Genomic DNA, 72,089 nt, shown 5'->3' with positions numbered 1-72,089 from the left:
CGGGGGGGTGCGGGACCGATTGCTGCGGAGCAGTGCGGACTCGGGAACGGAACGCGGCAGTGTGAATCCATCCGTACCAAGAGAAGGAAGTGGACTGCTAATCATTGATGGAGTTAAACATATATGTTTTGTGGACCAGATTGCTATGATCTAGAACTATCGATCTAACCAGTCAAATTAATATAGTGATGTCTTTTTGGGCCTGTACTTTAAACATGCTTTATGTAACTCTACTATACTTTCCCTACCAAGGCCATGTAGCTGGCTCCATAGCTATCTGGGGCCGGCTCCATATGTTTCCAATCAGTAAAAACATGTCTTGGTCAACGCTTTGTGATCTAATGTCCTAATGACCTGTATCTCTGTACATGACCTATATCTCTGTATGACCTGACATCGTCACTAATTTACTCTGTCAGCTGTCACCCTGTCACAGATAAACCTGCCACATGTCCTATGATATCGAAGAGATAACTTGTTTATGAAACCATAAGATGTACACAAGGATACTATAAGATGAACAACAACTTATTATGATGACACCCTGATGCCTGACAGCTCATCAGATATGATCTGACGTCTGAGGGTCTTAACCAATCGTTAGGATCCACCTCATATCTGATGTCCGGACTCCAACTTGTGTATAAATACTATTGCCTGTCTTTGTAATGGGAGAGAGATACTTTTGCTGTACGGTGCCTCGTGGATTGATTCTTTCTCTTAATACAATGTCAACCTTTTAATTTGAGAACCGGCCTGTGTCTGTCTTTGATTTCGTCTCATCCTTTTTACACTGGGTTTTCAGCTGTTTAACTACAAATAGTTTTAATTAACATAGAGCAGGATTTACGACCCTTTATCAACTCTATTAATCTAATCATATATCATTTATATATTTTTATAATGACGCATTATTTTAGCTGGGTTATACCTTCTCATAGTTCTACTTGAACGTTGACAAGAAATAATAATCCCGCTAGTGTTTGAGTACCACGAGCCGTGAAAAATAATAAACAAAAAACACATGTGTAGTGAACGTATATATAAGGATAAATATGCCAAGGATTAGTCGGTGACGTCACTGCTAAAATACCAAGGATGCATTAGTGACGTCGCTATCATATTGATAATAACAGAGACGCGAGAGACAACGTTACATTTTTTGGTTTCAAAGACCAACGCACACACTGCTTTGGTTGTGTATTGTTGTTCTGTTATTATTATAACTCAAGACAACGTCAGGAACACAGTCAAACTTTATTATTCACTCTGCACTCTGACAAGTGACTCTTCACATTCTCTAGCTCCCAAAGCCCCATAGTCAACAGCGCCCCCATGAGGCACATATTTACCATTACTGTTAAATTAAATGGTCTCGGGTGCGCAAGAATCTTGGCCAATGTGAATACTGGCCAGCTGCGAGAGGCCAACCGTGTACTCGGGAACGGTTTGAATGAACCGGACCCAGTCTGAATCCGCCCTCGAGGGTATAAATGAAACCAAATGGACTCTAACCAATTTAGAACTCTGAGGGTAAAATGGAACCAAATGTACCCTAACCCATTGATAACTCTGTAAATTAATGTGATCTTGTGATCACATTAATTCAAACTGATTTATGTCATGAGTTCATCCACAGAACACAAATATAACACAGCAATAAAGGAAAGTATTTACATTTTCAAAGTTTGATTTTTCACCACAAATGATATCCTATGAATGAGACACCAAATTCATAGTTTGATGAGAAATAATGGTGTCACATCTTCGTTTTGTTTATTCACGTCACTCCATGTAAGGACCATGAGAGGGTACAAATGGAACCAGAATGCATGCTAACCCTTTTGCAGTGGTAATGTATTTATGTACAATATTTGTTCACGGAAGGCACAAACGGAACCAACTGAACCCTAACCCAGTGTTTCCAGTGTTTTTAATTATTATTATTTCAAAATATTCAATATCAAAAGTGTCCCATAAATCTGTTTTTTCCCCCCCACAAATTAAAAACACCTTGCTAAACTAATGGCCTAAGTCGTAGTTTAAAGTTTTTCAGGAAAAATAAAAAACAAAAAAATAAAAAATAAATAACAAATAAATAAAAAACTAACCACCCATTTGTAACCCCCCCCGTGTTCCTATTGGCTGGGGTTTTAACAACCCTAACTCCAGTTCCCAGCATGCTAAACCCCCAAAACTTGGTAGGTGCTCTTAGATGCCTAATAGGGACAGACTGCAATTGCTTAAGCCTTGCCCCCTCCGTGTTCCTATTGTCTGGGCTTTAAAGAGCCATAACTCCAGTTCCCAGCATGCTAAACGCCCTTGGTAGATGCTCTTAGACGGTCAATAAGGACAGACTGTAGTTGCCGTTCCAATAGGCTGGGCTTTAAATAGCCATAACTCCAGTTTCCAGCATGCTAAACGCCCCAAACTTAGTGGGTGCTCTTAGATGGCTAATAGGGAAGGGCTGTAATTTGAAGTCTGAAGCCCCAAACCCTTTGCTTTCCTATTTGCTAGCCTTCAAACAGCCACAACTGCAGTTCTCAGCATGCTACAGGCTCCAAACTTGGTGGGAGGTCCCACAGACTTCCAATTTAAACACACATTTCCTTCCTACTCCCGGTTTGTTGGATTGCCTTGAAACTTCACTCCACTCTCTGTGGAGTGTGGAGTTCAATGGTGCAACCTGGAAGTGGATATATTCACTCCCGGTTTTACCAGGAAGTGATCGTAGACCCCTACCTCCCGAACACAAGGTCGCACAAGTATGACAGTGGACCTGGGGGCTGCAAAGTGCATCACTGCTCGACAGCAGTGTTCTTATCAGCGCAACATAAGATTTGGTCTGAAGGCTGCGTAGCGGCCTGAAAATCTAGTATCAGAATCAGGTTTATTGTCACATCACAGGTTTACAAAGTTAAAAAGTGGGTGAAATTCGTTTTTGTGCATAGTTCCCATCGTAACGTTATTTCCATAGAAAGGAGAGGTGGAGGAAGAAGAAGGGGGCAAGTGGGAAGGGAGATCAAACAAGAGAACGAAAAAACAAACAAACAAGTGATCTACATATTTACACTAGTAATATTAATAATACATTGTATTTGTAATGCACTTTTCATTCATAAGGAATCTCAGAGTGCCACATGGTAAAACACATCATCAATCATATAAGGTTAAAAAAGCAAGGTTTAGAAACCGATGTGACTAAGCAACAATTCAACACGAAAATGCCCTCCGAAACAAAAAAGTTTTCAGGACTATTTTAAAAGAGTCCAGGGTCTGTGTTGCTCTCAGGCCAATAGGAAGGCATAGTACGTAGATTTGTACCAGGGACATTAAGGAGGAATCCTTGAAGTTTGTGGGGGCTTAATTAATTTCTGTAGGTAGGGAGGGGCATGTCCATTTATGCAGTTGTGGGTGATTAGTAGGACCTTGTAGTCGATCCTGGCTGAGACGGGGAGCCAGTGCAGTGAAAATATGCTAGGTGTGGTCGTGCTTATACGCACTCTCATTAGGATCCTGGCAGCGCTGTTTTGATGTATTGCAGCTTCTGAATACTTTTGTCAGGAATCCCAATGAAGAGTGCATTGCAGTCTAGAGCAGACAAAGGCATGGACAAGCTTCTCTGCATCTGGCAGGGTTAGAAGGGTGTTTTATATGGTCATTGAAAGTCAGGTGAGGATCGAATTTAACACCCACATTTGTGACTGAGGAGGAGAAGGGGATGACCTGAGGAGTGATGGTGATCCGTCATCGGCTGTGTTTGTGTAATGAGAGGACTGAGGATGGGAATGTGTGATTTGAGCAGAGCAGTGGGGATGTGCAAGATTTAATTTTGCTGAGGATTTTCTCCATGTGGCTCTGCTGAATCGCAGTGAAATATGGGAGGGATGGCACACTTCCAGGCAGGGGGTTGGTGACAGGAGTAGACAGAGGGGAAGAGCTGGGCATTAGAGAGCGAATGTTGTTGACCTTGGATCTAAACAAGTCAATAAAATTATTACATTGCTCCTCAGTTGCCTCAGTTGAGGAAGATGATTGTGGCTTCAGATGATGGTCTATGGTGGAGACAAACTGCTTGTTGCCAGGATTTTTATTGATTAGCTTTGAGTAGAACTGAGACTGAGCATCTTTAAGGAACTTGGCATAGGCCTTTTGATATTCACGGAAAGCCAGAATATGCACAGTGAGCCCAGAGTGTCTGAAGCGCCGTTCCAGTACATGCCTAGCTCAATTCATTTTCCGCAGTTATTCTGTGAACCAGGGGGCGGATCGTGAAAATCTGACCTCACGTCTCTTGACAGGAGCATGGAGGTCAAAAACACTGGTCAAGGATTCGTTATAGTGCTCCACTACTTCATCCATTGATGCAGAGACTTGGAAGGAGATGTGCTGAAGATCCATGGTCATGGTGGCTGGGTCAATGCTTTTCCAGTTTTGGAAAACCATTTGACGGTTAGGTCTAGTAGGGGGCAGCAGAAATGTCAAGGCCATTGAGACCACCTTGTGGTCAGACACACCCAGACTGTAAACCTGCAGGTTGTTAATAGGGACAGAGTCAGTGATAACTAAGTCAAGGGTGTGTCCCTTGATGTGAGTAGGAACCTCAACATGCTGCTGCAGGCCAAGACACTCAAGCATACTCAGGAACTCTGTTGCAAAACGACAGGAGGGATTGTCCACATGAATTTTCACATCACCAATAATCACTATGTTGGATAACATGGAGGTGAGTAAATCATGTATCTCAGGGAGGAAGGATGAGTTTGGTTTGGAAGGTCGGTATATGAGAAGAACTGTCATGGAGTTTGGATGTTTCCATTTGAAAGCAAGGCATTCCATGGAAGAAAAGCCAGGCATCGGCAGGGGAGACAGTTTCAGTTCAGCCCGGTGTATGATGGCCAAGCCATGTGCTTTTTCCATGTGGTTGTAGCCAGGAGGGCAGGCCTTATTAAGCTCTGAATAATCCCCTGGTTTATGCCAGGTTTCAACTAGGCACATGAAATCAAGCTCTTTCTCCATGATGTGGTCATGTATGAGGGAGGATTTACTGGTAATGGATTGTGCATTAAACAGCTTCATGGTGACACTGGCAGGAGACTGCAAACTCTGCAGTACCCTGCAATCCACTCCACGTTTTCCATCCCGCCTGGTATTGGCCAGTCTTGCCGTGTTACCAACGATGACGCCCAAGTTCCGCAGCTGAGTCCTCCTCAGGTTTGTTTCGCTTCCTGGTTCCACATTGAAGCCGCGACGTGAGCCTCTGTGGATGTAGCGACTACGAGGTCTGTGTTTTAAAATCCTGAGCTGTTGACAGTGGATTAAAACCCCTGCATCAGGTTGCACTGAGCAGCTACGCAAACGCCGTAGCTGTTGGGCGGTGTTTGAGATCAAAAAATTATGAAGCCACGTAAATCAAACAAACAGACGCTAGAAAGAACTACAGAGGAGCGGCAGCCAGTGTGCGCCAGTGTTCCCTCTCCTTCTTGAAAACGAATCTAGATTCCATCAAAGCCAAGTACCTGAGATAAGATATGAAAAAGGTGTATGAGCATAGCAGCAATGTATACTGTGCATGATATACTTATGGACGTTAGTTAAGGTGCTTAGAAAAAAAAGAAGCACAATAAAAGACAAAAGTCAGTGCGTAATACATGGGATTAGGGTGCAAAATGTCAGTAAGTGTCGACCACATAATCCACATACGGTAGACTGACCCAGGTGCAATCCGCAGGTAGTTCCATGAGGAAGAGCAAAGAAAAAGAGGGGAAAAGAGAAGGAAAAAAAGTCCTGTAAAAAAAAAAAAAAAGCACCTGGTGTAATCCACAGGTCCAAGGAAGAGCTAAATCTAAGTCATTTGTCCCTGGTATAATCCACAGGTGTGTTAAATGAAGAGCAAAAAGGTCCGAGATGCTGCGGTAGGTCCCCTTGCCCGGTCGCGGTCGTTGTAGGGGTTTGAACAGTTTGTGACTTGGGTGGTGCTTGTCCTTGATGATGCGCTTGGCTTTGACTACATCGCTTTTTGTACAGCTCCTGGAGCGCTGGGAGCTCGCACCCCATTATGTGCTCTGCTGATCGTACTACTCGCTGTAGGCTGATCTATTCCGGGGCAGTACAGTTCCCATACCAGGCCGTAACACATCCTGATAGGACGCCTTCAACCGAGCTGTTGTAATACAACCTGAGGATGCGGTGACCTACTCCGAACTTCTTCAGGCGGCGGAGCAGTACAGTCGCTGGTTAGCCTTTTTCCTCACAGGTGTGGTGTGTGTTAAGCTCCTCGATGTGTACTCCGAGGAACTTGAACTCACTGACCCTTTCCACAACAGCACCATCGATGAGGATGGGCATCAGCTCCTTGGCCTTGTCAACGTTAAGGGCGAGGTTGTTCTCCCGGCACCAGAGTGCCAGTGAGTTGATCTCCTCTCTATAGTCAGACTCGTCATTGTTGACGATTCGGCCTATCACTGTCATGTCGTCCGTGTACTTAATGATGGTGTTGCAGTGTGGCTGTGCAGTCATATGTGTACAGGGAGTAGAGGAGAGGGCTCAGCACGCATCCCTGGGGTGCTCCAGTGTTGAGGGTCAGGGGGTCAGATGTGATGCTGCCCATTCTCACCACCTGATGTCAGTTGGACAGGAAGCCCTGTAGCCAGTAGCGCATGCTTGGGTGTAGCCCTAGGTCTCAGAGCTTTGTGTCGAGTTTTGCTGGGACAATGGTGTTGAATACTGAGCTGTAGTCCACGAACAGCATACATACATATTTGTCCTTCAGCAGCTTGTTGTCCATGTGCGAGAAGACGGTGTGAAGAGCCATGGCAATAGCGTCATCGGTGGATCTGTTTTTGCGGTATGCAAACTGCCACGGGTCCAGCGAGGCAGGTATCGTGGAGCTGATGTATTCCCTCACCAGCTTCTCAAAGCACTTGCTGACAATCGGGGTGAGAGCGACAGGTCTCCAGTTAGTCAGGCATGTCACTTTGGCCTTTTTGGGAATGGGCACAATGGTTGACATTTTTAACCCTGCAGGGACCACAGCTTGGGAGAGGGAGAGGTTAAAGATGTCAGCAAAAACACCCACCAGCTGGTCTGCACATGCCTTAAGGACCCGGCCTGGAATCCCATCATGTCCCGCCGAAGGCTGTACGCACGTCTCTCTCCGAGATGGTTAGAGGGTTCTCCTCTGCTGGTGCTGCTGATGGCCCCGCTGGGCTGCCGTGGTTGGAGCTGGTCTCGAACCGGCCATAGTAGGTTTTCAGTTCGTTGGGGAGGGAGGCAGGCGGATTCACCCCACTTTTGTTTTTTTCTTTGCCGTCCGTCAAGGTGTGTACCGCCTGCCACGTAGCCCTGATGTCTTCACTGCTGAGTTGGTCTTGCATCGTTTCAGTTTAGGCTTTTTACGCCTTCCTGATGGCGCTGTTTAGGGCCGCGTGCGTCACGCTGCGCATTTCCACGTGGCCGGATCTGAAACCAGCATCCCGTTAATGCTGTTGTACACGTACTCCACTGTCGATCCATGGTTTCTTATTGGGATAGATCCGAACTGCCTTTTTTGGAACTATGTCGACTATGTACTTACTGATAAAGCCAGTGACATGGAGTCTAAGAGTTCATTGATATTATTCCCAGCTGCGTTCTTAAACATCCCCTAATCAGTCTGGTAAAACAGGATTGTAAGCATAGCGGCTGTGTCCTCAGACTAGATTCGGATCTCCTTCTCAACGACCGGCTCCCTTTTGAGCCTTTGTTTGTAAGCCGGTAGCAGCTGGATGGTCAGAGCTTCCTAGCGGTGGGCGACGGAGAGCTTTGTATCCATCTTTGAAGGGCGTGTAGCAGTGGTCAAGAATATTGTCACCACGGGTGCTGCAAGTGACATGTTGGTGGAATTTGGGAAAGACCTTTTTTAAACCATTCTGGTTGAAGTCACTTAGGCAGATGACTGCGGGTGACGATTCTCTTGTGCACTGATAGCCTGGTGTAATTCCCTCATTGATGTGTCCTTAGCTCCAGGATGGATGTAAACTACGGCTACAATCACAATGTTGAAGTCACGTGGTAGATAAAATGGATGGCAGGCTATAATCAAGAGTTCAAGGTCTGGTGAGCAGTGGCTGTCCAGGATTTTAAAGAGGTGGTGCCATGGTTTTGCACATTTTCTGTTTGTCATGTGTCTATGAGGTTGATAGAACTTCATTAAGCCCCCTGGTGGTGTTTTTATGGTGTTTTTATTGTGTGCTAAGGTGGTGGAGGAGGTGCTAAGGTGAGAACAAGGTATACTTAATGAACTGGAGGCGTGTCCACATAAAAACATAATTTGAACAATTTCTGTACACTTTTTTGAAAAAGATCTTCCTCCTAGTATAACCATAATACCTGATGATTATGTTTTTTTTGGGGGGGGGGGGGGGTCACTGAAAATCACGGCACCCTGTCTTTAACATTTTTGCACCAGTTGTTGTTAATCAAGGCACAACCCCCTCCCCCCACACACACACACATTGCTTACCGCTAAGTACAAGGTCTCTGTCTTTCCTATACGCGGTGAAGCCAGGAGGAGTGATAGAGATATCAGATACTATCTCTGTTAGCCAAGTCTCAGTTATGGACGTATTCCTTGTTTCCGTGCTAAATTTAACGCGCGCCAGTAGATCGTCCATAGTGGTCACAGTTCTTGATTCACACAGAGATCTTACGTTCGCCAGCATGATTGAAGGCAGTGCAGGTTTATTTCCACGTTTGCTCTTGTTTGCTCTACATTTGCTCTTGTTCCATGGCGGCCTGGCCACAGCCGTCTTTTTCGCCGCTTCCATGTTATTGTCCCAGCCCGCTGCCCAGCCAGGCAGAGGGTTTTCTGCGAAAAAGTCCGGAATTCTGTGTGCGATCGCTGTGCTGATGTCCAGAAGTGCTTATCTGTCATAAATCCTTAAACTCCCGATGGTGTAGAAAAAAAAGCTAAAGATAAAAAATACTTTTAAAAAAGGAATAACGTGACGACGCTGTGGAGCGTGTACGGATGCAGCCTTCTTCCTTCATTGGCGCAATCATTTTACTACAGTAGTATAAAAAAAATACTGTAAACCTACTAGAGCACATGACACTGAGTTACATCAAGTGTCTCCATACCTGAGAGCCTCCAGGCTGCAATGTCGATCCTTCTGTCTAGCCGAGAGCAACTCCACCCCAGAATCTCCTAGATGATTTTGTCTGAGGTCCAATTCTCTCAAATGAGAGGGGTTGGAAATCAGAGCTGAGGCCAGAAAAGAACAGCCTTTCTCTGTAACCAGACAGCCTGACAACCTACACACACGCACGCACGCACGCACGCACGCACACGCACACGCACACACACACACACACACACACACACACACACACAGTTTGTCTGTTGGTAATGTTACAAACCGTGGAACACCAGCATCAAATGTCTGGTGCTGCCAGTAAGTTAAGAAAGTAACTCTGTACAGATACTTCTCGAAATGTCATAAAAAAAATTCATAAAAACTGGGAAATGGTTAGTATGTGACCAGAGAGTGGCTTTGCTATCGACCCACTCAAGGTACTATATTTTGTTTTGCTTGCAAAATGAATGAATGGGGTCGTGCCCTTAGAACTTGTCAGCAAGCTAGTCAATTAAATACACTTCATAGCCTGTTATAGAACTAAGTGAGGTAGCAGAATGTTTATGAGATCAGTATCCCAACCTGATTGATTGCTTGCTTGCTTGCTTGCTTGATTGATTGATTGATTGATTGATTGATTGATTGATTCATGTACAATTTTGGAGATGTCTATTTGCAAACTAAACTGCAGAAAATAGCAATAGACAACCACTATAGACAACCACAGTGGTGCAAATTGTTGCCGTATTTGACCCCGGTTTATCAGTATAATGGTGATTTGCACCTCTCCTTCTACAAGGCACAGTTGAGTTGAAACAGTTGTACAGGTACACTCCCCATGTATTTAAACAAGGATTGATATAGTCACCTGTGGGACAGGTTCCGGAATACTGACCTGAGAGTCTCTAGTCTACAGTGCTTACTCCCCAGTCCAGCAGAGAGCAAGGCCACTCCTCTATCCTGTAGATCGTTGTTACTGAGGTCAATTTCTCTCAAACTAAAGCTGGAGCTGAGAACTGACGCTAACTCCTTGCAGCATCTCTCCGATAGGTTGCAGACACTCAGCCTGAAGGGGGGAAATATTGTATTTTATTTGAATAAAATAAGATCACATATGTGAGCGGGTACAGTGCTTTAGGCCGCAAGGGGGCAATTTTCATTTTTCATTTTATTACAGATTGTTGAAGTACAGAATATAAGCTTTCATATGATGTATCATTCATTGAAATTGGAACACATTTGAAGAAGATGTGACCATTTGAATCTTGTTATCTATAATAGTCCAAACTGAGATAATCCCTTCTAAAGAATTCCACTTCTAAGCACCTCTCAGCTCCAGGTAATGGGCGTGAACAATGGGTAATTTATTCAACCTAGCCACTCCTCTAATCACTCCCCCATTTTTGGATTTTTACTGTGGAAAGTAACTAAGTACATTTACTCAAGTACTGTACTTAAGTACATTTTTTAAGGTATTTTATACATAGGCTATTTGAAAAATAGCCGATCTACAAGCTCACAATGCGCATTGCAACGTGTTGTGAGCTTGTAGATCAGCTATTTTCAAACATTTGAGTACTTTTACTTTAGGTACTATAAGTATATTTTGATGCCAATACTTTTGTACTTTTACTTTGATTGAACTCAAGTAACATTTTGAGCACAGGCCTTTTACTTTTTATATTGTGGTATTGCTACCACCAAGTGCTTCTTCCACCACAAATTTGACCCACTGGTAGTCGACTATAGTCGAGGTTTACCTATTAATAATAAAGACACGCACCAGCTAGGTCCTGGATTAACTCCAACCTGGTGTTTGCACTCTCCATTTACAACCCGTACATCTACATAAACGTTCAGATTTCAAATATAAAGTGCTTACCTCATGGCCACGGTGTTACCATTCACTTCGGGTGGGTCTAAGTACCCGTATCTTCCATATTGTTCAATAAAAAGCATTTTAATCCGATCGGCGGCCATTTTCTCATAGAGTTATAACGTATCAGGAGTGCAATACACCCCCCAACCGATACGGCCGCGTAGTTGAAAAAAAAAAAACGGAGATGGCCATCAATCGGATCAAAATGCTTTTTATTGAACAATACGGAAGATACGGGTACTTATGAGGGCCCGTACATAATTATAACACCCGCGGCCATGAGATAAGCACTTTATATTTGAAATATGAACGTTTATGTAGATGTACGAGTTGTAAATGGAGAAATGCAAACACCAGGTGTACGTTCTGCCATGACGCCTGGCGGTGAGCTAACAATGCTAAGCTCCTAGCCTCGTTACTCCACCGTTGTTTTGTCCACATCTTCAGTGAAATACTTCCATACGAACGTCGAGCGGCCTGTTGTTTAGCTGGGGCTGCCCTCACCTAGCTGCTGTGTTCGCTACAATGTTATATTGTTTATACAACTAGATTCTGTCCCGAAAAAGACTAACGCAATACTGGCCGCTTCCTAGCCCTGGTCCAGAGCGTTAGTGAGTTCCCTCTAACGCCCTGGAAGACCCAGGGCTCTGCGCTTGTACAAGGAATTCCACTGCCCTGCGAGGGCTCAAGAGTAGTGAAAATAAACAAAACCATTTCGCTACTCACCGAAACAAAGGCTGTTTTGTGTTGTTGAAAGTCTATTCTCGGAGGTGGGAAGCCTCTCAGCACCCAACCTACTCTGTAAAATACACCTTTTTTTTTTTGGGCAGAAAATATAATATGTCCCCGAGACGGAAATTATTTGTATTTGCTCCACTGCGCCCTCTACAGATATGGATGATTTGAACTTACCATTAACCAAATCTGTAGAGGGCACTGTGGAGTAAATGAAAATAATTTCCGTCTCGCGGATTGTCAAATATTGCCTAAGAAAGAGGTGAATATTGTGAAAATAGCTGATCTACATGCTCACAACGCCTCGCAAAGGAAAACGGCACAAAACATGCATGTGTGTGTGCCTGTATACCGCTTGACCTGGTGGTCCAAGCAGGTGGGCTGCAGGCCAAGCAAATCATGGTCCTCGTTTGGGTGTGAGAGAGAGGGAGAGAGAGAGACAGAGAGAGGAAGACAGAGAGGGAGAGAGACAGTGAGATACAGTGAGTGTGTGTGTGAGAGAGAGAGAGACAGAGAGAGAGAGAGAGAGAGAGAGAGAGAGAAAATAAAGACAGAGAGACAGGGAGTGTGTGTGTGAGAGAGAGAGAGAGAGAGAGAGAGAGAGAGAGAGAGAGAGAGAGAGAGAGAGAGAGAGAGAGAGAGAGAGAGAGAGAGAGAGACACAGCTTAAACATTCGACAATTATGGTCTATTATCTTATTATCTTATCTTACTATCTTATCTTATCTTACTATCTTATCTTATCTTACTATCTTACTACTATATAATTGACAAAAGCTCCGAAAATTAGTCCGGGGTCGCAAGCCCAGGATCACTCCACATGCCTCCAAGACAGACTGTTGATCAGAGCTCTGGCTATGTTTTAGGCTCCTCACCCCACCTCGATCAGTGATCAGACTCTCAGCTTGATTGATTTTCCGATTTGCCTATCAGACACTCAGCCTGATCTGGCAGGTTGCCATAGCAACCAGATACAGGAAGTCTGACCTCTTATCACATGACCAAGGTTGGGAGGTTGGGACTAGAGGTTAGGGCCGCAAAGCAAAGCGGGGAGGGAGGAGAGGAGAGGGGAGGAGCCGAGAGGAGAGGAGAGGCCAGAGGGGCCGGACTTCGCATGTCGTGTGTGCAGAGTGACTAGGCCAGTGCTGTCTGGACCAACCTCGGATCGCCCTGACATCTAGTTTCTACAATTGCTACAAAACCGAGAGAGAGAGAGAGGGAGAGAGATGATTATAGTCCAGGGGCCAACACTAATATTTTCACAAATTGGTACCACCTGAGGTGGCCGTAAAATGTTTGTATTTTTGTATTCCTACATGTCTCTAGCTTATATTTTGGTATGATACATCTTCCAATTCAGTAGCTTAATGACAGTAATCACTCTAAACAAGCCATATGAAACCGTGATGTGTGTGAATCATTAACTATATGACTTCTAGACAATACTTTTTGGAATCCAATGGTCTTATAAACTAGCCTGGTAAAACCTCCCTCCAGAAATCTCATTTGTAATCTGGTATATACACAATTTTGTAGATGCTGGGGAACAACCTCAAGGTCCCCTGTGGGTCCCCGGACCCCACTTTGAGAACCACACTGCTTTGCAAGGCATAGACACACTTCTCTGTGACCACATCCTCCTTTTTAGTGCTGTTCTCTACACTCCCACGCACAGTGACTTGCTGTGTGTGTGTGTGTGTGTGTGATCATGCAGATGGTAGCTGGCAGTTCTCACATCCTGTCATGTGGTTAACACTTCCTGTTGCAGCCGTGCTCTGCATGTCCTTTTAATGGAGACTTCTGCCCTGGTCTGTGTTCAGTGTTACATTTCGTTGTTGTCTCCGCCAGGCCGGATAGCCAAAGGCCCGATAATGTGTGTGTGTGTGTGTGTGTGTGTGTGTGTGTGTGTGTGTGTGTGTGTGTGTGTGTGTGTGTGTGTGTGTGGGTGGGTGAGTGGGTGCGTGCGTGCGTGTGCGTGCGTGTGTGCGTGTGACTGTGAACACCCATGTCCGACACTGTTGGACCGATTGGCATGGACCTTTTCATGCACACTCCCTTTTTTTTTACGATTGGCTTTCAAAGTTTGCGGGATGGCCCCGTTTTGCACAAAATTCCACCAATCATGAACGGAGCGTCCGATTGCCTTGAAACTTTGTACGCACACTCCTGGTAGGCCAAGGAAGAGCCTCCACCCCAATGTATTTTCAAATCGGCCTCATGTGCTATAACAGCCCACTTCATGTTTTGGCCTTTAACTATTCAACCACATGCAGGTCGTACAATCAAAATCTTTTCAAACTCTCAATATAGGCCTCATGGGGACTATGTGTTTTGTAGGGCTGTCAAACGATTAAAATGTTTAATCAGATTAATCACAGCTTAAAAAATAATTAATCATGATTAATCACCATTCGAACTATGTCCAAAATATGCAAAAAAAATCTGTATATTGTTGTGGGAATGGAAAGATAAATTAAATAAGGCTGATATATCCATTTAACATACAGTATGTATGCATGTTTATTATAACAAAATAAACAAATCCATCAATACAGCATGGAATTATGGACAAAATCGTATCCAACGATAACAAATTATTCTTAGTCTTGGGTCTGAGAGTCTAAATCTCATCCAATGCTCAAATGCCGAACAAATAATGGACCTTGATATGAAAAGGGTTGAAAACCACTGCTCTAAACAAAATAGGATGGTGTTAGGATTAGGAACATTCTTTCTTTAACACACTTTCTGGCCAACTTGGCCAATAGCCATTTCTCTTATTTGAATGAAACCTATTTTCTTTTCTTTTTTATCAATGGCCAACACAACATGGCCTACACAATTACATGTGGCTTTTTCCTCTATTCATCCTTTAGCCAGTTGCTGAGGCACACCAACTTGTCCACATTTTCAGTGGGTAAAGCTGACCTCTTCTTTTGCACAATGTGACCTGCAACTGAGAATAGTCTTTCACATGGAACTGTGGATGCAGGAGTGGCTAGATATTTGCGAGCCAGTGGGGCCAGCTTGTCATTGGCTCCTGCATGAGATGACCACCACTGCAAGTAGAGGACAATGATAAACAGGTAAACATACTGATTCTTCTAGAACAATGATAATGGCCCCAAGAAATTCCGTTTTTTGTTTGGTTTTGTTTGACTGCACCAGATGAAAATGGTATTTTTCTAAATATGAATGATATCCACTCCAAACGTGAACATTCTCAAATCTATTTATATGGTCTTTGTGTATGTTTGCTTGCATTCTTGTATGTGTGTGTGTGTGTGTGTGTGTGTGTGTGTGTGTGTGTGTGTGTGTGTGTGTGTGTGTGTGTGTGTGTGTCAAGTCGTATCTACTTGTGGCCGTTATTAGTGGCCATATTAGTAATTCACAATCCATAGATGAGTTTCATTATGCTTCATTGCATGCATTGCGTTCTTCCTGTGACACGGTGGCTTTTTGGGGACGGAGAGCTTGTTCCTCCTTTGAGCTGCTGAGCCTACCACTGTAACCTCATCCACGTCTTGTGATCTGACCTCATTAACACACACACACACACACACACACACACACACACACACACACACACACACACACACACACACACACGCACACATGCACACACAGACAGGCACACACACGTATGCATGCGGCAGAATAGCATTATTGACCTTTTTCATCTCCATACCCACAGTATATCCTAACTAACATTACAGTGTCTTACTGTGTTTATATATATATTATATATCTCTGCTGTCCGGCAGGAACCAGCTAAATTGTTCAGGAAATGAAAAACAAAATATCATTTTTTCAGAAAATGAAGAAAACCTTATATTTTAAAAACAAAGCAATACTGCCTCATCAAACTTGGTATTGTGACTTTATATATTATCAGATACTTGCATATGGCATTATATTATCACCACTTTACCCAAATCCAGCTCAAGTGGAGTTAGGAGGTTTTGTCCATCATTGATAAGAAAAGCTCACAACACATCACATCACATCATAGGGGCGGCCATAGCTGAGTGGTTAGTGAGCCCGCCTAGGGAACCAGCTGGCCCTGGTTGCCCCAGGTTCGATTCCAGGCTATCCCAGCATATGTGCCGATGATATGAAATTTGTCCCTGAGCAAGACTCTTAACCCCAATTGCTCACAGGTTCTCATTGGAAACAAGACCGCAAGGACTTTCATGAACGACCTGTTAAAAGGAATTATCCTTATCCTTATCACAACGCATTGTGAGCTTGGAGATCAGCTTTTTATGGTGAGCGCCATCCTCATATATATACTCATATACTAATAGATCAAGCTGAATGCTGTACTTAAACAACTTTTATTTTAACATGCATTGTAAACAACCATGGATCTAACTGTTACCACTGTTGTTCTTCTACAGTTGTGTGCAACAAACAATTCTGCCTCAATACTCAATCATGTATTTAACAAAAGCAATCATGGCACACCAACAATAAATAAATGGCATATAAATAAAACATACATTCATCTTCTCTGTAGCTCTGCTCACGCAGTGAGAGGGGGAGTTGCTTGGTTTTGACGGACAGTTTGAGGATCCAATGGATTTGGGAGGTTTCGTCAGAGGCGCTTTTTAATACTTTTCATTCCTTTTCCCCCCTTTTACACAGATGTAAAGGGGGTTCAATAGCGTTGATTTATGAAAAGAAAAAAAAAAAACTGAAAATGGAGTTAGCTGGTCCCTGCTGGACACCGACGATATATTACCTATGACAAATCATTCACGGCAGCATGTTCAGTCTTACAATATATATTACATTATACTAATCTACCAATGGCAACACGAGTTTGAGTGCATTGGTAGATACACGTATGTTGTGAGAATCTGCTCTGATTTCAGAGTACTCGGGTGTTGACGTCATAGTATACAGGTAATTTATTTACGAATGATCATTTATTGGATCTTTTGAAATGCATTCAAATGAACGTTCATCCCATGTATAAACAGGATTATAGCCTGTTTTTTTTACAAGTAGATGCATGTTGAATACTCCTCAAGAGTAGCAAAGAAGCCACAGCCATCCAGGACTGGACTGGGACCGAAATTCGTCCCTGGACGTTTTGGCCCAGACCGGCCCTCCACAACCAACCCTACCGACTCGCCCTGTTGTGGCACATACAAACACACAAGCCCTTAATACCACCACCGTTTTTATGGACAATATCCTTCATATTCTGGAGTAAAATAAATGATAACTAGTACTACTACGCACAGCAACTCCACAACTTCACAACCCATAAATTATATCTCTGCTGTCCGGCAGAAACCAGCTAACTCCAAAATGTTAATTTTTCAGGAAATAAAAAAACAAAACAAAAAGTGGAGTGAGGAGGTTTTGTTCATCATTGATAAGAACAGCAAAATGGACCTCCAAGCTCACAATGAGGTTGTGGTCAAAAGGGGGTGGAGCCTGGAGTCAGCAAAACCAGCTAACTCCACCTCCCTTTGGTGGAGTTAGCTGGTTTAGCAGAAAGTTTGAGGATCCAATGGAGTTAGCTGGTTTTGTCTGAAGCGCTTTTTAATGATTTTGATTGGTTCAATATTTCTTTTACCAACACACAGACATAAAGGGTGTTCAATGGCCCTGATTTATGGGGAAAAAAATGCAAAAGCGGACAGCAACGATATGATAGTTAGCCTGCAGTACTCACTAACAAGGGGAGTGTGTTGCTCTTATATAATGGGCTGGACTGGGCAACTCATTCCGCCCAAGCTCTCTGAATTTCCAAATTCAGGGAGAGCATCCCGGGTGCTTTCCAGTGCTCTTTGAGCATATTTCCAAATGCACAAAATGTGTAATGGGGCCATGCACTGCCTGGTCACCCGAGGCCACCCCCTAGACACACAGCACTGTCACAGACGACACACGTAGACACACACAAACAAACACACACAGTCACACACACACACACACACACACGCGCGCGCGCACCTATGCGCTCGTGTGCGCGCACACACACACACACACACACACACACACACACGCACGCATGCGCTCGTGTGCGCACACACACACACACGCAAGCACGCATGCGCTCGTGTGCGCGCGCACACACACACACACACACACACACACACACACACACACACACACACACACACACACACACACACAGGACATGCAGATGTACATGTACAAATAAGTGGATTAAAAGAAACCTTTCAAAGTTTAGGTCAAGACACAAGCCTAAGTCGGGTTAAGTTTAGAATTGAGAGTCAAGAGTGCTTGTGTTGGCGCTCGGATGGCGCAGTGGTAAAAGTCCCTGCCCACCACCACGGAGGTTGTGGGTTCTGGGGCGGCACCTGTCAGCAGGGAGTGTTGGGCGGGAGGAGTAGGACGAAGACCTTGCATCCTCCCGGTGAGGGCTCCTCACTGGCAGGTGAGTCAGTGGGATACAACAGAAGTGACAACACAGAAATGTGTGTGGGGAGGAATTAATTGGCACAAAGACTAAATTGCGGAGAAAAAGGGGGTAAAACATTGGCTACTCTAGATGAAAAAACAAGTACCCTCTCTCTCTGCCCTAGTCTCCCTTCACTCTGAGCCTCTCCCTCTCCATGTGTCACTAGTCCTCCCCCTCTCTCTATCTTTCCCTGGTCTCTCAAGAGAGGGCTCTGTGAATAGCTACTGAAACAGTGCCCAGTAGAGCACAGAGGAAAGAACCAAGACCACAGAGAAAGACGGAGGGGTGGGGGCAGTGGCAGTATGACACAATACCAGTGTAGAGAACTGTGCTTCTGTTAGATACAAAGTGAAAGAAAGGTGCAAGAAGAGGGAACTGCATGTGTGTATGTGTGAGAGAGAGAGAGAGAGAGAGAGAGAGAGAGAGAGAGAGAGAGGAGGACGAGAGGGAGAGGAAATAGAGGGCCGGAGAAATCCAAGAGAAAGAGTGAGGCGGGCTCAGTTTGAGAGACTGGACCAGACGCAGACCAGACAGTGTGAGGAGGGGAAGAGGCTTTCAGTCTAACTTCTACAATCTAGATAAAACAGGGAATTACCGGATCATTTTGCTTCTAACTTTGGGTTTCTTTCACTTTCTTTTCCACCACGGCATCTTGGATTTTATGGACACTAGTTGTGGAATAGTTGAGGATTTTACAAAACAATATTGAGGGCCCTTTCAAGAGTTCCTCTTATGTGTAAGGCTGTTGGTGTTGACAGAGGACCAGATACTACATCAGAGCTGCTCTACACTTCTGATACAGTAATCAGTTGAGCAAGCTCAATCGGTCGGCCTTTGACATGGGGCCGGAGAGGGCGTTACTGATTATTGGTAAGTCTATCAATTAGTGTGTGTGTGTGTGTGTGTGTGTGTGTGTGTGTGTGTGTGTGTGTGTGTGTGTGTGCGCGCGTGCGTGCGTGTGTTAATGTGTTCTTTTTCCATGTGTGTCTGTGTGTGTATATGTGGCACATACACAGACACATACTATGTGCATTATGTCCAGTATTGGGTGTAAAGGGTAAGAACAGAAAGCATATTGTTCCACATACATGGAGGGAGAGTCTCTAATGACTGTCTGCTGTACTCTAGTGGCTTCAACCAGTGCAATATAGTACAGGCCAGGGCACGGCACACACTTTGAAAGGCAGATTGTAGGACTGGTCAATTAAACACACTCCTCTTGTAGAGAAATTATCTTTCATTTCATTTTTGATTCTGCTCTTGAATTCAAGTCTTTTGCATGGCTGATAAACTGCCAGTGTAACGTGTTTAAGACTGGCAGGAAGTGTTCAACCGCAAAGGAAGCAATAACGCAATCTTGCATGAATAAGATCTGTTAGGTGACAGTTAGTAGAATGCTGCGTCCAATTTAGTTTCAGTTCTGCCCGGTAATAGTCATCTGTCATGCTGCTTGATCCTGGCAGAGGCCTCCCTGTCTGTAGAATTATGACGAAAATTTACAAGCTATGATTGTTTTTAGTTGAGTTTATTTGCACAATAATGTGGATACAAGTATTGTATATTCAGTAAAAAAAAAAGACAGCAGGAAATGAAGGAAGCCTGAAGGGCTTATGTCTTAATAAAAAGACATAATAATCTAACAAAACAAAACAACCATACATAACACAAACATGCTCTAAAAACACAAAACATGCAAACAGGCATAAACAATAGAAAAGGTAAATAAAAGAAAAACAAATTAATATGAAATGCGATCAGAAGCATCATACCATAAGTTTCAAGATAAAATAAGATTTGTTTTTATTGAATCCTAAAATATGTCAAAGAAGATGACTTCACTGTCATATTCATAACCATGGACCTCTACATTTGATATAGAATTGATCCGTAAGTGGACATATTTTTACCAGCTGCTAAGCAAAGCTAGCGCTGGTCTATATTCACTCTACCTAATCATCATCATTCGACACCTATTCGACACCTATTCGCCACCTATTCATCATTGGCTGTCCTGGCTGTCCTTCACTCCTTCAAGCCAATGGGGACACTTCCCCATTGTGGCTGTCCTTTAACACTTGCATGACTAAGCCATCAATATGACCGATTTTGAGAATTTAAAGTGGATTATCTTCTCTCATGAAGCTCTGAGAAAGTTCCCCTTTCATGACTTTTCCTAAATATTTGTTTCAAATCATCTCAGTTTTTTTTTCTTCCCTGAAACGTATTATAAATATGAAATATATACCATATATACCATCCCAGCCGTTATATTTCGGCTAAATTGACCGCTCTCCCCCTCTCTCCCCCATGGAAGAGTAGTTCACACCTCGAGACCCCCCGCAGAGCGCCCGTAGACTGCAGACTCGCTGCTGTGCAACAAGTCTATGTTGCCATGTCTGCTTATTATAAGCGACTTTGGGCTTGTTTTTCATGTCTTTCTATTCCTTTTGTAAAATATTTTTTATTAGGTAAATATTTATGGGTCTAACCAGGGACTGGGGTTGCAAATTAGCCTCGGCTATAAACCCCATTTACAATGCAATGGTTTCATGCCTCACTGTTTTCTTAGGGCACAATGACGCATGCAGTAACATTTTCATAGACCTGACTGCTTATTTCTCTCGCAAAATTTGGCAACCCAATGCTGCGCCAACAGATCCGATCTACAAGCAGAGGGCTCGTCAGCCAGCGACTGTTTTATGTTTGTAGATCAGATATTTAGCGCAGGAGTAGAGAAGGAATGAGCACATTTGTGGAACATAGCGATGTGTTCACTTGTTACGCTGACATGGAGAGGAGAAGGACAGAGAGGGACAGAGGAGACGCTTCTGTCAGCGTGGACAGCTGATAGAATGAGAGCTTTATGCTCAGACAATAATGTGAATATTATATAATATAATATTGGTTTGTCAAGAGATATCCATGGGTTTTGGACAATGGAGATAGTCACGTAATTAGACAGTGGCTTCAGCGTTCATATAGGCTCCATGTTTCACTGAAGAGTTTAATGTGACGCTACAGATCGCACTTTTTTATACGCTTTTTTATAAAGTTTTTACATACAGAATCTGCAGTTACCATTACATTTTATAATACTATTTTATATATATATATATACTACATTATATTTTATAATGTTTCTGCCTGCCTACAACAACAACATTATGTGGGCTCACTGACTGAGCAGAGAGCAATATGAGATGTTAATGGCTATTTAGAAGACAATGGAACCCCCCATTGTTTGGGGGAGAAAGTGTGAACTAGTCTGGAGCACAGAGGGGAGACAGTAGCCAATAGGATAGCCTGATTTGGGGATCAAAATGATCGTTTTTCAGGCAGTGTGGAGGATAATGAAACCTCAGTCACTGTTAAGCAAATGGGGAGACGGGCCGTAGTCCCATGCTATGGGATCATACGCCCTGTCCCCTGTCTAGCGCAAGCAACACAGCTGAGCTGACCTACAAGCCCACACCGCTTCCATCAGCGACGCGTTGTGGGCTTGCAGATCGTCTGGGGTGGGGCTAACAGCTCCGCTCGTCTACCCCTCTCCGTAGTTCCTCACACACACACACACACACACACACACACCAGCTCAGATGAAAACAGCTTATCTACAAGCTCACAACGGTTGCATGCATCCCATCCGCAATTATAGCCTATATGTTTGTTGTTGTTTTCCCTCTGAAGGCAACGTTGCATTCAACTGTCTGTGCTGATGCGTTAGCTACATGCTAACACAACATAGTGCCGTTCCATCTGCCTCTGATCGGACAGATCGAGGGGCTGAGAGTCATAAAGTCATTAAGTCATAAAAAGTTTTCTTCTTTCCAGTTTTAAAGTGCCGCATCTACTAATCATCTGTGATTTACAACAGCCATTCTACTGAGCGTATACGTTCTACACGCTCATCACAATAGACATCGCAGTCACTTGTCAACTCTCAATAACCTCAGTGTTAATTTAACTCTGAAGTGCCCTTCTCGACTGTGAGGACATGCCTGTCTAAAGACAAGTCCCTAAGTATTAGAGCAGGGGTCTTCAACAGGGGGTCCGGGACCCCTAGGGGGTCCTCAGAGTACAGTGTTTTACAATAACCACTAGCATCCTATTTCTGAGGAGAACTTTAGCCAAAAATAGCAGATCTACAAGCTCACAACTGAGCTTGTAGATCGGCTATTTTTGCCAGAGCAGACCAAGTTGGAACAAAAAAAGTTTAATCTGCAAGCGCAATTTCATACAATATAGAGGGGGTCCCTGCTTCATCTCTCTCTCAGCTAGGGGGTCCTTGGCCTGAACACGTTGAAGACCCCTGTATTAGAGTATTCCTAAAACTGTATATCTGTAGGCTATTTTTACGGGGCCAGCCTGCCAGCATGGTGGCAGAATTCTTCCGATTCTGCCACTTTTCGCAGTTCTGGCTGAACCGTGCTGTCGCTTTTTACGAAACTCGGCCATATGGTAGATGGTCATGAAAAACTATCAAGAAATAATTCTCACAATCTTTCGTCAAAAGGTGGCGCTATAGCACTCAATTGAAAATGCCAACTTTGAACAGGTAACTCATGCCCTGTTTGACCTAGAGCCATGAAACTTGGATACACATATGCGTCTCCTCATGTTGAACAACTTTCACCCTCTGACTTTTGACCTCTGACCTTTATATCTCCCACCATTTTGAATTATATGAAAAACAGTCATTGGCGCCTAACTTCTGCATTTTTTCACTTATGGAAAATCCGCTACTAACGTTTTGTCGGCAGAGGTCCAAAGTTGATGCGTAAAGAATTTTATTGCCCAAAAATCCCAGGAGGAGATAGGTTTTTACTATTGCAGTTTTATGAAAATTATTCATCTGCCCCTAACACACATATGCAGACTCACATTTCTTTGAAACTTTGCAGTAATGTAGAGGGTCATTCCAAATATCACTGAAACCAATCTCACTCCAATTGGCCAAAGGGGGGCGCTATAGCAATTTTTTGAACATGCAAACTTTAAACAGGTAAAAGTCATGCCTCGTTTGACCGAAAGTCGTGAAACTTGCTTACACTTGTGCCTTGACTCATGAGGAACACATATCGCTTTGACCAGTAAGCTCCGCCCTTAGATTGTCCGCAATTTTGAGCAGTTTGAAAAACACTTAAACCCCTTATTTTTCAGCTATTTGCGTGAAACTGTATCATCTGTGTGAGCTGCTTTTTCACCAGTTCAGGTCTGTTGGTCTAGTAGCTATTGCTTAAAGGAGCATTTCACCCCTGGAAGAACTTATAGTCACTCAATGTTAATAATATATATATTAATTATCTATTATAATATAGTAGATAACAGTAGCAAAATTTCAAATTTGCACCCTATGGCCAGAAAAATATAGAAGTCTTGACTTTGACTGGATGACTGGGGTTTGGCTGCATTACTACAATGACCACAATGCTTTGGGGCACTGCCCTTCCTTCTGGGGAGGAGGCTGCGTGGGGGCGTGGTCTACATTGGAACTTTCCCCTCCCAGTTCTCACTACAACAACATCAACAAACACATACAGCACATTGGCCAGTGTTGCCATGTCTGCTTATTATAAGCGGCTGGTTTCTAAAATGTAGTTGATATTTGGGCTCGTTTCCAAATGTTTTGATTGTTGTTTAAACCAGTGGTTCTCAAACATGTTCATGTACTTTTCCACGGACCCTCATCTGTGCACTGCGCGCCAACATATTTGCCAGGGAGACCCTACCAAAAATGTGTTGTTAAAATGTTTTAAAAATATTCCACATTTTGCACTTTTTTCCCCTCAAGATTTTTTGGAAAATAGCAGATCTACAAGCTCACACTGCGTCGCATCGTTACGCATTGTGAGCTTGTAGATCGGCAATTTTCAAATAGCCCATGTCTAGGTTTAAAGTGCTCTTGGCACAGGTATTTTCTTTTGGGCTTGTTTTCATATACCTGGTTCCTTATTTCTCTCACAAGATCTGGCAACACTGAATGCTGAAGAATGATGAATGTTACGTTCCAACTTTTCCGACTTTTTTGTCTACCTTTGGATCACAAAACACGACATCGAAGCCATGTTCTTTCTTGGACCACGTGAAATCTGCCTCTGTTGAACCAGTACAGTTGGACCAGTAGGCCTACCCATTGCAAGTTTGCTATATCTACCAGGATGTCAGTCCCATCATCACCGTGTCTTTGTTGCGCCAGTCTTGGCTGCTGTTGTATTGTGTTCTGTATTGATTTGATTGTATCTTATAGTAAACATATCATGTATAAATTAGCATAGTAACACTAAACGTGTGTGTCTGTGTGTGCGCGCGCGCGTGCATCAATTTTTTTTCTACATTCCATCCCACCATGTAGACAGTCCGGTGCTGGTGACGTGACGTCCATCTTCTACTTGGGAGTCGGGACATCCATGGAGATGCAGCATAGAGTCAACAATATAATAATAAAACAAAACGTTTCATACTCATGTCATGTGTGTGTGACTCCTTATTTCTGAGAGCATAATGTTGTCATTTCCAGTTATGTTCTTTGGACTAAACTTAGAGAAAACATGAAAACATGGAAAACATGACGTGCATTACTTTAGAATAGATGACATTCTAATGTTCAAATACTCTTGTCATATAGCCTAAGTCATGTAATTATGTACCATTCTGCCAAATGAAAGACCATCTCCTATCATGAAACAGTTCAAAAGAACCCTTATAGAATTGGGGTTCACATTTTGTCATTATGAATGCTTATACAATGTAGAATGTATCGTGATCAATGAGTAGAGCAAGCAGGGTGTAAATGTAATCGTTTTATTTAGAAAAATAATATGGTTGTAACTCATAAGGCGAGTCCCAGGGGTCTTCATCAGCCGAACGTTACTCCATTTCCGCAGGCAGGCGAAACAACATTCTGTCCTGTTGAAAAGAACACATTAGATTACACTTGTAGATTAAATAGATATCATCCGACGTGAAGCCTAATCTATACTAATATTGCATGCAAGCCGCAAATAGCAGACCTACGAGCTCACAAAGTGTCGAGTCTGACGCGTTGTGAGCTTGTAGATCTGCTATTTTCGGGACCCGGCGACGTAGCCCTGTTGGATTATTATGTCAAGTTGACATAACGTTTACAGCAATCATTACTTACTCTATAAAGTAATTAATCCAAGCTGTGTCCAGCATGATTTCAGCATACAGCCTGTTGAATTCCTCTGCGGTGGAGCTGCTCTTCTGTGTTTTATGGTTCAAATAAATATCTGTTGTGTTAGTATTCCTCCCACGGAGTGTTTACCGACACCATTGTACAACTGAGCAGGGAGAAAGAAGGCTGATCCCACTCTTTGGGAGACACCCCTTGGGGTGTGTGTGGGGTTGGTCTCACTGAGACACCATGTACAGTAGTGCGGACATAAGGTGAGAACCCGCGGAAAACGTCATTTGACGCTATGAGGAGCGAAATCGGCGAAGTGTCCCTTTAAGCGCGAGCCTTACAACCTAAAGGTTGCCGGTTCAAGCCTCACTTGATACAGACTTCATTTAAGTTGCATTTCACACAACATGAATGTGTCAATAAATACATGTGCAATTGTTAAAGATAACATGAAATGCTTATTTGAGAGTATGTTTTTTCAATGTATGACATAATGAAAATATGACATGTGAAAATAGCCGATCTACAATCTCACAACCTTTCAGATAGCAACATTTTGTGAGCTTGTAGATCGGCTACTTTCACTGGTTTCTGTTCCGAGGAGACGTACAATTTCTCTATAGCCAAATTCCAATACCGAAAATCTTGGCCACCCGCTCACTCCCACTCGGTCACTCCGACTTCGAACCGGAAGTAGTCGGGGTCCAATAGTTCATGTGCTTCTTGGAGGAGGCGAGTGGAGTCGAGTGGAGGAGGCGAGGAGGCTCTCCACTTCCGCATTGAGCGAGTGTACATCAAGTGTACGCTCGACCACTCTCCACAGCTCCTCCGCGGCAGACTTCCATATCACATGTACACGTTTCTTTTGTTGTTTCCCTTCTCCCGTGACGTATACATGGTCCTCCTCCACATGTGGCCACACAAACAATGCTTGAAACCCGAAACCATGCCGAAAACACTGGCAAAACATGTGCAATAAAAAAAAAATGACATGAAATGCTTTTTTGAGAGTAGTTATTTTTTATGTATGACACACTTTCTTGTGAAAATAGCCGATCTACAATCTCACAACTTTCCAGATAGCAACGCGTTGTGAGCTTGTAGATCGACTATTTTCACTAGTTTCCATTCCGAGAAGACAAAAAAAAACTTTATTGGTAAATATTTTGTGAACCAGTGATCTAGAGTAGTTAGCGAAACAGAGGCTTGGTTCATAACGGACGGAAAAACCTATAGATATCAACAGACACCATCAGGGAGGCCATATCTCTAGCTCAATGAGAAGAGAGGCAGCCTATGAATCCATAGGTTGCTGGTTCGATCCCTATTCCCAACAATGCGTTGAGGTGATCATCGGAATTCTTAGTTTTACAAATAGTGTTTCTTGAGGTTAGGTCGTTGTTTTGCTGAGGTTAAGGTTAGTGAGGGTGGGTGTAGAAAAGAGTCATCTAGTCAGCAACTTTCCCCCTATTCCCATGGATTGGATCCACCCCTCTCACCTGCTCTCACTCATCACCAATCACACCTGTCTTCACTCACAACTCATTAGTGGCCTGGTGGCTTTTTCTTTGAAATAATGTGTAGTTTTTCAAATATTTAACTTTAAGCCCCCGATGCCACGTTATTGGCCATGGCCATTTAAAGGGTAGCAACATTAACAAACACATGAGTCTATACCTGTAACAATGCTCTATACACCAGGGAACTAAATTACTCATATGCTGTGTTGCTTTTACCAGGATTCGATCCCATGACCTTGCGGTTTAAAGTCAAGAGCTCTTCCAACTGAGCCACCCAGACACAAGAAAAAATATACATTGACATTATATGAACGTGCAACTTTTACACTACAGATTTTTTTTTCATCACTCTCCGATTTAATCAAAAAAAAAATCTATGCTGTGTGATATATACATTTTGAGTTAATACCATTTTGATTGGCTCCTCAATGGTGCTGAAAAGTAACTATTTACATTTACTCAAGTACCAATACAAGTGATTACAATGCACAGTACAATTTTGAGGTACTTTTACTTTACTTTTCATTTGTGTTACTTCTACTCTACTACAATTACAGCATAATATGACAGCTTTACTTGAAGTTGTTACTTTGCAGATTTAATTATTAATACAACACCTACAGTAACCACATACAACCGGTCTACAATGTGACGCGTTATGAGCGTGTAGATATATAATAAGCAATCCATGCTGTATGATAACTTACCACACATGAAATCCAATTCTGTCTATCCAATGGCTCAGCCAGTACACTGTTTACCTGCAAGTCTGTAGGTCCCTCGTTCAAACCCAAATTTAACCAGTCCAAATATAATTTACTGAACAAAAATCATGACTTTGTTAATTAATGCATGTTCACTTTTTAAAGACAAGATGAAATGGCATTTTGACAGTATTTGTTTGTCAATCTTCTGACATATGTTCTTGTAGAAGAGTCATCCTAGTGTGCAACACTCCACCTGGCCTATTCCCATGGATTGGATCAACCCACCTCACCTGCTGTCACTCCCTCTCAATCCATAATCACACCTGCCCTCACTCACTCCTCATTAGTCTCTCTCTCTCTCTCTCTCTCTCTCTCTCTCTCTCTCTCTCTCTCTCTCTCTCTCTCTCTCTCTCTCTCTCCCTCTCCCTCGAAACCACTTGTTGCTGCTATATTTGAAGTTTGAATTCATGCTGATCTTCATCACATTTACCTAAACATATTTGGAGGTTAAGATGGTTAACGTTTTTGAAGGTGAAAGGGGCTATCTTCAGGCCAGGGGCCCAAAAGCTGGGGAGAAAGATCAAGTGATAACTAACAGTGGGTGTCCAATACAAATATCTTACTGTTTTTTAGCAGCATTTTATGATTAGAATGTTTCTGCATACTGGACTGGGACTACTTGTCATGCAGTGTGAAAAACACTACGGATTAATAGTGTCTTGTTATATTCCCCAGGGTTACTGTGTATGCTGAAAAGATGTGACTCCATGGCCAGCTGTGGAGAAGGGGAAAAAAGCATAGGAAGAGGAAAATGTGTTGGTAATAATGACCTCCTGATCTTTATCCAGTCATTTGTTTTTGCATATTTCTGTTGGTCAATGCTGTACTAAAACCTGTGGTCAAAATATAGTAAATTTTTAACCCTGGACTTTTTTTTTTAATTTACAGATTATTTTACAGATATCCATAGATTTTTACTATGTATTTTTGGCCAATTTAAATTTGGAAAAATCTAAAATACTACATTTCTTTTTGTGTTTGTAACTGTCACTTCTTTGCAACAAATTTTAAATTTGAAAAATAAAAAAAATAAAAATGAGAGAGAGAACTATTTTGTCTAGTAGTGGCTGAGTGGACGGTGGGGCGCAGATGCATGTAATCCTACTGCAGCTGTGGAAGTTAAACTCAAAAGATCCAAGACACTCTCATGGAAATTCTAAAAGTCTTTATTAATGTACTGCATGGGGAATGGCATCTAGGCCTTCCTCAATCTGGTTCTGATGTAATTATCTTCCTGTCTTTTGTTTCCTTCTTTTTTCTCTGTTTTTGTGCAAATGTACAGATAACGATGAGTGTGAAGATAATGTTGTGGACTGCTGTGGAAAACATGCACTCTGCTTCAACACAGAAGGGAGCTATTATTGTCATTGCAAGAAAGGGTTCAAGAACATTAAAGAGGGAGGTCAAGTCAACTTTACTGTTTTGACTGGACAGTGCACAGGTGAGTCTGTGCGTGCGTGCGTGCGTGCGTGCGTGCGTGCGTGCGTGGGGCAGAGTCTGTGTCGGTGTCTGTGTTGGTGTGTTAGACAGAGGCGACATGTTGTCCCAATATCTTGTGTACTAACCTGCTTGGTAACTACACCTGGTTAGTCAGAATACAGCAACCTCAGTATCCCTGATGACTGCATAGGTGTGTTAAAAACAGAACAAAAACATTTTGTTGTTTGTTAATTTCAATCTGACAGGTATATTATTTCATTTGGATTATTCTACAAGGATATTCACCATTTGTTTCAGAGGTTACACACTTCGATATCGACATGATAATTGATGATTTCTCTTTTCCTTCTCTCTGGCAGATAATAATGAGTGTTTGGAGAACAAGGAGAGATGTGGCCCGAATGCCTGTACTAACCAGATTGGTCACTACAACTGCACCTGTGTGTCAGGATACACCAACCTCAGTTCCACCTGTGACGGCTGCGAAGGTGTGAAAACAGAACAAAAGCAAAAACATGCTTTGAGAGTTACATTAACACTAGAGTTACAGAAATGAACATTCCTGCACCTGTGACTCTGTCTATCTCCCCACTAATAAATGAGTTTACCACAATTTCCTATCCTCCACTGCAGGATAGGCCTATAGTATGGGTAATCTCACATAAATTGTCTCCGACACAAATGCAGCAAATGCTTCAACCAGTCTGAGTGCCTCAACACTCACTCCAAGCTGCACACATGAGAGAGAGAGAGAGTCAGGTGGAGTTGAGAGCTTAACTCGCACAGTGGCAGAAATCCTCTTCAAATTAAATGGTTCATCTGGTGTCTGGGGAAAGGGACACCTCCTCTTAAAGCGGCACTATGTAACTTTTTTATGAATAAAATGTAATTTTGTCCACTCTGTATGGTAGAGTATGTTAACACAATATAACCTATACAATTGGGGTGGTTGTATTTTGTCTCCCTGCTCTTCTAGTGAGACATTTAGATCGTGTCAAAGGTCATGTCTCACCTAGACACAGGTTCTAACAATTTTTACCTGATGGTCAAGTTTCAATGTATTCCCTCAGCAAGCAGGCAGGCTCTATCTCACAACACAAATGGAGAGGTGTCCCTTTTGGAACCTCAACCTCTTAGGTACTACTCACGGCCAAAGCACTGCTCCACTTCTCTCCCAACTTGCTACAAAAATCGCTCATGCAAAACTATAGAAGTACTTCTATTTTATTTTCCACCTTCACATGTGTCTCCTTTTATAATAATCATAAAGTGCTCTATATTTCATCTCGCAATTTACTTCCGGGTGTTCCGTTTTGAACAGCCAATCATCTGCGAGATAGTGAGCACGGAGAGGGAGAGAGAGAGAGAGAGAGAGAGGGGTGAGAGAGAGAGCGCGAGAGAAAGACGGACGTGCAAGACAGCGACACAGACAGAGAGGGAGAGAGAGAGAGGGGTGAGAGAGAGCTCGAGAGAGAGAGTGAGGGAGGGGGAGGGGGAGAGAGAGAAACAAGGATGTGTGTGTGTGTGTGTGTGTGTGTGTGTGTGTGTGTGTGTGTGTGTGTGTGTGTGTGAGAGCGTGAGAGAGAGAGGGAGGGAGGGAGGGAGGGAGGGGGAGAGAGAGAGACACAAGGAGAGCATGTGTGTGTGTGTGTGTGTGTGTGTGTGTGTGTGTGTGTGTGTGTGTGTGAGAGAGAGCGCGAGAGAGAGAGGGAGGGAGGGAGAGAGGGAGGGAGGGAGGGAGGGAGGGAGGGGGAGGGGGAGAGAGAGAGACAAGGAGAGCATGTGTGTGTTTGTGTGTGTGTGTGTGTGTGTGTGTGTGTGTGTGTGTGTGTGAGAGAGAGAGAGCGCGAGAGAAAGAAGGAGAGAGAGAGAGGGAGGGAGGGAGGGGGAGAGACAGATGATGAAGGAACAACAAACAGCTGTGCGCAATGACTACACAGACAGACAGACAGGAGAAGCACAGGCTGCACAGCTGATTTTCAGCGTTCGCTGTTGTGATAACTATTAAAGTTTCTAAAACGTAACTTTCAAGTGACGTTTATAGGGGGAAACATGATGAAAGCATTTGTTTGCGCATTGGTAGGTCAGGAAAAAAATTATAATACTATAATAAAATTAAAATTACATTAAAAAATATATATATTTTTTTTAAAACTACATTCAAATGGCAATTTTAGCATTCGATTTACAAAAGACAGAGACACAGACACGGAGAGAAAAAAATACTCGGGGGGTGGGGGGGGGCCACAACACGGCCGATCGATCTACACCAGACTTTTCATAGCGAGCGTATGCGTGGTGCGCACAGCGCGTTTGTTTAGATCAAAGTGATTATCAATGATACCGGCTACACCAGGCGCGCGGATACGCTGTTATATTATCTTATTAATTCATTCGAACTCTGTAGAACTTCTCCGTGTTGTGTGTGTGTGTGTGTGTGTGTGTGTGTGTGAGAGAGAGACACACACACTGCAGGCAAAGGGGCGGGGGGCCGGGTGAAGTCAAGGCACAGACGGGTCGCCTATGTTGTTTACGGACAAAGGATGTTATGAGACAACAAAAATTAAACCTGCCTTAACAGTTGCGTGCATTAGCACACAATGAGGCTAAAGGAAACATTATGTCTAAATCACTACATCTCCAGTTTGCTAATTCACTACTTCTACTACTACTTCCCTATTTGAAACTTTCAATTTCTCTAAATATTATACACTTTCACGCCAGCCTACCCAGCCAGCACGCCCATTGCGTCCCATATGTTTTCAAGGTGGGCTAAACCATATGGCCCCCATGTCGGCAATGTCAGCGGGATCCACTTGGGTCCCAACTGGGATGCCCATGTGGGATATAAGTGGGTTCTATCTGGGCCTTAGGTGGGTCCCACCTAGGCAATTCTATGTGGGACCAAGGTGGGTCCTAACTGGGTTGCCCATGTGGCCTATAGGTGGGTCCTACCTGGGCACTAGGTGGGCCCCAACTAGGCAACTCTATGTGGGACTGAGGTGGGTCCTAACTGGGTTTGCCCATGTGGGCTTTAAGTGGGTACTACCTGGGCCCTAGGTGGGCCCCAATTTGGCAATTTATGTGGGGCTGACATGGGACCCATATGGTTTCAAGGTGGGCTGAACTATATGGGCCCACTTGGGCTTTCCCGTGTGGGCTATACGTGGGTTCTACCTGGGCCTTAGGTGGGCCCCACCTAGGAAATTATATGTGGGACCGAGGTGGGTCCCAACTGGGTTGCCCATGTGGGCTTTAGGTGGGTTCTACCTGGGCCCTAGGTGGAACCCAACTAGGCAATTTTATGTGGGACCGAACCTTATTGGACAGACAGGGGGACAAACACACAGGGACAGAGACAGAGGGGAGCACAGGACACTCAGTGTTGCCATGTCCTCTGATTATAAGCGAATTTGCCTTACTTTTCACCACAGTGTTGCCATGTCCCACAATTATAAACGACTTTGCCCTACTTTCACGCAATACTCTCGCTCACACTGTGAGCTGGCTGTAAGGTGGATCTGCGATGCGAAGTGTACGACGCGTCACGCTAGATGTGAGGGCCGCGCAGCGGCCCGAACTTCTAGTTAACCCAATGGTAAAAATGTAAGCACTTATGCAGGAAACTGTTTCAAATGTTGAGATTTAACAGCCTGTAATGGTTGTACTGTATATTCTCTCTTAGCTTGCAACAAACACCAGAGAGACTTTCAGTTGTATAAGGATTTCCATGTTAGGTATAAGTCAAGAGCGTTTTTTTGTGTTTCTGTGGTTTGTATGTAAGCTTTTCAGATGTGCATCCGAATGTGTTTCAGTGGTGTATGCCAGTGTTCCATAATACGTATGGGAGTTTAATTTATGATTTGACATTTTTGTTTTGTTTTTTAATGTTGTCTCCAACCCCCCTACCACCCACTACCTCCATCCCCTCCTGCACCATCCAGACATAGATGAATGTAAGGATGATGGAGGTATTTGTGGCAAGAAGGGGACTTGCCAAAACCTTGATGGGAGCTACTGGTGCAATTGTTCGGTTGGATACAGTAACTACGGCAACAACGGGACCCAATGCTCAGGTGAGATCCATGACACACTTTTGATTTTCAGTAGATTTTCAGAGTGTTCTCTATCATTTGTAATTTTCAGGAGGATGGGGCGGGGGGGGGGGGGGGTGCAGAGAGAGAGGGAGAGCAAGGAGAAATACATTGAAAATAACCATTCTATTTTCATATCTGAGCGTTCTATGTCAGTTTTGGTGTCCTCCATTTGTTTTTCTTATCCTGTACATGTTTTGTTTATTTACGTAGAGATGTATAACATATTTCTTTTCACTATCGGATTTGCTTTGTAAAGAGAAACTACTGGAGAAACAGCTGTTGGTTAACCAGCTATAGCGAGCCTATAGAAATATCCATACGTTGTTGTTGTTTTTTTGTATCCATTAATACCAACTCAGCTTAGTTTCAATTTGCGTTGAGCACACCCCACCCTAGTGGTATAAACAGCTGACTGGATGTTGACAAGGGTTGTTACACGTCTCCTAGCAACAATAGATACTTGAAATCAAGACATATCTAGAAACAACACATGAAGATGCTGAGTAGTTTCACTAGCAACCAGGTTTTCTATCATTATTTACCCCCTCCAACGGATCTGTTGCCACAGTCAAGATCACGATAGATAACACAAGCTGTTGAATTACACATGCATGCATGCACACACGCAAGCACGCACACACACACACACAGGAAATGTCAAGGCATGCTGATGTTGATAACTTATGTTGTATGTCTTCTGTACTTTATAGTTTTCACATACACAAACACATACTGTACACAACCTGTAGTTTATAGTATTGGTGGTGTTTTACTGTGATGTGTTGCAGAGTTGCAGTGTGACCATTTCAAAGCAGACAGTACACAGGTGAGTTGCATCTACAGTATTCTGTATCCAATCATCAGATACAGAATCTCCAGCCCACAAAAGTAGTAGCCTGGAAACCAGACGAATCTGCCAGTGCAAAAGAAATGAAGCCCTCGCCAGGTCACAAAAGTAGTAAAGTGTAGTATGTCTGTATGTATGTATGTATGTATGTATGTATGTATGTATGTATGTATGTATGTATGTATGTATGTATGTATGTATGTATGTATGTATGTATGTATGCATGCACTGATGCATGTATGTATAGAATACTATGCACTAATACTACGCTCTTTCTCCTTCCCTCCTATCTCTCTCTCTCTCTCTCTCTCTCTCTCTCTATCTCTCTATCTGTCTGTCTGTCTGTGTCTCTCTCTCTCTCTCCAGTCTTCATCAGGTCTGTCTAATGTCTTGTCCCTGATGCGGAACAGCTGCAATGCCCTGCCTAACTCAAGTCATGGAAATACACTGCTAGAGGTAGCAATCATGGATAAAAAATACACAGATATACATATGCCCATTTGAATGCCCCCCCCACACACACAATTTACTCACATCTCCTTGCTGTTTCCTCCTCTGTTGGGCAGCAGATGTTTACAGCAGCGGAGGCCATGCGGGTGTCCCCCGATCACCTCGACAACGGTGACAAGGTGACTGGATTGCTTGAGGTAGTGGAGAATGCTATGAGGCTCATTGGACCCCAGCTTAATGACAAGCAGACCCACAAGCTAGACACAACCCAGACAGGTACACGCACGCACGCACGCACGCACGCACGCACGCACGCACGCACGCACACACGCACACACACACACACACACACACGCACACACGCACACACACACTAAGCTTCACAGAGGACTCAATGTTATTATGGGATTTCTGTTTGAGTAGAGGCAAAGCTTGCTGTGAGGAAGGGAAAGACTCCACCCACTGGACCAATCCATCTGAGCAATGAGTATGCTACTCTAGACACTGACTGGCAGACGGCAAGTGGGGCTGCTGGAACATACCCAGGTAAACTCCTCCACGGTGGTGGGTAGGAACTTTACCTCTCATCTCCTTTCCTCTTATGTCACCAGAGACCTTCTCATTTCTCATACAGTATACTATGTTCCTCAGGTTTTGCTCTCGCTGCGTTGGTGAGCTACAAGAATCTGGAGAAGTCTGTGAACCACTCCTTTGAGCATCTCAGAGGTCACCAGAAGGATGACGTAGATCCTGACTACCAGATCTACTCTAAAGTGGTGTCAGCTGTTGTCTCCAACCCTTCCACAAAACACTTGGACACACCTGTCAACCTCACACTGAGACACCTGCAGGTGGGCCAAAAGCAGCAGTCCACCTGACTATTTAGATTGCATAGTTGTTAGATGTATGAAAACCCTTGTCAATTTCCTGCCACCTGAAGGACATCTAAAATATTAATAATAATAATAAATATTATGAAAATGTTTGTAGGCTACCTACAGTACTATTTAGTTGTGGCTAATAGTTATTAGTATCTCCCCTCTGCACATTACTGTAGATCAGCTCATCATGTCTAGGTAATAATAACAGAGCATGGACATGTTTCTGTTTTTATGCAATTGCCTTCTGTAGCACTTTGAGATTTCTTGTAAATGTAAAGTGCGTTATAAATAAAATCCATTATTATTATTATTATTATTAATATGCAGTTATGATATTGTAACCAGGCTAAGCTAACGCTACCGTTGGACAAGAAGATAAAGATTACAGCGTAGCGATAGTTCATGTAGGCACAGAAGGCAGGAGGTTTACATAATAGATTATGTAGTTACCAGGGTAATGGTTTCAAACAGGAAGTTCACAAAGTTTGGAACATTCATTTCTTACAGCCTGAAACCGCCAATAACATATCCATCTGAGATGCATACTAACCATCTTTTCAGTGTGCTATTTTCCTTGCTCAGTCCAATCAATCAAATGTCAAATTCACATCAACTGGAGACAGCCATGAGAAGGCAGTGCAAATGGCAACTGAAATGTGTTGCTAATAACAATGAGCTTTTTAGATGACAGAATAACAGATGACATAGTGGAAATTAAGAAAAAAACTAATCTAGCAAACATAATATAACTAATAGCAACAAATAGCCTGCCATATATTGATATACATGTTCTTATTGTGTATTAGGAGGGGAAGGAGGCGAGATTCATCTGTGCATACTGGAAGGCTGGATTACTTGGACAGAATGGTGGCGATGGGGCCTGGGCCACAGATGGCTGCACCCAATTGTCTACCAACTCTACACACACAGTGTGTCACTGTGAGCACCTCAGCAGCTTTGCTGTGCTCATGGCCCTCTACCCATTGGAGGTAAGGAAAGGCTTGTACACACACCCACCCACCTACCCACCCACGCACATGCACACATACACATGCTGTAACAAGGAAGATTTTTAAGAGACCTGGTTTGAAGTACCAAAGATACTTCCCTAAGTCTTTAGGGAAGGTATCGGGAACTAAACAAACATAGCATAGACTAGAGTAACTGAGAGAAACATGGAGAATAAGCGAATAATTGGCAAAACTGATCAAAATGGTGTGCATGGCCATTGCCTATTAGGCGAAGAATGCCTTCTTCACACTCTTTCATTCTGTCACAACAAACTGAGAAGCAGATTGTTTCTGTGAGTGTTAATAAGAGGTTTTGACTAAGGACTCTACAGAGACTAAAATGACCAAGCAAACACTCTGACAGCTATAACAATGGACCTTAACACCTCCACCCACACTTAACTGTAACTAGGGGGATTATGTGGCAAATGTGTTCTCACCGACGCAGTAAAGCCATGACATACAAGTATTTGGCTATAATGAAGGAATCAAGGATATGCAGAACCGCAGGGCCTTTGGCTGTAAACTATGTATGGCGTTGGAACAACAGATGTTCAGGAGGCGGGGATACACACCTTTACTCCGCCCCCTTTACCAATCTACCTGGCACTATTTATACCTTGTCAGAACTACCCAGAAGCCCCTTATTCGCTTTCGTACATCCGTACTCAAGCTCATAACGTTTTCAGCATGATGAGCAGCAAGAGCACCTTACCTCTTCCAGCCAGTCCAAGTCCCGCCGTTCCATTTCTCCCAGCGCTCCGCTTTCTGCTTTCTCCAGACACTTCAACTTCACGTCGTTCTACCATCATCCCACCATCCGGTCAACCGCGACATCTTTCAGGTCGGTCCCACGCACCCACACAACATCGCCCGACTTCTGGGAACGGGAGCGGGGCCGAACCGCAAGGAGGCCACCACCGAGCAGCTCGGCGTTCCCGACGGCCAGCAACGCCACCGTCACCGCTAACGCTCGCTTCGCGGCTCCCCCGGTCTGTGCCACCACGGCTCCTCCAGCTGTTAGCTAGTAGCTACTAGCTACAGCCACAACGCTAACTACAACAGCCGGCACTACAACAACACCGGAGCCTTCGTCGCGCCAGTCGCGGTCCGATGACGTCACGCACCACTGAAGCTACCGCGGCGACTCCGGATGATGTCACCCGCCGCTCCGGGAGGCTTTAGGGCCCTGTGCCTGCTACCCAACCCTAATGTCTGTCTTGTCTATCTTATCATCCCTTGTACCGCAGGCTGCACTTTCATCCCCCCCCACCCCACCCATCCCTACATCCACCTCAGTCTCCATCCTTTTCTCCTACCACCCAAGCACTGCCGTGGCCACACATGGCACCCCCCCCCCCCCCGCCCCCCCCGCTTTCACTTTCGAGCATGCCACCCAATCAAACCCCGTTGCCACAACCAGCGGTGGCATCGCCTCACTCTCCCCCCCTGTCCTTTCCTGTCCTCCCCTCAATAACCCCTCCCCCCATCCACCCCCCCCCCTTTTTCTGCTGCTCCCTCCATTCATGAGCTACGCTAGCATCATGCTCCCATGCTAGCTTCTTACTATACTACCAAAATTGCTCCCACAGCTGCTATAGCCATCACTACAAGTTCCTACCGAACTACTGTAACACGTGTTTCTTCCTAACACTGCTGTTCCCTCTATTCATGAGCTATGCTAGCATCATGCTCCTTTGCTAGCTTCTTACTATACATACTACCAACATTGCTCACGTGGCAACAGCTGCTACTGCTATTATTACAATGTTCCTACCGAACTAACATCGTCTCCTTCCTAACATTGCTGCTCGCTCCATTCACGAGCTTGCTAGCATTCATACCCGACATACTACCAATATCGCTCCCGTGGTTAGCCGCCACCGCTATCACTACAATGTTTCCAACTAACTAACATTGTTTCCTCCACAGAGATGGCTGCTTGGCGCTACTAACAGACATTGCCAGTCCACAGACATTGCTGCCCGGTGCTACTAACACCTTTAGCTACGAACATCGTTAGCTCTATCCACAGCGCTCCCTCCACTACAGCGCTCTCCACAGTGCGCTCGCCCCTAGCGCTCCCCCCACAGCTCTATTGCAGCGCGCTCGCGCCCACAGCGTTCCCTCCCCTCCATCCTCTCCCTCCCCTCTCTCCTCCATCTTCTCGCCGCCCTCTCCCCCAATCCTCTCGCCCTCTTCACCCTCCATGCGTTTTCTCCCCTCCATCCTCTCCCTCCCCTCTCTCCTCCATCTTCTCGCCGCCCTCTCCCCCAATCCTCTCGACCTTTTCACCCTCCATCTCATCTCCCTCCTTTCTCTCACCCTCCCCATTCTAGCCCTGCCACACGGCAACAACGGTTACCCCTGCATATTGCCAGTACCATAGTCACTATCACGTTCCCGCCCCAGAGTTTCCAACTCTCCTTCTTTTCTAGCCCTGCCACACGGCAAAGACGGCTACCTCAGTTCCACTCCAACAGGCTCCTGCCTCTGAGTTTCCAACTCTCCTTCTTTTCTAGCCCTGCCACACAGCAAAGACTCCAGGGTCGGCGACCCTCCCCGGAACCCCTTTCACTTCCCTCCATTACATTCTATGTATTCAATAAATACCCTAAACTTTCCATAAAGGTGTGTTTCTTTGCCTAGTGAAATGGCGTTGGAACAACAGATGTTCAGGAGGCGGGGATACACACCTTTACTCCGCCCCCTTTACCAATCTACCTGGCGCTATTTATACCTTGTCAGAATTACCCAGAAGCCCCTTATTCGCTTTCGTACATCCGTACTCAAGCTCATAACGTTTTCAGCATCCCTCCACCACCCCTTTTCACCTCCACAGGTTGTGCTTTCCACCACTCCCTTTTCTCCTTCTATATCCCTCCCCGTCTCTCTCCCTCCTTCTCTCTCTCCCACTTCTCAGGTTCCTGCTGGGGGTATCGGTCCATGAGTGCCGTGCTGACTACGCCATCGGCCGTCCACGTGTACTGTGCTGACTACGCTAACGACCTCCTCCCCAAAGACTCCAGGGTCGGCGACCCTCCCCGGAACCCCTTTCACTTCCCTCCATTACATTCTATGTATTCAATAAATACCCTAAACTTTCCATAAAGGTGTGTTTCTTTGCCTAGTGAATAGCCATTGGAAGATTCATTTCCTGGACTACATTGTACACACACACACACACACACGCACACGCACACACAGGCGGAACGCACGCACGCACGCACGCACGCACGCACGCACGCACGCACGCACGCACGCACACACACACACACACACACACACACACACCAGTAAACCTGTTGAGCTGTCTCTTTCTCTGTACAGTATTCCTATTTGCAGGAGTTGCTGACCACGTTGGGACTTGTCTCCTCCCTGCTGTGTCTGGCAGTGTGCATCCTGACCTTCAGGTTCTGCCGCTCCATACAGGGACCCCGCGTTCACATCCACCTGCACCTCTGCATCTCCCTCTTTATTGCTGACTTGATCTTCCTCGTTGGCATCTCAAAGACTAAACCTGAGGTTTGTAGGGAGTAGGGACCAAGGAATAGTGTGTACACAGACAATGTAACGAAATTTGAATTAACACTCAGGTTTTTACTGTGTATAAATTACACAGCCTGTACAGAATATGAATTAATCAAAATGTCAAAATATAGCAACAAAGTATACATTTTAGCAAACATATATATATTCTTTATTGGCCAAAAGTATATTCTAAATAACTTAATGCTCTTGAAAACGTTTTCGATCTTTCAGGTTGGCTGTAGGCTTGTGGCGGCTTTGCTCCATTACTTCTTTTTGGGGTCGTTTACCTGGATGCTGTTAGAAGGGGTCCAGGTCTACCTTATGTTGGTTTCGGTCTTCAATGCCGCCATTCGACCTCGCTACCTGTATGCTGTGGGATATGGAACGCCCCTGGCCATAGTGTGGATATCTGCTATCAGCAGGCCTGCAGGACATGGCACAAAAAAACAGTAAGCATGTGGAAAGTGTGTGTGTGTGTGTGTGTGTGTGCGTGTGTATCACTTAAAACCCACTCACTCAGAAAGTGACACAAAGACAAACGAGCGTGTGCACGGGTCCTGCGTGTACGCTAGCTCCTTATGCTGTGTAGATCGTTTTTCCACACAGGCGCTGTTCGGCGGGCTCCCTAGTGGCCACAATCTGGGGCAAAATCTGTCTGTTTAATAACAATAAGTATGATATATGAATATGACACTTTGAAGCATGAAAGGTAAAGCCCACAGACATTACTTACATTTGTGCCAAGTTTAGAGACAATTGTACTGCTGGTCTGCCGTGGGAATGTGAACGTACAAACACATGACGTACCTGCAGCGACAAAGATCACCTTCCCCGCCTGGCTTCTCTCCCCCAAACACGGCCAATGGTGTTCTTCAGACGCTCGGCTAAACCGGATGCACTGTACTGTATAATAATGGTTTATTGATCTTTATTTACACAGTCCTTAAAGTGGTTTGTTGTGAATTTGTGCATCAATGGGAGACTGCATGTCAAACATGTTCTGTTCTGTCATGTTCTGTGGAAGGAAATGAATAAAAAAAGATTGCATTGCTTCCTCACATCACAACTCTCCCTCACACTGTTAAGAGGGAGGAGATTGTTACGGCCCCAGCCTAGGGGAACCGAGGCACAACATGGAAGTATGGAACCCCTCTCTCCTTAACTCCCAAATAATTACCAGCAACCAGAAAGTCAGCCATACAATGGGATTTATTTTCTAAAAAAGCTTCAGAGTGGGTGACAGCAAAATAAGAAACAAAATAAGCTAAACAGAGCCCACCCTAAATTATCTTGCGTCTAGCAAGTAGTCATGTGTGAAAGGGCCGAACAATGTCCTGACCCGTTTCCCTGGGTCACTGTCCAGAGTTCATAATGTAAAAGCGGCTGAGAGAGAGAGAGAGTTTGTTTAAGAAGACTATAGAGCCTCAGTTTTGGGTTTGTGTGTGTGGGTATTCACTGAATACCCACACACACAAATTCAGACTCATTTAATTAAATCACTTTTATTTATATAGAGCCAAATCACAACAAAGGTTATCTCATGGCACTTTACTTATAGAAGGTCAAGACCTGCTCTATACTGTGTGTGTGTGTGTGTGTGTGTGTGTGTGTGTGTGTGTGTGTGTGTGTGTGTGTGTGTGTGTGTGTGTGTGTGTGTGTGTGTGTGTGACGCACACGTACACGCACACGCACACGCACACACACACACACACACACACACACACACACACACTTTAGTGTGGTCATAACATGAACATCTGTGCTGTCCCTGTTAGCTGCTGGTTGTCACTGGACCATGGCTTCATCTGGAGTTTCTATGGACCCGTGTGCATCATCATCATCCTTAATGTGTTCTTCTTCATCATCACCGTCTGGAAGCTGGTCCAGAAGTTCACCGTATACACATCAGACCTCTCCAAGCTGCGCAAATTCAAGTCAGTCACTCAGTCAGTGTGTGTGTGTGTGTGTGTGTGTGTGTGTGTGTGTGTGTGCGCGTGCGTGCGTGCGTGCGTGTGCACTGTGATAATAGTGCTGTAATGTGTCAGCCTCTCTAATATATGTCATGTTTGTTTATTTTTCTTGCCACTGTAATGTTGCCCACATGCAGGCCCCTTCTACATAAGCAAACATTTCTGTCTTAAATGAAAATATCCTGTGACACGGCATCCAGTATGCATTAGAGAGAGAGAGAGAGAGAGAGAGAGAGAGAGAGAGAGAGAGGGAGGGGGAGAGAGAGAGAGAGAGAGAGAGAGAGAGAGAGAGAGAGAGAGAGAGAGAGAGAGATGTGTCAGTCTGTGACTGATTGAGAGGGGGGGGCATAAGAAGCTGTGGGGCAGCTTTGATGATTATCCCATGGGATTATGAGAAATGGATATAGATGGAAAGAATGTGAGCGGGTTGGAGAGAGTTGGGGAAGAGAAATGTAGGGAATGTTTTCACAGCACCAATCGTGCCCTCTGCTGTAATAGTGCTCTTTTCTTCCCACCATTAAGTCTCCATTTGGTTTCCACATCTCCCCCCCAGTCACCACTGTGTCTCTCTCCCAGTCTATCTTCACACTGAGCTCTCGCAGACAATGCAGTGCCTTGGCCCAGCCTCCAGCTGCGAAACACTATTGTCAGTTATAGTTCAGAGATCTGATCTCCGTCCATTGGCTTTCTACAGATGACATACTCAGATGCTCATGGGAACCATTTGGATTTTCAAATCTGTTGCTTTTGTTTCTGTGAAACTGTTCTTGTTTCTCATTTTGCTCCCTCAAAGCAAATCGTCTTGTCTTTCGCTCCCAATGTTTTTTTGTTTGTTTAACTCTCTCAGTGCCAAGCGCCGAGTTATCCCGAGTTTTTTTCTGAATGCCCTCAGTGCCAGAACGAGTTATCCCGATATTGTGTGTATAGGCTAGATGACACTCTTCCCCAACTTGTGACGGCTGCTGTGAACAAAATCAAGCCCAAAATCACATGATCAACCACTTCATCAAAACAAATGTTGATCAAAAGAAAGACAAAGCCTTTCCCATGAACCACTATGGTGCTATTCTGCCGCCTGTACCGCCGTTCGGGTCTCTGTGACCCAAAACAAACAAACAAAACAAATGCCGATCAAAGCAAGCCTTCAACCACGTGATCAAACAAAAGCTGATCAAATATCACCTCATCAACAACAATGGGGATATGCCTCAATATGTACTTTAGTTTGGGGCTCCGTGAACCCTCTGTGACCTAAACGAAGCGATCCAAACACACGCCGATCAAAGGAAACCAATGTAAACAAAAGCTTATAAAAGGTGTGTGAGCAACGTTACCTTGTGTTCCACGGAGTAGGTCAGTTGTTTGAGAGAAAGCCACAAGCCAGTTCAGTTGAGTTTAGTTGTCCATTGATCGATAGTAAGCGTTCACATAGCCGATAAGTTAGTTGTCCACGTCTTGTCTGTCTGTCTGTCCGTGTGAGAAAAAAAAAGTGTGTGTGTGAGCAGATTACCGTGTGTGTGTGTGTGTGTGTGTGTGTGTGTGTGTGTGTGTGTGTGTGTGTGTACTGTACTGTACTAGTGTTAGTACAGTCGTCAGTAAGTATATAGTGTGAGTTTAGTTTGTATTTATTTTGTGAGCTAGTCTCAATATGCCGAGGCGCAAGCACCAGGGGTGTTGGGGATGAGCGTCTTCCCGTTGCCGATCTACTCCCATGCTCCAGCCGTGGTGGTCGTGGTCCTCGATCCGTCAGTCGTGGACGTGCTGGTCCTCCGGGCAATCGAGTGCCCAGACCAGGCCATGCACGCGGCCGTCCTGGCCGTGCACGCGGGCGTCCTGGCCCCGCTACAGCCGGTGGACCCAGGCAGCGGACATTGTACGACTACGAGATGTTCCGAGCTGTGGAGGTTCTCGAGCCGGAGACGGAGTCCGAGATGTCCGACGATGAGGATCACACTGCACCGATGGATCCAGCCACTCCAGAGAGTCTGCCAGTGCTTTTCCAGACACGGCCTCGTCGCAGTGTAGCGACAAGCCGTCGTGAGGAACTTGAGAGCCCCTATAACTCACAAAGGTCACACACTGATGACCCGTCCTCAGATGATGATCTGGACAAGGAATGGATTCCACTGAGAGAGGAGTCCGAGGAGCGGAGTCGGAGATCCGCTGTTATTTCTTCTACTAGTGGTAAGTACATTTTATCGTGTTTGAGATGAAATTAATGTATTTATACTGTAACTCGCTCTGGATAATTGTCTGCTAAGGCTAAATTGTAAATCGATGTCTCTATTTACAACCCATACATCTACATAAACCTTCAGATTTCAAATATAAAGTCCTTACCCCACGGCCAGGGATGTAACAAGTTAAAACGCCTGGGTCTAAGTACCCGTATATTCCTTATTGTTCAATGAAAAGCATTCTAATCCGATCGGTGGACATTTTTTCCATATGCGTTCAACGATGCGGCCCTATCGGTTGGGAGGTATATTGCACTCTGATACATTGTAACTCTATGAGAAAATGGCCGCCGATCGGATTAAAATGCTTTTTATTGTACAATACGGACGATACGAGGCCATGGGGTAAGCATTTTATATCTGAAATCTGAACGTTTATGTAGATGTAATGGAGAGTTTAGAGACTATTCAAAAACCAGGAACAAGTTGCTTCATGACGCTTGTGACAGACGAGCGTCATGTGAACCATGGCTTCAAATTTACCAAACTATTTTATTGATTTTAGACTCGGAGGGTGAGCAGCAGGTGAACATTGGTGACACGTCTGATGTCATCAATTTACTACATTGTTTTTACTACAATGTTTTTTCAATGCTTTTATCATATACAAAGCTAAACACAACTAAGACTGTCTCAAGACTGTCTCAAGGGGTGTAAAAATAATTGATTTGATTTTGTTTACCATATATACCATAACTATTTGATATTTTCCTCTGATTACAGATACAGAGATGAGTGAGACTGAGGAGCAACCCTCATCTCTTCCTACTGTTGGCAGAGCCAGTCTAGGTAAGAAAACAAGTTTATTTTGCTGAACATCATACTTACACACAAATTTAAAAAAAAGTATGTATTGTATCGTAAATGCATGTATTGGAAATGAATATGTATTTTATGGTAATTACATATTTCTATAATTTACAGGACGGGGACGGGGACGGGGACGTGCATGTGGTGGCAAACCTGACCCTATGGTCTGGCATTCAATGGAGGAGAAGGAGTGGAACCCGGAACACATCTCCTTCACGCCAACTCCCGGTCCACTCAGCAGTGCTGCAGTTCTACAGTCGGAAGAACCAGTGGACTATTTCCAGTTGTTCCTCACGGATACACTGCTAACACAGATTGTGCAACAAACCAACATATATGGAAAGGCGCGGGAGACTGAACTTCCGGGTCTACAATCCCCAGAAGCCTGTTAGGTATGGGATAAAATCGTACATTCTGTGTGATTCCATTACTGGCTACTGTCACAACCTGGGGCCATACTGTGGACAACATGTCACCCTTGTTGATACAATTACCTCGCCTAGGAGCACAGACTAGGTCACAGACTGTTCATGGATAATTTCTACAACTCTGTGTCCATGTGTAGCACGCTCCTGGACATGAAGACCCATGTCTGCGGGACTATAAGAAAGAACAGGGGAGCACCACATGACATTCAGAATGCTTCCTGTTCCAACCTGGGCACGGGGGAAAGAATAGCTCGCCACACAGACCGCTTGATGGCGGTTGCCTTTCGTGACACTAATGTGGTCAGGATGGTCACTACATTCCACCCAGACGTTATGGGAGAAGTTCAAGTTTGGCAAAGAGGCCAGAGTGCCCGTGTCACAAGAGCCAAGCCTGCCTGTGCCATAGAATACAATAAGTGTATGAATGGAGTGGACAAGTTGGACCAGTCCATTTCCTACTATCCTTTTACCAGGAGGAACAGCAAGTGGACCAACAAGTTTGTCCTCTATTTGTTCGAGATTTGTATGGCCAATGCCTTCGTTCTGTACAAACTCCAAAACCCAGAGGGCAGCTGTCCCACAATAGTAGTTAGTTAAAGGACCTTGTGGCACCATGCAGTACCACTAGGGGGGATAGTGGCGCTGTTGAGCACATTTCTATAATTAGATATATATGCTATATATAGATTTTATATAAATAGATATATATATAAATAGATACCTATTAATACATTGACTATTAATACCCTAGAGCAGGGGTAACCAACCAGTCGATTACGATCTACAGGTATATCATCAAAGCCTTCTAAGTAGATCGCGGGGTGGGCCCGGTGGCAGATGGGCAGCCATCGACAATTCACAGAATTTGTCTCCAAGGTAGTGTTGCCAAGTCTGCTTATTAGCTAGTTTGGGCTTGTTTTTCTGTAAAGTCGCTTGAATATATTGGGGGTCCTTGACATGAAAATGTTTGTGAACCACTGCTCTAAAGCAACATTCGACAATAAAGTTTGACTGAACTGCCCTAGTTGCTTATTTTGGACTTCTTTTCATAGACCTGGTTGCTTGTTTCTCTCACAAAATCTGGCAACGCTGCCAAGGGAAGCCATGCGTTGTTGTTTTCCTGTACATTCTGCGCACACATAATTCAACTCGCGGATCACGCTCAAGAAATATCGAGCGCAGTCTCGTGACATTGCAAGCCTTTTCAGTCTGGACAACGCTGGATTTTAAATCTTCAAACAGTGTTCTAGAACCGACGTGCCATGGCAGCAGATCGCACAAGCAATGGTGGAAGAAGTACTCAGATATTTTACTTAAGTAAAAGTAGCAATACCACAATGTAGAAATACTCTGTTTTTAAGTAAAAGGCCTGTGTTCAAAATGTTACTTGAGTAAAAGTACAAAAGTATTGAAAATAGCAGATCTACAAGCTCACAACGCTTTGTGAAGCGACATATTGTGAGCTTGTAGATCAGCCATTTTCAGATAGCTTAGGTATAAAATAGGGCTAAAGTGGTTAATGTATTTGTATGTGTATGATTTATAATATAATAAATGTAAATGTATATCTGCAAAGTAACTAGTAAACAAAGTTCTGAAATAATCAGAAAAAAATGTCAGATATAAGCGTGATTTCACACAGAGCGTTCAGAAAATCTGGACTTGCATTATTCAAAATATTACGTCTGGCATGGGGTGTCGCTTTATGCAGACTTTCCAGTAAGGATACATTTCTACGAATGAGGGCTGACATGATTAAACCAAAGATTTTCTAGGTATATATACGACTGGAGTGTCCGATAACACATTTGCTCTGAGACGAAAGTGTATTAATATTACCTCACCTATCATCTGTGGAGAATGTAATCCATAAGAAAACACGCCGGTATTTATTGATAACACGAACACACACACACGCACACACACACACACACGCACACACACACACACACACACACACACACACACACACACACACACACACACACACACACACACACACACACACACACACACACAAACACACACAGGTCCGTTTGGTTACTTCTAAAGACATGCTATTTTTAAGGACCCAGGCGTGGTTGATACCCTTTTGAGAAAGAGAGAATATAATGTATACATATGAAGACCCAACTGTAAGATATATGCTTTCATATCTTACTATATAAAAGTATACCACATAAATCTCGCAGAGAGAGAGGAGAGAGAGAGAGAGAGAGAGGGAGAGAGGGAGAGAGAAAAAGATAATTAGATAATAGGATTAAGGGTGAATTAATGAACGAATTAAATTCTATATATATATCATTGTGATTTAATCAACCTGGGTATTTATAGACACCCCGGATATTTTTAGTTGCTAACCCAAAACAAGACAGCTGGCGGATGGATGCATGGCTTAATACATTTTTTAACCAGACCCCCATGTAGAAGTAAACAATTCACATCAACACGCTAAATTACTGTTTTTTCCCACGACATGCCAGCAACAGTTTGTTAGCTAACATAGAGAGGATGTTTGGGGGGATGATACATTTTGACAGCTGATGCAGTCACTCATCAGCTGTGCAACTGTCATAGAGACAGAGAGAGCGAGTGAGAGGGGGGTGCAAGGGTGTGACACATTTTAACAGCTGATGAGTGACACCAGCAGCTGTGCAACTGTCATAGATACAGAGAGAGCGAGTGAGAGGGGGGGATGATAGACAATTGACAACGACAGATGTGCTGGTACCAAAAAGAGACACAGAGAGACAGAGAGACCATGACACATCATGAGAGGGTTTAATTAATTACCCTGAAAAAAAACCGCCCAACGAGGCTTTGCAGGGTTTGTAGCGGAAAAGGAAAAGGTAAACGCCATGAGACGAGCTTTCAATGTGCGGTTTGTTTGATCCCGCTGCACAAGGGCCACTGCTTCATTCAGTATCACTCAGAGGGGCCCTATCGCTAACTGTCAGAGACACTGAACTGTTTCCCTTTATTTTTTCTTAGATCCTCCACACGTGCACACACACACACACACACACACACACACACACACACACACACACACACACACACACACACACACACACACACACACACACACACACACACACACACACTGTTGCGAAAAATAAATGGATCAAATGAGTTTTCTGCTTTTATTTTCTGAGTCTCTCATTCACAAGAACGTGTTTATCTCAGATTTTTTTTTAATCATTTGTTTGAACACATACTGTAGATATGTCTGGTGTGTCACTGAGGCGAAAAATAAATGGATCAAATGAGTTTTCTCCCAATTTTTTTTTTGAAAAACTTTCACAAAAAGCTGTTTATCTCAGAATTCTTCTCTCAGAGGGTGTTTTTCACTGAAAACAAGCTTTACTCAACTGCCGATAAGTAAAGAACGGAAGATGGGATTGCAAAAATGTATTTTTCTGGGGAAAGTAGAGATTCTCCTCTGTGACATTGTAGTCATAGCACAGAATATTCTGTGGACCTTGAAAGATTGGCAAAAATAGCCAAAAATCCTATAGAGCCTCAGTTTTGGGTTTGTGTGTGTGGGTATTCAGACTCATTTTATTAAGTCACTTTTATTTATATAGAGCCAAATCACAACAAAGGTGATCTCATGGCACTCTACTTATAAAGCAGGTCAAGACCTGCTCTAATCTATACCGACTGCTGTCAGTACACATGCAGCAGTGTTCTGGATCAACTGGAGAGTCTTTAAAGACTTGATAAGGGAAAGGGGAAGACTGATACAGTAAGACATCTTTCTGAGACAGGATGTGCCTGATCTTTGCAATGTTAATATGGTTGTTTCCTCTCTTCTCTCTTGCCTCCCCTCTCTCTCCCCCTTTCCTTTGCTTTTCCCCTTCTCTCTAGAATGCTCACACTGGCAACCATATCACAGCTGTGCGTGCAGGGTCTGATGTGGGTGTTTGGGGCGTTCCTGTTCAATAAAGAGGCCACGCCAGTGGCCGTGGAATACCTCTTTGTTATCCTCAATAGCCAACAAGGGGTGCTAATATTTGTCTTGCACTGCCTAAGGTCTAAGCTGGTAATGGGGTTTTGTGTATACACACACACACACACACACACACACACACACACACACACACACACACACACACACACACATAGATACACACACACACACGCACGCACGCACGCACGCACGCGCACACACACACACACACACACACACACACACACACACACACACACACACACACACACACACACACACACACACACACACACACACGCACACACATCTGCAAGTTACATGTGTACTGTAACAATCTAAACCAGAGATATCTCCAAAGCTTAGAAAAGTAAGAATGGAGTGACAGTGAGCACCATTTATAGTAGTGATGTTATGCTGCCTTCTATAGGTAAGAGAGGAGTACATCAGGTTCCTCACAGCCTGCAGAGTCTGCACAGTCTGCACAGTCTGCAGTTTCCAGAAGAAGACGAAATACTCTGACTTCAGCACCACCAACCCTTCTTCCAGTCAGAGTCATGTAAGCAGTTATAAAGTGTAAAGTGCCTGATTTATACTTATACTACTATACGAATCTGCTGAGCTTGTGCTGAGCTGAGCTTGTACATCTGCAGTCTTTGGCGCGAGACACTGTTGTGTGATGGAATATAAACTATAGGCATCATATAGGCTACAGCCATTTTTTCTCTGTACCCCCCAACACTCACACATATGCAGTGGTGGGAAAAGTACTCAAATGTTTTACTTAAGAAAAAGTATCAATACTGCAATGTAGAAGTACTCTGTTACAAGTGAAAGTCCCGAATTCAAAATTAACTTGAGTAAAAGTACAAAAGTATTGGTATCAAAATGTACTTAAAGTACCAAAAGTATAAGTACTCACAACGCGTCGCTATGCGACGCGTTGTGAGCTTGTAGATTGGCTATTTTCAAATGGCCTAGGTGTAAGATAGGGCTAAAGTGGTTAATGTATGTTTTATAATATTATAATTTATATCTGCAAAGTAACTAGTAACTAAAGTTTTCAAATAATTGTAGTGGAGTAAAAGTACAATATTTGCCTCTGAGATGTAGTGGAGTAGAAGTAAAAGTATAGACAATTGGAAATACTCCAGTAAAGTAAAAGTACCTCACAATTGTACTTAAGTACAGTACTTGAGTAAATGTACTTAGTTACTTTCCACCACTGCACATATGCAACCACATATTTTAGCTTGACTATCTCTACTTTGTGTCTTTTAGGGGAATCGGAGCGCTCAGCACACAGGAGAATCTAAAATATGAAGAATTCTACCTCTCCGTCCACCGTTATCAATCCAAAGTACTTGATTGTTGGAACCCCGTTTTGCTGGTGTCTAATCTGATGTAGGGAGATGTCTGCTCAAATGTACAGTATGTGATCATTGTCATAATAAGATAAGCATGTTTATTCAGGGAGTTAAGAAAAGAAATAAAGCAAAAGTACTTTAGATATATTTATTTCTAAAAGCACACATTATGTATAAGAAAAGGAAGTATTTTGGTGCAATGCTCTGTTCATGTGTTTTTAACACTGACAACAGTTCATGCTGTATTTTATCTATAAAAACAAAACAAAAGGAAAAAAAAGAAAAACAATGGGAGCATTGTCAATATGCTGAATGTTTAAAGTGAACAATTTTCCTTAATCCTCATTATTCTTTGAGGGATATGAACCAAGAAAGGCTATGAGAGAGTCTGGTATGATCAAGGTTCTTTCTTCTTATGAGCACTTTCTCTTCTCTGCCAAAATAATCCCATTCATGACATCTGCATACCTGTAGATTTGAATTACATGGTTTTGGCTGTTGAACAAAATAAGTGACATATGATCACTTATGGCTCTTTACTGCAAGTAATTATGTTATAATTCACGATCTGTGACTAAGGCTTCTTTCGCTATACAGTGGCTGCTCATTCCGATGTTTTCTACTCAGACATTTTTTGTTACCACAGCCATAGCTTATCGCTGAATTGAGGACCCCACCACTATTCAGAGTGGTGATATGGACCAGTAGGCAAATAAAAGATAATGAAGCCATAAAGTTTAGCATATCGTCATTGTTATTGCACTTTCCTTTGACCGTCGACATTTTTGCTCTTTCATGTCAAGATGTAGCCTAATGTTTAAGTGGGGAGGCTCCACCCAGTATTTTCTATTTTTTTAAGTGTGAATGTCTTAAGAAAGGCTTTCCCAGTTTGAATGTACTATATGAACATATTTTTCTATTTTGTTGTTGTGTTTTATATGTTGGTACTTCTTAAATATTTCGCTACAAATTGTATAATAAAGCAAATATGACAATACTCTGAGATGTATCCGTATCATGGGTGGAAAATGCAAGAGAACTGGGCACTTTTGTGAAGTAAGCAGTGTGCAAATCTTGTATGTTTAAGGCTTAAGCATTAAAGCTGCACTATGTAATAATAATAATAATAAACTTTATTTGTATAGCACCTTTCATGACATGAAATGCAGCTCAAAGTGCTCAAAGTTTCCTCTTCTACCCCGGATTTTAACCCGGTTTCCTGCGCAAGTGCTGACATTTTTACCATTGAGCTAATAGAGGCTGCCTGCTTGCTCAAGGGATACATTTAATCTTTACCATCAGGTCAAAATTCATGTCAGATCCTGCACCTGGGCGAGACATGACCTTTGACACAATCTAAATGTCTCAATAGAAGAGCAGGGAGACAAAATACAACCAGCCCAATTGTATAAGTTATATTGTATTTACATACTCTACCATACAGATTGGACAAAATTACATTTTATTTATTAAAATGTAATTTTAACGAAAAAAACAAACAAACATATAAGTGTATACAGGGTATCTGCACATTTCTAAATTGACAATTTAAGGACTTTTAAGACCTTTTTAATACCAAGTTGGCCAAATTGTCAAATATTACATAAGAAAGTGGCAAACATTGTGAAAATAGCTGAACTACAAGCTCACCTCGCACTGCGAGGCGTTGTGAGCTTGTAGTTCTGCTATTTTCATAATATTTATCTGTGGAACAGAGTCAGACTAAATGTAATGCCTACAATTCCAAGTGCTTGTCAGGGTGTGGGGTCCCCAGTATTTATCATTCTAATTTCCTCTTTCTCTCTGTGCTGCGTTGTGTGTGTGTGTGTGTGTGTGTGTGTGTATGTGTGTGTGTGTGTGTGTGTGTGTGTGTGTGTGTGTGTGTGTGTGTGTGTGTGTGTGTGTGTGTGTGTGTGTGTGTGTGTGTGTGTGTGACTCTGTGAGTGGTGATGGGGGGCTGTGAAGACAGAAATAGATTTTTATGGTCCCCAGGTGCGGTGACTGTAGACAGATATAGATTTCATGGTCCCCACTCCCCAGAGGGCACCGTGCGGCACCAAAACATACCCCTAGGGGCTAACATGCTAAGCTAATATGCTAATATGCTAATATGTTAATAGCGTTAGCATAATGTCACAATGCACAGTGCAATACCAAAACCTACCCATAGGGGCTAACATGCTAAGCTAATATGCTAATATGCTAATATGCAAAAATAATAGCGTTAGCATGACGTCACAGTGCAATACCAAAGCCTGCCCATGGGGCTAAAATGTTATTATGCTAATATGCGAATATGCTAAAATGCTAATATGCTAATATGCTAATAAAGTTAGCATGACATCACAGGGCACAGTGCAGTACCAAAACCTGCCCATGGGGCTAATATGCTAATATGCTTATATGCTTATATGCTAAGATGCTAAAATGCTAACGTGCTAATTGTGTTAGCATGACGTCACAAAACATGATGTCACAGGGCACAGTGCAGTACCAAAACCTGCCCCTATTGACATTCCTGAAATTTCTGAAATTCCTCACATTCTTGACATTCTTGACATGTTTGACATCCCCTGCATACATGATTAAAGCATTTATTCAGCCATAATTAATTATTTCAGATTAATTATTTCATTAGTCAATTTAATTAAAATGATGTCACAATAAGACCTATTTATCATACTAATTTCCTCTTTCTCTTTGTGCTGTGTGAGTGGTGATCTCGTGCAGGACTTTATTACTTTATGATCCCAGGTTGAGAGGGAGGGTTGTAAATGTGGGGGGTGTGCTTTGTTCTCGTGGGGAACAGCTGTCTTCACACCTATATGTTATATCCTGGTTCTCGAGGGGGGCTACCCGCACCTGGAACCCTAAAATAGCCTGTCTCTTCCAAGTAACCAAATGTCAGATGCATCTCAAGTGGTCATCGGTGGTACTGCAGGTATGCGGCGACCATCGGTTTGTTCGTTTATGGGTGTGGTGTAACAACAGAGTATGGGCAAATTGGTGAAAGGGAGAGGGGGACTAGTGGTCATCAGTGGTATTGCAGACATACATAAGCCTATCAGAATTTAAATCACTAAGGGTGTAAATATAAAATACCTTGATTGTTTCATTTGTCATATTATAGTCTTAATTTTTTTTTAAATAACATGGGTACACTATTTTTCATGTTTTTCATAGGGATACAGTGTCTGGTGCTCCTTACACAAGGGCTTTTTGCATGTGGGTGTTAGAGCATTTGTTTCCTCGGGGGCTCACAGCTGCAACCAGGGGGACACAGTGTATTTGTTTGATCATTATCTGTATGTATGTAACACATTTATTCCTTTAACAAGCTCTGATAGCCTTTGAAACCTAGTTATAAGGGTTCTAATGAAAATGTGGCACAGACACACTTTTTGCAAAAAAATATCCGAAAATAGCAGATCTACATGCTCAGATGAGACAAGGGACTGTAATATAACTATGAGAGGGGGACCCCCGCTAGCCCCATCCCTCCTCATAGGATACAATAAATCATACCTACTGTACTCCCCATCATTGTTCTCATCCCCTCAAGTGGTTTTCACACCTATATTGATGTGTTTTATCTTGTTATAATTTGTGTCTTATAATATGTCATGTGTTTTACAGAGCATCCTAGATTGTGTTTTTGAATTGCTTTTTCATTGAGTGTATCGTTACTCCCTGATCATGTGTAGGTATGTATACAAAAGTAGTTAGATAAAGCATGTTAGAGTTACAGTAATGTTAGAGTTAAAGTTATGTTAGAGTCACAGTATGGTAGAGTTACAGTGTTTGTTAGAGTTGTGTCAGAGTTCAGTAATGTTAGAGTTACAATAATGGCCAAGTTACAGTAATATCAGAGTTACAGTAAGGTCAGAGTTACGATAATGTTATAGATATGTTAGAGTTTTTTTTAGAGTTACAGCAATGTTAGAGTTAAAGTTATGGCATAGTTACAGTAATGGTAGAGTTACAGTAATGTTAGAGTTAAAGTGATGTTAGAATCACAATATTGGCAGAGTTACAGTAATGTTAGGGTTAAAGTTATGTTAGAATTGTTGTCAGAGTTCAGTAATGGTAGAGTTACAGTAATGTCAGAGTTACAATGTTTGTTAGAGTTTTGTCAGAGGTCAGTAATGGTAGAGTTACAGTAGTGTAGAGCTACAATATTGGCAGAGTTAAAATTATGTTAGAGGTGAAGTTATGTTAGAGTTTTGTTAGAGGTCAGTGATTTTAGAGTTGAAGTAATGTTAGAGTTGAAGTTGTGCTAGAGTTAAAATAATGGCCAAGTTACAGTAATGTCAGAGTTACAGTAATGTTAGATATATGTTAGAGTTTTTGTTAGAGTTCAGTAATGGTAGAGTTACAGTAATGTCAGAGTTACAGTATTGTTAGAGTTAAAGTCATGTCAGAGTTAAAGTCATGTAGTACAGTATTGTTAGAGTCAAAGTGTTGTCAGAGTTCAGTAATGTTAGAGTTACAATATTATTAGAGGTACAGTAATGTTAGAGTTAAAGTTATGCTAGAGTCACAGTAATGAGTTTTTGTTAGAGTTCAGTAATGGTAGTGTTAGGACCAGTTTATAATATCTGTGTACAGAGATATATATTATAATGTGTGTATATAAGTTCTTTCTTTGATTTGTATTCATTTAATTGAATTCCTGCAATGTATTAATCCAATGTGTAATATGTCTGACAGTCCTTATCAGCTAGTAGAATTCCACTCCTCTGTACTCCTCTGTCCCCTCCCCTTTTCTAATAAAGTGCTTGGACAGAGGGGAGTGCGCCATTGTGATTTTGGACCTTGTGAAGTGATTTACATGGTGGTCACAATCCTCGTCGAGTAAAAGAGATCTCATGTGTCACGTGTAAAATTCTTTATCTGTGTGTGATTAACAGCAAGGGGGTTTAAGATAACGATCAAGAACCTATCATTTCACTGGTCCTTCGTGTCGGATTTCTACGTCGTTTCTGGGAGAGGGGAAGAGGATGCACCGCAAGTCTATCGATAGCCAGAGATCCATGAGGGTCCTGCAAAGCCCTGGGGTGTAAATTCGCACCAGGCCGGTGTCCCAAGCAAGTCCGAAATCTTCTCTTCGACGAACGACTGCCGAAATCTGAACGTGATCACACGCCTATAAGAAACACGTAAGTGGTCCTAGTGTGGACATATTGTTGTTATTACGAAGGTGTAATATTGACAAGTGTGTTGTAGTTGTGCATAGATAAGCCACTACATTCTAGTTGTGTTGTAGTGGCGAGGGCCACTGCATTTTATTATCTGCAATTGTATACTGAGAAACGAGTTTTGTGTGAGTGCAAGAGAGAGTCACGGTAGTTAAAAGATAAAGAGTCTGATAGCTCCCTCCGGAGGATTTAGTGAATTATCCTTTGGGGCAAGTCGACACGTAGTGGACCCTCCAGGGCAGATCCTTTTGTCTATGTTTAGTCTATATATCTTGTATAACCCCGATCACATTCTCAGGGGTGTACGGTGTGTGGTTTGAATGTGATAAGTTAGCAGATCCCCTGGGCTAGTCCACACGTGGTAAACATTGGTGAATATAAGGGTGTGATGCAGTTTTTGACCAGTATACAGCAGTGCCTAGATAAACTTTGAAATACACTTAGTTAGGATAAGAACATGATATTTACAGTGATTAAAATAATTTCTACACATTGAACAGAACATTATAATAACCACACATATTTAAGTTTTCACCCACATAATAGTAATTGACTGCTAATATGGAGAAGGAAAAAGAAGATCCTGTGAAACAAGTGATTGTAGTCGATGTTACCAACGAAGGAGATAAGCCAAAGCAGGGCAAGAAGAAAGGCCAAACAAGGGCCCCCAGATCATGTTTTAGGTGTGGTCGTTTAGGCCATTTTGTGGCTGATTGTATATCAAGCACAACAGTACATGGAAGGAATGATGTTTAAATGAGAGTAAGAGTGTATGTATGTGTGTGGATGAATGTATTTTTTTTAGTAACAACATGAGAATCACAGTACATGGCATATACAGTCCACCTAGAAGTTATTTTTCTGCATGAAAGGAGGAAGAGAGAGAGTGTGCATGTGTGTTCAGGTGTTAGTGTACATGAATTGTAAGTGAATGTGGTGTTTGGGTGTAATACATATGTACTATATGTAAAGTGTGAAGGGTAGCAACAGTAGTGTGAACAAATGGGATATGACGTGCGTGTGTGCTTGTATACGTGCATGTGTGTAGTTTCATGTACCGAAAAGACTGTGTGTGTTTGAAGCATGTGGAATGACGTCACTTACGTTGGAGAGTGTCAGGTACTGTGTGTGTGAGAGGAGTGAGAAATATTATAGAAGTGATGCATGAGTCTGAACCAAATCTGTAATGTGCAGATTGTATGTGTGTCTGTCTGACTGTCTGCATGTGTGTGTGTGTTCACATGTGTGCGTGAGAGAGAGAGAGACAGAGAGACAGAGACGCCATACTGGAGAATGTATGTGTGCGCTCCAGTGAGCCTGCCTGTGCGTGAGAGTGTGTGTGTGTGTATGCGTGTGTGTGTGTGTGTGCGCGTGTGCGTGTGTGTGTCAGTGAAGTCAAGCCAAGAAAGAGAGAAAAAGGAGAAAGCCAGAGGCAAACTACTCATTTAAAGTATTTTTACTCAGTTTGGGAACTTTAAAGTATCTGTACTCATTGTTTAAGTATTTCTACTCATTTAAGTATCAGCAAGAGTTTGTTAATAGTCCAGCCATTTTCTCAAGGGAAATAGCTAAATGTTTAGGCCACGGTCTCAGGTTCAAGTCTCACGTTATCTCTTGTGTTGATTTAGTAGTAGAAGCTCCCACATGTGAAAGTGTGGGGGAAGAGTAGCAGGCCACTGTTTACATTCAGATAGAAGAGCAGCTTAGATACAAGCACCAAAAACACAAGAATAAGAGAGAGCTCCTTGCAGTATGCCCCATATAGTTTGAATTGCGTTGGCAGCAGACGTTTTTGTTAAGTTAAGACAGATGATGCACATTTTGGTCTCTGTGTTGGCCCTTCCTGATTATACTAAGTCCTTTATCCAAACTGCTGAAGTTAAAGAAGTTTTTTTTAATGATTTATGTCTTGTTGAAAGAGTAAGGTGCTAAGTTAAGGCCTCTAGGTTTTACTCCAAATGTCTCTTAACCCATTAAGACCTGGAACCTGTGTAAATTTTTGATATGTACTAAACCTCATCTCACTAAAGTTCGTTGCCAAGATGCATTTTCTACTTTGTTTATTTTTTGCTGCACAGTAGACTAGCAGAGGCACTTTTACGCCTGGGAAACGTTTATGTAGATAAGATAGCAAAGGAACCTAGTCGCGCTTCACATTGGGAGTTTTTATTTGTTATGTCTGCCACCAGTGACACAGACCATTTCACACTTAGGATCTGAAGTTGAGTCATGACCATAGGTCATATCTCAAACAGGAGGGATGGTACACATATAATATATAATTAAGCAGCATTTTCACACTTATAATTTTCAAAATTATGCTAAACAGTTTTGTACATGTTGTTAGACAATGAAAAGGTAACGAAAGGCCATATGTAAGACTATTATTTCCACTTCTTGAAAAGTGATGATACTGTAAAACTAGATTGAAGTACAGATGTGTCAAAACGGCCATAGCCATAATGCATCACATTAGTGGAGCCATACATGAAAATAGTCCAAAGTGCAAATTATCTGTCTAGTCTTTTCTCTCTCCCTACAGGGACTGAAGCACTGGTGATCTGCATGCCGTGATAAAGATCATCAAGCGAAAGGACCAGGACCAACTCTGCGCTGAGAGGGTCCGTTCCGAGTCCTGGTCACCAACACAATTGCTGTGAAACGTGTTATTTGGATCCACAAAAGGCCACTGTAAATTGGTGCGAACATTATCAGATATTTAAGTAATAGGAGTGAAAAAGCCAGCAGCGGGTGGGGCCGAGCGGATAGAGCTCAGGTCAGACCCAAACCTGGAGAAGACTCCCATTAGAATATTCCCCATCCCCATTCCTATTACACTTAGAATTGCATCCCTGGTATTTTTGTGAGTTTTATAATTTCTATGAGTGTATTATATATTTGTATTATTAAAGTTACTCGTAAATCGAGGAGTGTTGACGAAAATGTTTCTCACCGTCTAAATCTAAATGCTGGGTATATTTTTACGCTAATCAAATCGCTAAGACTAAAATGTGAATGTTTATGTTTGCACACATATAAATATATCTGCTTCACACAACTGGTCATGAGAAGTGACATGCCTCGAAATCCAATATCGCTGGTGAGCCTTGGGAGAAAATGACTTTGAACTAACAGCAGCTATTTGCCGTGTAAACCGTACCATCAGTTGAAATACGCCCTAAATAGCACTGTTAAGCCTGTATGTCACTCGGAAGCCTAACCTTTGTTATGTCCACGCTGGCTCTGTGAAGAAGGGTCAGATCAACGAACACAATTGTCAACAGACATTAATGCTGACTCCCCCGTGTTTGTTTAGATCAACTAAGAATTGGAGGTTGTAAGAAAAATACAATCTCACTGGTAATCCCGTGCCAATAAGGTTGGTTTGTCTCTTTCCCCATCTTGGAGTGGGAAAGCTTATGTTACGTGTAGAGACAATTAACTATAGACGTAGCCTGTTCCTCAATGCTACAATGACAATTAAAGAGGCCCAAAACCGTGAGTTTGAGTCAGCGTCGTTAATGGCCGTCCAGAATAGATGGACTCTTGACCTTTTGACTGCTGCGAGTGGAGGGGTCTGCGTTTCTGATAATAAGGACATGTGGTGTTTTTTATTTCAGATGACATTAATTCCAAGAATGTAAGTGACGCAAAGCAAAACCATTAGTGTATGGTCAATGAAAAGGTCGTGCAGACATGCGGCGTTGTCTCAGACTGATGCTCCACTCCACACGAGAGTGTGTTTTCCTTTCAAGCCCTATTTGAGAGTGACATAGAAAGTTAGTCCCAAGGCCACTGGAAGCGAAGAGGCAAATGTTTGAGTTGTTGGGTTGATTAATAAAAATCCTGTTATGATGTTCATTTTGAAATGTGAAGGCAAGAAAAATGTGATTGATGTTCAGAAGTATTAATTAAATGAACAACAGGAGGGAATGTTAGGACCAGTTTATAATATCTGTGTACAGAGATATATATTATAATGTGTGTATATAAGTTCTTTCTTTGATTTGTATTCATTTAATTGAATTCCTGCAATGTATTAATCCAATGTGTAATATGTCTGACAGTCCTTATCAGCTAGTAGAATTCCACTCCTCTGTACTCCTCTGTCCCCTCCCCTTTTCTAATAAAGTGCTTGGACAGAGGGGAGTGCGCCATTGTGATTTTGGACCTTGTGAAGTGATTTACATGGTGGTCACAATCCTCGTCGAGTAAAAGAGATCTCATGTGTCACGTGTAAAATTCTTTATCTGTGTGTGATTAACAGCAAGGGGGTTTAAGATAACGATCAAGAACCTATCAGGTAGAGTTACAGTAATGTCAGAGTTAAAGTAATGTCAGAGTTAAAGTAATGTAAGAGTTAGAGTAATGATACGTTTTGTTGAGTTTTGTTAGAGTTCAGTAATGTTAGAGTTGAAGTAATGGTAGAGTTGAAGTAATGTTAGAGGTAAAGTTATGTTAGAGGTAAAATAATGGCCAAGTTATGCTAGATGTCAGTAATGTTAGAGTTAAAATATTGGCAGACTTACAGTAATGTTAGAGTTAAAGTTATGTTAGAGGTCAGTAATGTTAGAGTTACGATATCGGCAGAGTTACAGTAATGTTAGAGTTAAAGTTATGGTAGAATTGAAGTTATGCTAGAGGTCAGTAATGTTAGAGTTACAATATTGGCAGAGTTACGGTAATGTTAGAGTTAAAGTTATGTAAGAGTCACAGTATGTTAGAGTTACAGTATTGTTAGAGTTTTTGTCAGAGTTCAGTAATGTAAGAGTTACAATATTGGCTGAGTTACAGTAATGGCAGAGTTACAGTATTTGTTAGAGTTAAAGTTATGGTAGAATTGAAGTTATGCTAGAGGTCAGTAATGTTAGAGTTACAATATTGGCAGAGTAACGGTAATGTTAGAGTTAAAGATATGGCAGAGTTATAGTAATGTAAGAGTTAAAGTTATGTTAGAGTCACAATATGTTAGAGTTGCAGTATTGTTAGAGTTTTTGTCAGAGTTCAGTATTGTAAGAGTTACAATATCGGCAGAGTTACAGTGATGTTAGAGTTAAAGTTATGACAGAGTTACAGTAATGTTAGAGTTAAAGTTATGTTAGAGGCACAATATGTTAGAGTTACAGTATTGTTAGAGTTTTTGTCAGAGTTCAGTAATGGTACAGTTAAAGTAATGTCAGAGTTAGAGTAATGTTAGAGTTAAAGTCATGTAAGAATTAGAGTCATGTAAGAGTTAGAGTAATGTTAGCGTTACAGTAGTGTTAGAGTTACAATATTGGCAGAGTTACAGTAATACTAGAGTTAAAGTTATGTTAGAGTTACAGTAATGTTAGAGTTTATTTTTTTGTCAGAGTTCAGTAACGTATGAGTTACAATATTACAAATTATAACAAGATAAAACACATCAATATAGGTGTGAAAACCACTTGAGGGGATGAGAACAATGATGGGGAGTACAGTAGGTATGATTTATTGTATCCTATGAGGAGGGATGGGGCTAGCGGGGGTCCCCCTCTCATAGTTATATTACAGTCCCTTGTCTCATCTGAGCATGTAGATCTGCTATTTTCGGATATTTTTTTGCAAAAAGTGTGTCTGTGCCACATTTTCATTAGAACCCTTATAACTAGGTTTCAAAGGCTATCAGAGCTTGTTAAAGGAATAAATGTGTTACATACATAATACAGATAATGATCAAACAAATACACTGTGTCCCCCTGGTTGCAGCTGTGGGCCCCCGAGGAAACAAATGCTCTAACACCCACGTGCAAAAAGCCCTTGTGAAAGGAGCACCAGACACTGTATCCCTATGAAAAACATGAAAAATAGTGTACCCATGTTATTTAAAAAAATTAATAAGACTATAATATGACAAATGAAACAATCAAGGTATTTTATATTTACACCCTTAGTGATTTAAATTATGACAAGCTTATGTATGTCTGCAATACCACTGATGACCACTAGTCCCCCTCTCCCTTTCACCAATTTGCCCATACTCTGTTGTTACACCACACCCATAAACGAACAAACCGATGGTCGCCGCATACCTGCAGTACCACCGATGACCGCTTGAGATGCATCTGACATTTGGTTACTTGGAAGAGACAGGCTATTTTAGGGTTCCAGGTGCGGGTAGCCCCCCTCGAGAACCAGGATATAACATATATATATATATATATATATATATATATATATATATATAGCTATAGTGTTAAAGCGGCATTATGTAACACTTTTTTATGAATACATTTTAATTTGGTCCAATCTGTATGGTTGAGTATGCTAATATAATATAACTTATACAATTGATTGATTGATTGATTGATTGAATACTTTATTTAGAAAGACATGGTAAAAGTACATGGAAGTACAATTCACAATACAAGGTCCTCTAAACTGGATCGCTCATAAAAGCACTTGGGGTGGTTTGTCTCCCTGCTCTTCTATTGCAGTGGTTCTCAACCTTTTCAGGCTGTGACCCCCCAAAATAATCATATTTGAACTGCATGGGGACCGCCCACCCTGATAAGCACTTGGAATGTAGGAGTTGTTTGACTCGTTCCACAGATAAATACACAATTTTTGCCTCTTTCTTATATTATGTGACAATTTGGCCAATGTTTGACCAGGTTTATTGTATAGTTTGTTGATTAGTTTTGATGCACTTTTTTTTTTAGGTATTAAAAAAGTCTTAAGAGTCCTTAAATTGTCACTTCACTGTCATCTGGAGACCCCCACCCACAGATTGAGAACCACTGTTCTATTGAGACACTTAGATCGTGTCAAAGGTCACGTCTCACCTAGACACAGGATCTTTTTTCCCCCAAAAAAAGAAAGAAAGTTCCTGCCAAATTCTGATGATACCAATGGGTCGAGTCCAGATCTGTTGTGTTCTGTATGATCTATAGGCTTAATTTGTGTGGTTGCCCTAACAGGGCAACCAGACTATAGTACTCTACCTACTTTATTTCTTTCTTTATTTATTATAGATAAACTTTATTTTGGAATAGATCTCCTCCCACAGTTTTTTTCCCCAATTTTGTGCTATATGTCAAAATGACCGGCTTCACCGGGAATCGTGCGCTTGAACTTTGCTAAGACATTGGTTACATAGTTTAATTGATATTGAATTATTAGTGCATTAAATTTCCCCATCCACTTCAATGGGAACATTAAAAAACGCCCATTCAAGTATTTTTTTCTCAGAAACTGTAAGGGCTAGAGTTACAAGACTTGCAGGGGAGGTTCATAATTTAGTGCGAAATTATTATACACAATTTTACACCAGTTGGCCTCTTGGTAGCGCTATAACAGGCCCCTTTACGTTTTGGGCTATAACTCTTGAACCGTAGGTCGTAAAATCAAAATTATTTAAAAATTCAAAATTTTTACCTGGGTTCCTTGGGCCATTTGCGTCAGATTTTCTGCCATTTTGAATTTTCTTCAAAACACACTTTTTGCAAATTTTCCTACAGATTTTTTCCAAATCTCACAAAAATCGGTACACGTAATCGATGGACCCATGCGATAAACTTATCCAAACGGCATTTTGATAGTCCTTACCTTTCGTCCGTAATTGGCTTCCATAGTGGGAGGGGCCCGTTTTACCAAAAATGCCAAAAATCACGAACGAAACGTCCAATCAATCCCAAATTTGAATCTCATGTCAAGGGTGGTTTACTCAACAAATCCCCAAAAGCATTTACACTTTGATCCATAGGGGGCGCCACAAATGCGCAAAACGTAACCGTTCGATGCAAAAACATGATTTTTGGGGGGATCAGTCCTCTCAAAATGAAACGCAAGTGATCTCAGGAGTGACGTGACAATACAATTGGCCCGTTACATTTGTGGGAGGAGCCTATTTCTTTAGTGGGAAGGGCCTATTTCTTAAAGGAGCTACACCATGAATTAAAAAAAAAAATGTGATATTTAATATCATATGGTGTATGTCCCTCAAACCTTTTTCAAAAGGTTTGAGCCTAAATCATCACTCAGATATACTCATCCCAAGTCAATTGTCTCTGGCTTATACAGCGCTTTCAGCTGCAATACCAAAACGTCCTCTTGGGCAGGGGGGGGCTACTGAGCAATTCTGTCTATTAATACAAAAAAATATTTAAAAAAAATATTAAAAAAAAGGAAAAAAATGGAAAGATTCTGCATAAAAAGAAGCATCTAAGAAAAATACAAAATCGAAAAAAAAACACTTTGAACATTTTTGAACATTTCCACCAAGTGTTTGAGGTGCCTGTTTCACCCACTTCCGGGGGGCGGAGCCAAAACCGAAGTATTTGTTCGTAGACCCCCACTTAGGGGGGGTAGAAAAGGTTTCGGAGCGATTCGGGCACTTTTCATTTAACATTGGGTTTGCCATCAATAATGTTTGTGACATCATAAACATTTCCATTCTGAGATCGCCTGTTCAGACACGCCCATTCTGGAAATCCATGAAATGAGAAGGAATTTTTTTGGGTACAAGAGACACTGGGGACCCCAAAAAAACCAAGAAAAAAGTGATTTTCATGGTGTAGACCCTTTAAAATCGAAACGGCACGTATCACGAACGCGGGATCCGATCGGCACAGAATTCAAATCGCACTTCGCGCGGCCTCCGAGGGTATTCCTCCCGGCGTATCACTCGAGTCCCGGCGTCGGCGACCCGCGACCGGCGTCGGCGCAACCACACTTAGCAATTTCCCAGAATTGCGACGCGTCTAGTTTATTGTTCCATCTACGTTCTTTTTGTACTCAAATTCCCCATCCAGATGGGCCAACCTGTTCTTGCTCCATGTTGTTTACATGTCATTCATCCGCCCGCTGGAACACTAGAGAGAGTGAGCGACGTGTGTTGGTGGAATTATGGGATGTATGGGGCGGGCCACTCTGCGCATGCGTTAAATATTTTAACGCAATGAATCCAAAAAATGAATTACCGCCGTTAACGTGATCATTTTGACAGCATTAGTGTTTTGCTCTTGTCTGTCCGTCTGTTTATGTACATGTGTGTGTCTGTGAACAGCTCATCTACAGCATGGGTTCCCAAACTTTTCAGCCCGCGACCCCAAAATAAGGCGGCCATTGACTCGTGACCCCACCTAAACCTGGAGGTAATTTATGCACATAAACTTGCACGTTCGCTGCGCATTCGAAATGTATTAAAATGGTCAAATGTACTATTTGTAATCATTTTAGGTTGTATTTCATCCATTCTGTTGAATTATTATTATTATTATTATTATTATTTATTTTTTTAACTACCTAAAATAATTTCGCGACCCCACCGTCAGTCTCCCGCGACCCCAAGTGGGGTCGCGACCCCAACAGGGAACCCCTGATCTACAGCACCTCTGGACTGATTGGAGTGAAACTTTACACGCTCACTCTCAGCAAGCCAAGGAAGACGCAATTGGTACACATTCTTTCTTAAGTCATGTGATCAAAATGTATCTGTCCGGTGCTCGGGTGGCGCAATGGTAAAGTCACTGCCCACCACCACAGAGGGTGTGGGTTAAAATCTATCGTGGTGCATCTGGCTTTGTCGAGCGTCTACACACAAACACAATTGGCCCGTGTTCGGGGGAGGGAAGCCGGGCGGGGAGGTTTTATGAATGAATGAATGAATGAATGAATGAATGGATGAATGAATGAAATTTGTATTTTCGTGTCATGCCACCATTTTGGCCCATCCCATATGGGATTATATGACACATTACACAAAAAGAAGACATTAACAGTCCATTAACAGTCCTTCCTGTTCATATTACGTCCTTCCTTATAACATACCACTTAAATAAAACATGCGTATAGTACTTATATGAACAAAATAAGAACAAAAAAAGACAATGCCATTTTACATATAAATGGCCCTCCTCCTCATTGACCAGGCCTTGTCAAGAAATGAAGCAAATGAAAAAATGTCATGTTGAAAGAGACATTTCAGTTTCTCTGAATCCTCCAACCACACAAGTTCATACTTAGGATCTACCTTATTAAAAAGTCTCTGCCTGATAGAGTTGTAGAATGGACAATACAACACAAAATGCATTTCATTTTCAATTTCATTAAGATCACACAAACCACATAATCTATCCTCCTCAACCGTGCCTACATATCTACCCGTCTCAATATGAAGACCAAGTATGCCAGCCCTGATTTGAGCACATAGGCTTTGTTTCTTTTTTGACAAATGATACAATACATAATTTTCTGGACAATAGACATGCTTTATCTCACAATAAGCACGGAGCTTTGGTTTACACCATATATCCAGAGCCCATCTGTCCTTTATATGTTGAAAAATAGTTTATTTTATTACCATAGTCTCTACTTTTTCTTTATTATAAAAATGGTCTTCATACCCTGCTCTCAAAAGAATGTCATACATGTCCGTAGCCCATGCGCCCTTGATCAAAATGTCCCACTCGAAGACCTTTCTTACAATTCTATTGGTGTTCAGCCCCAGTATTCTATTCCACAAACGTACCATGTGCTCACTCCACCGTACCTCATTGGGTTCCCACCCCATATCTCCCATGATGGCCAGGGTTGGCGTAAATTTGTGTACTCCCAAGAAGTACCGCATTGCTCTATTGTGGACAGCCTCACTTTTAGGATATTGTTTAAATCCCCACACTCCTGCTACGTAATCCAACACTGGACACACACAAGCCTGGTATAGTTTGGAGTAGGTAGAGAAACCCATATGCCTCAGGGTCTTTGTTTTAGCTATGACTCCTCCTAGTGCTCTATTTGCTGATTCTGTCAATAAAGTGGTTCCTTTTATAAAATGCATATGCTCATCCAAATAAAAGCCCAGATATTTATAGAACTTTGTATAATTCAACTTTGATCCCCCAAATTGGAATTGGAAGTCACTTGTGCGCATGGCAGGGTTTTTAAAATGCATGATTTCAGTTTTCTTTTCATTTATCAAAAGTCTCAATTTTTTACACCAGTTACTTGCACATGTTAGCATTCTTTGTAAGTCAACTTCTGTCTCTGCTATTAAGATAATGTCGTCAGCATACATTAAAATGCTGACATATTCACTTCCATATTTGACTCCACAATTTAGTGGTTTGATTTGATTAGCTAAATCATTAATAAATACAGCGAACAAGGTAGGGGACAAAGCGTCCCCCTGTTTCACTCCTGATGGTGTGGGAAACCAGTTGGTTCAAGCATCATTTACCTTTACACATGCTTGTGGTGCACTATAAAGTGAGCTATTTGCCTGATAAAACTTTCCATCTAGACCAGTCTTAATCAATCTATAGGCAAGAAGGTCTCTATTGACAAAATCAAAGGCTTTTTGGAAGTCAATAAAGCACGCGTATGTTGATTTGTTTACCTTCAGTCTATTTCTTACTATGGCACATACTGTATAAATGTGGTCAATACAAGCCCTGGCTTTACGAAAGCCATTCTGCTCCTCTACCAGAAGCTGTTCTTTCTCTAAAAATTCCATCAGTCTCTCATTAAGTAAAGATGAATACAATTTATAAACTGTGCTCATCAAACTAATTCCCCTATAATTAAGGGGAACTCTAGGATCATTTTTCTGTGATTTTGGTATGGGGCTTATGATGGACTTAGACCATATTGATGGTATTCTACTGTGTTCAAAACAATTGTAAAACAAATTAAACAAAATTTGGGCAAGCTTAGGTGATTTTAGAATTTCATTTGGTAGGTCTTCTATACCTGTAGCTTTTCCTATTTTAGCTTTATCAATAACCTTTAGCACTTCCCCCATAGAAATCTCCCTATTAAGGTCCCCATTACTTTGAAATGTTACTTATTGCATTTCTTTTTCCCAGTTGTTTTTTAATCGACACATTTCCTGAAAGAAATCATCATCAAAGCCTATTGCATCATTTTCAAATAGCGTGGCAAAATCTTTTTCCCATTTAGACAACACTTGTGAAGTCTCTCTTATCAGATTTCCCCCTTCTCCCCATACTTCCATTGGAATTATTTTTTTACGTCTTGGTCCTAACTTATTAATTTCACTCCAGAAGTGCTGAGGGCTTGATGATTGGATTTCTTCCAGATACAATAGCTGACCTCTTTGGTATCTCCGTTTAAAGAAACGGTATCTCTTATCAAATGCATGCTGACATTGTCTGAAATTATCTAACAGTTTCTGCCTGTCCCCTATAGCTCCTTTACACCTTAAAAACAATCGTTCTGAACTATGCATAGAGTACCACAGATCCTGCAACTCTTTATTCCAGTATGGTTTGCTTTGCTTAATTACGGGGCCAGAGCTCAGCTCTGGACCTGTTTTAATATTGTAGGTATTCTGTTTCCGCCACTTTTCGCAGTTCTGGGTGAACCGTGCTGTCGCTTTTTACGAAACTCGGCCATATGGTAGATGGTCATGAAAAACTATCAAGAAATAAATCTCACAATCTTTCGTCAAAAGGTGGCGCTATAGCACTCAATTGAAAATGCAAACTTTGAACAGGTACAACTCATGCCCTGTTTGACCTACAGCCATAAAACTTCAATACACACATGCGTCTACTCATGATGAACAACTTTAACCCTCTGACTTTTGACCTCTGACCTTCTTCAATACACACATGCGTCTACTCATGATGAACTTTAACCCTCTGACTTTTGACCTCTGACCTTTAGATCTCCCACCATTTTGAATTATATGAAAAGCAGTTAAAACCTATCTCCTCCTGGGATTTTGGAGTAATCTGCACGAAACGTTTTACACATGAACTTTGGACCTATGCCGACAAACAAGCAGCAAAGATTTTCCATAAGTGAAAAAATGAAGCTTTAATGAGCCAATGAATATTGCAGTTTTATGACAATTATTCATCTGCCCCTAACACATACATGCAGACTCACATTTCTTTGAAACTTTGCGTTAATGTTGAGGGTCATTCCAAATATTACTGAAACCAATCTTACTCCAATTGGTCAAAGGGGGGCGCTATAGCGATTTTTTTAAAGTGCAAACTTTAAACAGGCAAAAGTCATGCCTCGTTTGGCCGACAGCCATTAAACCTGCTTACACATGTGCCTTGACTCATGAGGAACACATGTATCACGTTGACCAGTAAGCTCTGCCCTTAGATTGTCCGCAATTTTGATCAGTTTGAAAAACACTTAAACCCAGGATTTTCCAGCTATTTGCGTGAAACTGTATCATTTGTGTGATCTCCTTTTTCACAAGTTCTTGTCTGTTGCTCCAATGGCTTCTCCCTTAAACGTGTGCCTCACGACCGCAAGGTTGCCGGTTCAAGCCTCACTTGTTGCAGACTCATTTAAGTTGAATTGCAAAAAACATGACTGTATCAATGAATACATGTGCAAACGGTAAAAATAACATGAAATGCTTATTTGAGAGTATGTTTTTTCAATGTATGACATACTTCATTCTGAAAATAGCCGATCTACAATCTCAAAACTTTTCAGATAGCAACGTGTTTCTGAGCTTGTAGATCGGCTGCTTTCACTGGTTCACTTTTATCTTCAACTGACAACCTCAGCCTGGACAAAGCTATAGCACTATAGGTAATGTTGCAGCCCGTCAATCCGAAGGTTGAGGGTTCGGTTCCTGTTAATGGCAATAGGTTGACACGTCCAATCAATCCATTCTGCTTCCATCCTTCTCTCTCTTCAATCTATTGTTTCCATGTCTTTCTCTCTTCAATCTATTCCGTTTCCATGTCTCTCTCTCCGCCCTTAGATTGTCCGCAATTTTGAGCAGTTTGAAAAACACTTAAACCCAGGATTTTTCAGTTATTTGCGTGAAATGGTATCATCTGTCTGACCTCCGTCTTCACTGTATCAGGTCTGTTGGTCCAATGGCTTCCTGCTTAAGTGAATGTTTCACAACATCAAGGTTGCCGGTTCAAGCCTCACTTGGTGGAGACTTCATTTAAAGTGCATTGCAAACAACAACACTGTATTAATGAATACACATGCAATTGATAAAGATAACATGAAATGCTTATCTGAGAAGGTCTGTTTTTGCAATGTATGACATACTTCATTCTGAAAATAGCCGATCTACAATCTCAAAACCTTTCAGATAGCAACTTTCTTTCTGAGCTTGTAGATCGGCTGATTTCACTGGTTCACTTTTATCTTCAACAGACAACCTCAGCCTGGACAAAGCTATAGCACTATAGGTAGTGTTGCCTGTCATTTCGAAGGTTGATGGTTCGATTCCTGTTAATGGCAATAGGTTGAGATGTCCAATCAATCCATTCTGCTTCCATCTCTCTCTCTCTTCAATCTATTATGTTTCCGTGTCTGTCTCTCTCTCTCTCTTCAATCTATTCCGTTTCCGTGTCTGTCTCTCTCTCTCTTCAATCTATTCAGTTTCCATCTCTCTCTCTCTCTCTCTCTCTCTCTCTCTCTCTCTCTCTCTCTCTCTCTCTCTCTCTCTCTCTCTCTCTCTCTCTCTCTCTCTCTCTCTCTCTCTCTCTCTCTCTCTCTCTCTCTCTCTCTCTCTCTCTCTCTCTCATTCACCAGGTCAGGTCTGTTGTTCCAATGGCTTCTCGCTTAAGTGTGTGCCTTAAAACATCAAGGTTGCCAGTTCAAGCCTCACTTGATGCAGACTTCATTTAAGTTGCATTGCACACAACATGATTGTTGCGAAAGCGGAAGGAGGCCTCCGACCAAGTGGAGCTTACTATATCACCGTGCTTGGGTTGTGTGTGTGTGTCTGTCCCTTATTTATGGTCTTTCCGTGTGTATTCACGCTCTCATTGGCTCGCGCCCCCATGTGACTCGAAACTCCGTGCTGAAATGCCAGCAGCTGCACTGCCTGTATACAGCGTGTGTTCACGCTCTCATTGGCTCGCGCCCCCATGTGACTCGAAACTCCGTGCTGAAATGCCAGCAGCTGCACTGCCTGTATACAGCCGGCAGAGTGCGCCAGAGTGCACTACTACGGTGTGGTTGAAATATAGCAGCCTCAGTCAATCTGCGTTCGCTTCCAGCGTTCGCGCATCTTACTTGTGTCAATTAATGCAAGTGCAATTGTTAAAGATAACCTGAAATGCTTATTTGAGAGTATGTCTTTTCAATGTATGACATACTTAATTCTGAAAATAGCCGATCTACAATCTCAAAACTTTTCAGATAGCAACGTGTTTCTGAGCTTGTAGATCGGCTGCTTTCACTGGTTCAATTTTATCTTCAACAGACAACCTCAGCCTAGACAAAGCTATAGCACTATAGGTAGTGTTGCAGCCTGTCAATTCGAAGGTTGAGGGATTGATTCCTGTTAATGGCAATAGGTTGAGACGTCCAATCAATCCATTCTGCTTCCATCTGTCTCTCTCTTCAATCTATTATGTTTCCATGTCTCTCTCTCTTCAATCTATTCCTTTTCCATGTCTCTCTCTCCGCCCTTAGATTGTCCGCAATTTTGAGCAGTTTGAAAAACACTTAAACCCAGGATTTTTCAGTTATTTGCGTGAAATGGTATCATCTGTCTGACCTCCGTTTTCACTGTATCAGGTCTGTTGGTCCAATGGCTTACCGCATAAGTGAATGTTTCACAACATCAAGGTTGCCGTTTCAAGCCTCACTTGGTGGAGACTTCATTTAAAGTGCATTGCAAACTACAAGACTGTATTAATGAATACATATGCAATTGATAAAGATAACATGAAATGCTTATCTGAGAAGGTCTGTTTTTGCAATGTATGACATACTTCATTCTGAAAATAGCCGATCTACAATCTCAAAACTTTTCAGATAGCAACGTGTTTCTGAGCTTGTAGATCGGCTGCTTTCACTGGTTCAGTTTTATCTTCAACAGACAACCTCAGCCTGGTCAAAGCTATAGCACTATAGGTAGTGTTGCAGCCTGTCAATCCAAAGGTTGAGGGTTCGATTCCTGTTAATGGCAATAGGTTGAGACGTCCAATCAATCCATTCTGCTTCCATCTTTCTCTCTCTTCAATCTATTGTTTCCATGTCTCTCTCTCTTCAATCTATTCCGTTTCCATGTCTCTCTCTCCGCCCTTAGATTGTCCGCAATTTTGAGCAGTTTGAAAAACACTTAAACCCAGGATTTTTCAGTTATTTGCGTGAAATGGTATCATCGGTCTGACCTCCATTTTCACTGGATCAGGTCTGTTGGTCCAATGGCTTCCCGCTTAAGTGAATGTTTCGTAACATCAAGGTTGGCGGTTCAAGCCTCACTTGGTGCAGACTTCATTTAAAGTGCATTGCAAACAACAAGACTGTATTAATGAATACATATGCAATTGATAAAGATAA

At 42.5% G+C, this 72,089-nt stretch overlaps 2 protein-coding genes across 4 annotated transcripts; both read left to right on the top strand.

Annotated features, from left to right (window-relative positions):
* The first annotated feature begins 18,602 nt into the window (after positions 1 to 18,602).
* Positions 18,603 to 51,737, top strand: LOC308095922 (adhesion G protein-coupled receptor E5-like). 3 transcript variants are annotated; one of them, XM_080443088.1, is made up of 17 exons: positions 18,603 to 19,041; positions 28,278 to 28,361; positions 28,885 to 29,043; positions 29,402 to 29,530; positions 32,987 to 33,118; positions 33,928 to 33,965; positions 34,353 to 34,442; positions 34,556 to 34,712; positions 34,860 to 34,982; positions 35,088 to 35,287; positions 36,124 to 36,306; positions 39,658 to 39,852; positions 40,090 to 40,307; positions 41,634 to 41,792; positions 49,174 to 49,348; positions 49,686 to 49,814; positions 50,537 to 51,737. In XM_080443088.1, exons 1-17 carry the CDS (start codon positions 19,011 to 19,013, stop codon positions 50,576 to 50,578), a joined length of 2,244 nt encoding a protein of 747 aa, XP_080299214.1. In that variant the 5' UTR covers positions 18,603 to 19,010; the 3' UTR covers positions 50,579 to 51,737. The 3 variants fall into 3 exon arrangements, with proteins under 3 accessions (XP_080299214.1, XP_080299213.1, XP_080299215.1); XM_080443087.1 differs by having other exon boundaries at positions 34,553 to 34,712; XM_080443089.1 differs by lacking the exons at positions 49,174 to 49,348; positions 49,686 to 49,814; positions 50,537 to 51,737 and adding an exon at positions 43,470 to 43,555 and having other exon boundaries at positions 34,553 to 34,712.
* Positions 43,773 to 45,388, top strand: LOC308095925 (uncharacterized protein). The gene is made up of 3 exons (XM_080443092.1): positions 43,773 to 44,012; positions 44,789 to 44,854; positions 44,990 to 45,388. The coding sequence occupies exons 1-3, from the start codon at positions 43,790 to 43,792 to the stop codon at positions 45,265 to 45,267; spliced, it is 567 nt and encodes a 188-aa protein (XP_080299218.1). The 5' UTR covers positions 43,773 to 43,789; the 3' UTR covers positions 45,268 to 45,388.
* Positions 51,738 to 72,089: the final 20,352 nt, after the last annotated feature.

This window comes from Gymnoscopelus braueri (assembly GCF_963280865.1).
Source record: "Gymnoscopelus braueri genome assembly, chromosome: 11".
Taxonomy (NCBI): domain Eukaryota; kingdom Metazoa; phylum Chordata; class Actinopteri; order Myctophiformes; family Myctophidae; genus Gymnoscopelus; species Gymnoscopelus braueri.
This window is presented reverse-complemented; position numbering and strand designations above follow the sequence as displayed.

What these genes read in the sequence shown, in the direction of transcription:
- LOC308095922 (XM_080443087.1), top strand. Translation starts at nt 19,011, where the DNA reads ATGGGGCCGGAGAGGGCGTTACTGATTATTG. An exon ending in TTTGACTGGACAGTGCACAG is followed by an intron (nt 29,044 to 29,401) that starts GTGAGTCTGTGC and finishes TCTCTCTGGCAG; the next exon opens with ATAATAATGAGTGTTTGGAG. An exon ending in CAACGGGACCCAATGCTCAG is followed by an intron (nt 33,119 to 33,927) that starts GTGAGATCCATG and finishes GATGTGTTGCAG; the next exon opens with AGTTGCAGTGTGACCATTTC.
- LOC308095925 (XM_080443092.1), top strand. Translation starts at nt 43,790, where the DNA reads ATGGATCCAGCCACTCCAGAGAGTCTGCCAGTGCTTTTCCAGACACGG. An exon ending in TGTTATTTCTTCTACTAGTG is followed by an intron (nt 44,013 to 44,788) that starts GTAAGTACATTT and finishes CTCTGATTACAG; the next exon opens with ATACAGAGATGAGTGAGACT. An exon ending in TGTTGGCAGAGCCAGTCTAG is followed by an intron (nt 44,855 to 44,989) that starts GTAAGAAAACAA and finishes TATAATTTACAG; the next exon opens with GACGGGGACGGGGACGGGGA.